Genomic DNA, 72,089 nt, shown 5'->3' on the forward strand with positions numbered 1-72,089 from the left:
AAGCAACAACACAAATAATCACAAATAAATAAAATAGAGTCACAACGAGCAACTTTACAAAACACATAGAAAGAAACAAACATAATAGAGCAACAATGAACAACTTTAACAAACACGTAGCAAGAGAACATAAGAGAAAGAGAGAACATAACACAAGCATGAAGGATGAAAGATGATCGCGACCACAACAAGAGATAAACACAACCACATCATCGATGAAGGGAGGAAGAAACAACAATGAAAGAGGAGACTCTTCTGAGACATCTCCGACTCGTCATTTCTGAAAGAAGAGACTAGGAGAGGGACATTTATAATTCTAATTGTATCGTCATACAAGCAATAGACAAAGGGTTTTAAAAAATAATTTAAGGGAATTTGGGCCCTTTTTTTGGGTTATTTTCCATTTTTTTAATGTTATTATAGGTATATGTTAAGTTATGTTAGGTATATGTTAGTATTATGTTGCATCTAAGTTATATTAATGTTATTATAGGTATATGTTAAGTTATGTTATGTATTATGTGTATGGGTGAAAAAACGGGCCTAACCTGTTAAGCATGCCAGTTTTCCTACACTTTAGTACAGGATAAGTCAAGGGTTTAGGCTCACACCCTCTAATGTCCTTGCCCCGTTTTTTACGGGCTTTTGCAGGAACAAACGTTAAAAACACTTTTGTATTTTTCGGCTTAAAAGGGAAAGTGCCCGCGGGCGCGTCTTGCCCCACCCTCACTTTTAGTACGGGGCAGACCAAGATTTTAAGCCTGCATCCTAAAGTATTCTCGCCCCGCCCGCTCCTTTTTTTTATGTGGTTTTGCGGGGAGGGCCTAAACGAGACGAACGTGTTTGTTTGTCACCCCTAATTATGTGTATTTGATAATCTATGTTAAAGTTTTGTTATGAATTTTGTGTATGTGATAACAATTAGTTGAATTCGGATTTTAATAACCGAACAAACACCTGAGTATGTATTAGATGTGTATTGTGTGTGTATATGCATAAGGTGACTCCAAATTTCAATCTCCAGGAAAGGATGATTCCAAAATTTGTAATTCAAACACATTTTTACTTGCATTTGATGTTGTTCAAAGATTTATGATGCACTCGAATTTCAAATTTAGGACGATGCGAAGAGGTATTTTTAAATTTTTACCAAGATGAATAAGTAATGCATGTGGTGCAATAAACAATTCCCTTAATTTTCTAATTAACGGGTGTGTATTAGACAATTAAATTTTGGACATCATTATACATTGTTAGATACTTAAAGAATGGTTTTAGAATTAAAATATCCAAAACAACCAAATCGCTACAAATGTTAAATTTAAAAGATGGAGAATACATTTAACCTATTATATACCAGTGAAATGATCTAATAATAATAAAATAGGTTAGTCACATGCAGACAAAAGAAAAGAGAATTTATTTTCCCACCTCTAAATGTTCTCCCAAACCCTTGGCAAAAAGTAAAAAATGTCCCCTATTTTTGGAGATGCATCTTCGGACACACTGTTTCGTACAAAATAAGCGCAAATGGGTGAGTGCCCCTCACTTTTCCAAAATCAAATTCAGAGATGCATCTCCGTATGTGCATATCCGGATTAACCCTTTATTTTCAAATTCAAGGGGTTCTCCGAAGATGCATCTCTGAACGCGTTTAACTAATATATAACGCGCGCTAGACCCTCCTTCTTTGTTTTCTGAAGTTTTTGATGGTAATTTCCATGCATGTAAGATTTTGAAGATTCATATCTGGAATAGTGTTGTTTAAATAGCTTAAAATGCACTTAGTGGTGTTTTCAGAGATGCATCACCAAATACACCACAAAAACTACTGCAGGTGCATCTCCGGACTAAATTTTGGCAAAATTGGGGTGGCTGCTTGATTTACGAAGGGTAAGGTGATTAAAGGTGCGTCCAGAGATGCATCTCCAAAACACCTGATGATAGTTTTGGATTTTCAGAGGTGTGAGGCACACCATAAGGGCGGGAACATAATTTCCCAAAGAGAATAAGTTAGCCCATCATAAATGTAACACTTGGGCTAGATATACCAGACATCCATTTTTCTAAAGGACTTTTCCCACCCCAAAAGCAATTACGAAGTAAACATCTGAATAAAAAAAAAGGGATTGCTCTTTGCAACCTTAGTGGTGCTCATCCACAGTGGTAAAAATTCAACAAATGCTCATAAAATCGGAAATTTAATTTCTGGATGCACCCAAAATGCAACCACATTCAAGTCTCAGACCTATGACAAAACAAAGATGAAATAATTGAGAGGTTAATCTCCGTATTTTTATGGAGGTTAATTTGTGGACCATTTTGATTTATATAATCGAGCCAAACCTTCCCTCCTCCTTCATTTTAGAAACTTACTTAAAACGCAAAATAAAGCTCGTGAGCAAACTCCATTTCCATAATTTTTCAAGTTTTGTCACATCTTTTACTGCATTGCACTCAATCCTAAGACATTTCTCAATCTCTAATTTACTCCATTAAATAAAAATCGTCTGCTTCTCATGTTTGGTAAATTTCTCACTTCCTTTGTGATGCATTAGGTTGTAGTTAAACACATAATAGGTTGTATATGATACATTATAATGTAGTTAAATACATAATAGGTTATTTAGTGAGACATGCATTTAGATTTTTTTTTGAAGTTTAGAGCTTATGACATGCTCTATTTCTGCGTTTCTGTGTTTTTCTGGTTTTGTATGGTACGAAAGTTAATTTCAGATTTTTCTTATATGCATAACTTGTTTGTTTTTGCCTGTTCTGTCTTCTGGGTTTGACTTATTTGATTATGATATAATTTTACTGGTTTAATTAATGGTAAAATGTCCGACAACCAAGAAAGATTGAGACATGGTAGAGTGACTCAACATGCTTCCGTTTGGAGGGAAAAAGCTAGACCCTCGCGTCTAGCCGTTGGTGCCACTTCATTTGATGGAGAATCATCATCTTCCTGAGTTCACGTGTCTTTGACATCGTCTTCCCGGAGGCATGTGTCCCCTACTGCTGCCCCAAAATCCCCATAAGTCTAACTTGTTATTGTCGTTCCTGATGTTTATTCCATGACTTCTCTAAGACACCTCACTACTTTATATACATGTAGACTGTTTGGCACGTGTGAGATGGGGAGATAAAATAAGTATGTATTTATTCTCTTAAGCACGGGTTATAAGATTTGAACTTTCTGACGATGATGCATTTTTTTTACAGCACCATGAGACGTTAAAATGTATCAATCACAGTAAGAAGATTGTGAAGTTGTTGCACCCTGATGAACCATGGTTTTATGATATCACGCAACTATCTGAGCTGAGAGATTTATGAAGTATTGATTATAATTTTATTAACCACAATTTATTGTCTCCTTTCGTGGATAGATGACACTCAAAGGCGTCATCACTTCATCTTCTGATCGGTGGGATGTTCATCACACTTGATGATGTGTCATTCCTTTTACATCTTTTGATCGAGAAGATTATTAAACTACTCCATAATCATTAGACCTGATACACTGGACATGATGGTGCGATATTTGGGAGTTGACCCAAATGATGCCTAACTAGAGATAGCTGAGACTAGAGGATGGCATGCCAAATTTGGATTTCTTGAGAAGCCGTGTAGATACCACCCGAGTACGGCTAGAGGGTGATGGTGATTATGCACTGGTTGAGTATCATATACTATGTGCATTATGGTCATACCTCGTATATTTGGTTGACACATCCATATTTATGGACAAAAATACATACTATGTCGACGCCGTCTATTTGAGATACTCCATTGACTTGTAAATGATTCATGAGTATAACTTGGGGGCATCTTGTTTGGTTTACCTCTACTCTAAGTTAGGTGAAGCTTGTTTATAGAAGACTAGACACATGACAACAAGCAACATACTATTTATGGTAATATATTTACACCTTTAATATTACTACTATTTCATAAAATTTGTGCTACGCCGTTACTAATATTTCATCTGAACCATTTTTAGGCATGGATCCTTCATCACTTTCCACGTCTCTCTGGTTGGGCATATGTTGATGGCTACAACAAGGCTCTACGACGTGCCTGCATCTTCATCCTGCTCAGAGAAAATCAGGTGATCAATCATTCTGAGTTTATCTTGACCGTATCGAGCAAATAATATAACCTTCACACCGTACAACGATCACTGTGAGACACACCTCTTCGATGAGATAGCCTTCTACTCCAAATGACTGACTTGTGGGTCAAGATTTATGTATCCACATCTACCTGAGTGAGTCATGCACCAGTTTGTGTATCTCTAGGGTATTCCTAGAGCCCCCACCGTTGATGCTCCTCCCACAATCCTCCGTAGAGATGATGCTGAGATATTTACAGAGTACTAGTAAGGTAGTGTGCCAATTCCTCAACTATGGAGTGTTGTATACAATTACATCCAATGATATTTTAAAATGTCACATCCTTACATGACACCAGATGTAGAGGGAGATCCACCTAGGCCAACTCATCAAGATATATTGGAAGAAGAACAGGGTACGGCGAACCATGTTGTTAATGTCGATCTATCATTGTATTATGGCTATTGGGAGAACGGACATAGAGAGGAAAGTTTGAGGAAGACACACCTAAGATAGTCACCGTACATGCCATGATAGCCGAGGCACATCATGCCTCGTGGTATAGGAGGCAGAGGAGGAACTAAGGGGTCAGATATACTTAGCGCTTGACTTTTTCTTTGTATTTTGATAATTTGTATTATGGTTTGTATTTTGTGAATAATGTATAGTTTGTATATACTTTGTATAAATGACTTAAAATATATGGTTTATTAAAATATATCATATTTATAACAAACTTACTACCCATGAGGAAAACTTACTATCTCGAGCGTTAGTACGAAACTTAACTTTCAGATTATCCACGGTGTGGTAAAATAAACACATTATCATGAGTTCAAATTGTATTCAGGAGTTAGTCTAGAACTTAATCTATAGACTCACCCTTCCATCAATACAAAGATTGATCCCGTACTACTTTTTGACAAAATAGAGGTGGCTAATTTACGAAGTGTTTTGTGTGTATTAAGGGCATCTGAAAGTTTAATTCCATTCAAGACTACGTAGGGGTGTTCATGGTTCATGAACTGCACTGAACCAAACCACATTTATAGTTCAGTTCAGTTTATAATAACTATTTCAATAAAAATGCAATTAACTATTAAAATAGTTTCAATTCAGTTTAAAACTAGTTTATAACTAGTTTGTGTTTATAAAACTAGTTTATAATCAGTTTGCAGTTATAAACCAATTTTATAATTTAAACTCTTTTAAAATCAATTTTTTTAATTTCATAAAAAATAATAAATTTAAAATACTTTTTTTTATAATATTTGAAAATATTTATTTTTTAAAAAATATTTTATTTCTAAAAATAAAATAAAATAATTTATTTTTTGAAAAAAAGTAAAAAAACACATTTTTTTTTTAAAATTTTTGGCAATTTTTTTTTTAATTTTAATTTTCAGGGAAAAAAAATCAGAATATTTTTTTTTTGAAAAAATAAAAATTTCAGAATAAAAAATTATATCTTTTTTCTATATAAAAAGTTTCAGAATGATGAATTTTAAAATTTGGAAAAAATTTCACTACAAAAAGTATTTTTATTTTGGAATTTTTAATTTTCAAAAAAAATTCCAGAATTTTTTATTTAAAAAAGTAATAATTTTTTATTTTTCTAAAAAAATATTTTTTTATTTCAAAAAACTATAATTTTTTATTTTTCTGAAAAAGTATTTTTTTTTTCAAATTTAATTATATTTTTTTAATGAATAAAAAAATAATTATTTTCAGAAAAAAATATTTTTTATTTTATGGAATACAATTTTTTTTATTTTTCTAAAAAAACTACACTTGTTTTTATAAAATTTTCAATAAAATATTTTTTATTTTTCTTAATTAGAAATATTTTTTAATTTCCATTTTTCTTATTCTCAATAATTCTTCTTCTTTTTATAAAAAAAGTTATTTATATAATTAAAGAAGTTTATAAAAGAAAATTGGTTATGAACCAGTTTTAAATTGAATTAGAATTGTTTGATTTAAATGGTTCAGTTCATTACCTATTCAAGAAGTTCAGTTATTTTATGATGCAATGCAATTCAGTTTAGTAATATAATTTGGTTAATCAAATTTTTGCACACCCCTAAAGACTACGCCATGTGCATTTTTAGGTTTAATAAGGGTGGCTCTTCCCTACTAAGGATGCGAACAGCAACCCCTACAAAAACAATGTAACCAAATAAAACCATAATACTGATTATTATTAATGTATTAACAATGTGTCTTCTGAGCAAAATAGAAAGGGCCTGAACTCAGTCATATATGTAAAACAAAACTCTAGCATAATCAAACTAAATGCTAGGCAAGAAAGTTCATGTGCTAATCTAAACCAATTGCAAAACCAATGTCCAGTTCTGATTCCACTATCACCACTTCTCATCAAACACAACTAGGGTACCATACACATACTCAGCAACACAGCTCAGCCATCCACAGTCAGCATCTTGTCTATGTTGGAAAAGTTTTGATAGAAAGCTTTGAAATGCTTGTAAGCAATGTCTATATCTTCCTTCCCACATATTTCTCTTATACTGCAAACCAAGTACAAGCAGACTCAGACAACTCATATTACATACTCTTGGAATGAGTCAGGGATGAATTGGAGCAATAAAGTAATAACATTTGCTTATTTTTCAGAATGATCTTTCTTTTAACAAGAATGATTTCAATTAGACAAAGAGACAAAATTAATGGGAAAAACATCTGTTATACTTAATACACAGAAAAGGACAGCTGACACATAATTTTAAAAGATAAAATCAAATCTGTTATAAATAACAAATGTTGAAAACTGATGTTTTTTTCTTCACTCATTTCCCAGATACAATATATGGTAAGTTGACTTTTATCTTTCAGACACTTAGGCTCTGTTTGGCAAGCCCACATTTTGAACTTATAGCTTATGACATATAGCTTATAAGCTTATATCTTTAAAAAAAGTTCATTTGGTAACTATCATTTTCTCACGAGCTTATAGCTTGTTCCTACTGACTTATAACCTTCTTTGATAAGATAATTCAAGTAGCTTATAGCTTATTATTCTTTCTCCCAATTTACCCACGTTATCTTAATTGAAAAAAATAAATATTAATTTAACATATCTTTTTCATGCCATTTTACATGTATATATTAGTTCAACCGTTAATTTTACCAAACACTACAAATTCAATTAGCTAGCTTATTCTCTATAAGCTATCAACTAACTTATAAGCTATCAACTACCTTATAACCTATCAACTCATCTGCTATAAGCTAGCTTATCAGCTATCCTCTATATATTTTCCAAACAAAGTTTTAATGTGTAAGAACCAACTCCTAGACATGGTTATAACTTATATACCTTTTCAGTATCAAGGCTGGATATATGACAAGGTTTCACAAGCGGTTTTGAAATGATATAGGCAGTTATATTTTTTTTCCTAAAACTACTTGATACCTGTGCATTGAAAGTTGAGCAATTCCACAGTCAACAGTTCGGATGCCAACCCCAGAAGCGAGTATTGGACCTATGGTTGATCCACATCCCATATCATTTCTAACGACGAATTCCTACAGTGTGAAGACAAAATATAATATTCAGATGCGTCAATTAACTGATATAACGAGCATAAATAACACTTTTACATTCTCTTTCATCTATTGCAAAAGATTATTTTGAAAAGCTACCCATAGTAACTTCAAAAAAAAGTTGAAGAATCTTTGTCGAACATTCCATTTAAATAAATAATTTGCGTTAAACAAAATGAAATAATAGAGAGGAATTGCCTGAGTTGGAAGGTTATGGATTTTCCCAACTTCTTTGAAAAGAAAAGATGTGATTCCACTTGTAGCATAGCGCTGGTTTGCATTATGCTTAATAACCAGTCCTTTCTGCAACTCTGGTCTGTGGTGTTCTTCATGTTTATCTGAAAAATTTGGATGAACTCCATGGGCCATATCTGCAGACACTGTTAGGAACAGAATCCAAAAGGTAATTTAGCGGGGTCCCTTTTAGAATGTTATGTAAGACAACAAATTATGGACATCAAATTTACTAATGCTCATATGACAAAATAAAAATCGCTATTTTCCATATACTCAGTTATCCTAAATAGAAGTATTGAACTGTAATATATTTTTGAAATCTAATTAATGACAAACTCTCCGTGTTGCCAAACAAAATCATCAACATGTTTTCATGAAATCCTTACACAAATTCAGTATAAGCTTCTTTCCATTTTTTAAATTAAAAATTTTGGTTTGAACCCAAAATTTAAATTGGCATCCTAATAGAACTAGTAAACAGAAGAGAGTTTCAAAAACAAAATTAATAAATAAATATCAGGGTTTTTTCCTTAGCCACACCCTTAATAAAATATAAGTCTTGCAACGATTGGTCGCCGTTGCAGAAACTGAAACAGCTTATGGGACTTCTTTTATCAATTTCAGCCATTATTTTAAACCCTGCACTCTCTCCTTTCTTACTTAATACATTAATTTTATAAACTCTACCCAAAAAGTTCCAAGCCCAAATCAATAATCTAAGCCTACCACTCTAATTAGCAATGCTAGTTGACCTACTACTAATTTACGAACAAAAGATTGACAACCGAATTTGGCAATCAACCCATATAATATTGGAATTACACTCATGGTGTCAACCCTTATGTTCATGCATTTGTCACAAATTTGCAAGAGGAGGATATACCAAGAAATGATTGGCGAATAGTTCGCTCAAAAGAGCCTTCACCAACGTAGTTATTTGCCAAGCTCGCAACTATACGTCTCATGGCCTGAAACATGGTGGGTGCACCAGCTCCTTGAGCAGAATCTGAACCCACCTAAATAAAAGTAGTTAGATGTAGGATTGAGAAATCCACAGAAAAATATCATTACAAAGATGCAATATACCAACATGTGAGCAGGATATATCATAAAAGAATTAATTTGATTTATTGTGAGTGTAAGGAATCCCACAATACCAATGATTGATATGATGTTATTTCCATCAATTTGAAAGAATGTTTTATTGCAATGGTTTAATGATGTAGTCTTTCTTGTACATTGTTAATGAATATAATAATAATAATAACAAGATATTTACCAAATATAAAGCAACTATTGTGAGAACAACAATTGACAATATAGAGGATTTTCCGATAAATTATAAGTGTGCGCCGATTTCAACTTTGAGCTCACATCTTTTGATCTTTAAAATAAAGTATGAGGAATATAACAAATAAATGCTAGTGTAAATAAAAAAATTAGAGCATACACATTACCAATAATGTTAACTAGAATGTCCTGAGTGTGACATATGATAAAAGATAAGCTCAAACTTAAAGGAAAATTTTATCACAAACCACTTAAGAAAAACTATTGGTCAAACTATCAACAAAGATGCAAGGGAAGTTATTATCTTTGGATCTATTACACCACATACCTTTATAGCATCGTTTGATACATGCAATCAGCCCCTCCTAATGAGGCGATTATTATAGTTGTATCAAATATAGAACAATTATAAAGCTTTTCTTCCCAAAGGATGCGTGTATACGTTCATGATAGAGTATCATAAGAGAGAGAAAGAATAATATTCTATTTTCATGATAAGAATGAATACAGTGGCTCTTTATATATAGAGCAGCTAGCACTAACCGAATACAGCTGGCACAGTATACACCACTAACTACTATATACTCTATTAGTCCCCCTTAGAAACTGAGGGTACAGCAAGCAGACTATGTTTGTTGAACACTCTCAGTTTATCCCTTAGAGGAAGAAACTTGGTTGCTGAAAGTGGCTTGGTTAAAGCATCTGCCCATTGATCCATAGCTGGCACATGTTCAACAATGAGGCTTTTGGACAATACCTTTTCCCTCACAAAAAATATATCAAGCTCCATATGTTTTGTCCTATTATGCAGAACAGGATTATGTGCAAGAGTGACTGTGCTGAGATTGTCACAGAGAAGTTTGGGAATGGAGATTTTGCAGTGAAGCTCAAGAAGAAGGGACTGCACCTATAGGATTTCTAAAGCAAGCTGGGCCATACTCCTGTATTCAGCCTCAGCACTAGACCTAGCCACCAATTGTTGCTTCTTAGACCACCATGAAATCAAATTAGGGCCTAGGAACACACAGGCTCCTGAAGTAGAGCGCCTGTCATCAGGGTCTGATGCCCAATCAGCATCACAGAACCCAAGCAAAGATAGAGGTTGATGAGCAGGAGCAGGCTGAATGAGTAATCCATGATGTAGAGTACCACTTAGGTATCTCAAAATCCTTTTAACTGCCTTCCAATGTTCTTCCAAAGGATGAGATAAAAACTGGCAAACCTTGTTTACAGAAAATGAGAGTTCAGGTCTGGTAATAGTGGCATACTGAAGTGCCCCCACAACGGACCTGAACTGAGTTGGATCTGGAATAGCAGCAGAGCCAACTTTTGACAGTTTACTTGTAGATACCATAGGAGTAGGCATACTATTTTCATTGAGCATGTTAACCTTAGCAAGCAAATCAGTTAAGTATTTAGCTTGAGAAAGAAAGAGTGAACCATTAGCCAAATGAGTAACTTCTATGCCAAGAAAATACTCCAATTTTCCCAACTGTTTCAGAGAAAAATCAGTATTTAATTTGCTGATCAGCTTGGTAATGAAAGGGGCAGAATTACCAGTGATGATAATATCATCAACATAGACCAATACCATTATAGTTAAGTTTGCAGTATGAAGCAGGAATAGGCTAGGATCACATTTGCTGGCATGAAAACCATGTTGCAGTAAAGAGCTCTTAGCTTGTCAAACCAGGCTCTAGGAGCCTGCTTTAGCCCATAAATAGCCCTGTTCAGCTTGCATACAAGACTCTTGTCAGGAGCTTCAAAATCAGGAGGTTGCTGCATATATACCTCTTCCTCAAGGGTGCCATTCAGGAAGGCATTGTTCACATCAATTTGCTGGATAGGCCACTTGTGTGTCACTGCAAGAGATAAGACAGTTCTGACAGTAACCTGTTTAACAACAGGTGAAAAAGTTTCTGTAAAATCAGTACCAGCCTGCTGATGGAAGCCTTTAGCCACCAACCTGGCCTTATACTTATTGATGGAACCATCAGGGTTCTCCTTAACCCTGAATACCCACTTGCAGCCAATTGGCTTCCTAGAAACAGATGGTGACACCAAGGTCCAAGTCTGATTCTTCAACAGGGCCTGATATTCATCTTTCATGGCCTGAAACCAATGGGGAGAGGCCAAAGCCTGACCAACAGTAGTAGGTTCCACATGAGTGAGTAAAAGGGTGGGGTGAAGTCTAGGTTTTATAATGCCACTTTTGGCTCTAGTTTGCATGGAATGAGTATTATGGGGATGAATAAAGGTTGGATGGGGGGCTGGTTCAGGGCTGGAATGAGCAACAGATTCAGGACTAGAAGAAGGAGAGATAGTACTAGCCTCTGCAATATCAGAGGTGAGAGGAGTGAGAGATGCAGGAGTGATAGGTGAGGTGATGGGATTAGGGGAGGCCAAAGATGTATTGCTGGGAGCAGGAGAGGTAATGCTGGAAGGTGGTCTGATAGGAGAATTGAGAGCATGCCCAGGAGTAGACATAGAACTGCTGCCAGAAGCAGTAGTGGTAGCAGGGATAGAAATAACTTGATGGAGAGGAGCTACAAAAAGAGGACCTGCTGGTATAGACCAGGCAGAAGTGGGAGGAGAAGATGTGGTAGCAGCAGGAGAAGTTGAAGGAAATAGAGAAGCATAAGGAAATCGTGTCTCATGAAACAAAACATCCTTAGAGATGTAGATACGACCAGTGGCTGCAAGACACTTATAGCCCTTATGGTTAGTGGAGTAGCCAAGAAATATGCACTCTTGGGATCTATAGTCCAATTTATGAGTGTTATAGGGGCGAAGAAAAGGAAAACAGGCACAACCAAAGACTCTAAGATGAGAGTAATCTGGAGTTTTGTGAAGAAGCTTGAAATAAGGAGATTGGTGGGCAAGAGATACACTAGGCAGCCTATTGATTAAATAAGCAGCTGTAACAAAGGCATGGTCCCAAAATTTGAGTGGTAAATGAGAGTGAGCTAATAGAGTCAGGCCTGTTTCTACAATGTGACGATGTTTTCTTTCAACTAAACTGTTCTGGTGATGAGCATGAGGGCATGTAAACCTATGAGAAATACCAAGATCAGTGAGAAATTTGGTGAGAGGTCTAAACTCACCACCTCCATCACTCTGCACAACCTTAATTTTACAGTTAAACTGAAGCTCAACCATGGTTTTAAACTGAACAAACTGAGTAAAGGTATCAGACTTGAGTCTCAAGGAAAAAACCCAAACAAACCTAGAAAAGGCATCTACACATGTCAAAAAATAGGAGTAACCCCCTGATGACTGTATGGGAGCTGGTCCCCACAAGTCACACACAACTAACTCAAAGGATTGTGTATAAACAGTGGTGGATAGAGAGGTAGGCAGTCTATGGGATTTCCCTAGACAACAGGCAGTACATAGTTCAGTTAGGGACCTAGAAGGGAGAGGAATGTGACAAGTTTTAAGCACTTCAGCAAGAGCTTGATAATGAGGATGACCAAGTCTTGTGTGCCATAAAGCATACTTGCTGTTAGACATAATATTAGGAGTAGGAGCAGAACTAGCACAAGTAGTAGAATGAACAAGAGGTGAAGTAACACAAGAAGAGTCAATTTTATTGATTGGAATAGCAGTAGTACAAGCAGGAATAGCAGCACTGTTGGCTGTAGAATGCAGTAAAGTATTACAAGATGTACTAGGACTATAAGAATTTGATCCTAAAACAGCACTAGAGTTGAGACTAGAGGGAGGCTTGGGCACTTGAGAAGAGAGATTTTGGAACTTGTATAGACCATCAGCTCCTACAACTCCACGAAGAAGCACCTCAGAAGAAGCCTGAGATTTAACAAGGCAAAAATAAGGATGAAATTCAAAGAAAACTTGGTTATCTTGGGCAAATTTACTGACACTAATCAAATTCTTGGTGATATGAGGAACAAGAAGTAAATTGTGAAGGGTGAGAGGTGTGTGAGGAAAGGTAGGGGAGGTAAAATTCATGGAACCTATAGAGTTGATATACAAACCTTGGCCATTCCCCATGTAAACTTGCTCAGAACCAGTCACAGAGTGAGCATCAGACACATTAGAAGAGTCAGATGTAACATGATGTGACGCACCTGAATCAGGATACCACCACTGGTTATTGAAGTTAGGATCTGCACTTGCCATAAACGCTTGTGGGAGAGAAGGTGTGGATGCAGCTGGTCTAGGCGCAGCATAGCCAAAAGATGGTGCATACACTTGACGAGTGTTCATCAGGAATGGATTGAAGGGAGCACGGGGAGGTGGAAACTACATAGACGGAGATTGCGAATACCTGTGATAGCATATTGAAGCGTCATGGCCAGTTTTGTGACAGATCTGACATTGAGGCTTACCAAAACGGCCACCGCCACGACCAAAACGACCGCCACCACGTCCAGATCGGCCTCCTCTGGTGTTGTAATTGTTGTTCTCAGCATGAGCGGTCACGTGACTAGTGCCAGTCGGAAAAGACTCTGTAGTAGGCGCCGAAGGTTCCACCGGAGAAGACGAGGTTGACGACGGAGCTTGCGTCAAATTAACAGACACCGGTTCCGTGAGAATCACTTTCCGATGCTTCTCCAAGCGAGATTCATGAGCAAGGAGACAGGATTCGAGTTCATCCAAAGAGCTGAGATCTTCCTTACTATTGACAGCGGCGACGATAGAATCGTACTCCTCAGGGAGTGCATCAAGAACGATTTTAATTAGGTTTCAAAGGGGAACAGAATCCCCAATTGAAATCAAGGACTCATTGATTTCACGCACGCGCATCATGAACGATTCAATTGCGAGATTACCTTTGGAAAGACGACGCAACTCCGAGCGAAGTTGACGTGCTTTCGTCGTGAGCAACGTGGAGAAGTAACGGTGAACTTCCGTCCATACCTGCCATGCGTGCGTACAATCAACAAGTTTCGGAAGCAGCGAATCGGAGATCGTGGAGAGGAGCCAGGTGGAGATGAGAGCATCTTGTTGCTCCCACTCAAGATACGCATCATTCACCTCACTGAGATTAGGATCGGAAGACGACGGCAATCGCTGAGGAATCACCGGTACTGTGACGAAGCGTTGAAGCTTGTGGCCACGAACAACACCATCAATTTGTTGTTTCCATTGCTTGAAATTTTTATCATCAAGCTTTACAGAGATCAGATTTGAAAGCTTGATGTGAGAGGAAGAAAAGGCGCCGTCGTTGCGAAACGGTGACGCCATGGGTGAAGGTCACTGGATCGGAAAAAAAGGAGCTCTAGATACCATGATAGAGTATCATAAGAGAGAGAAAGAATAATATTCTATTTTCATGATAAGAATGAATACAGTGGCTCTTTATATATAGAGCAGCTAGCACTAACCGAATACAGCTGGCACAGCATAGCTGGCACAGTATACACCACTAACTACTATATACTCTATTAGTTCATTGGCTCTAGACTTTTATATGGATTGAAACAATCACTCGCTCCTGGTTTGCTCATATGGTTGAGTGAGGGTGTTCTTATTTTTAGATTGAAGACACGCACTTATGATGATTACAATTCTTCTACTAGCAGACTAATGGCTGGCAAGATGATATATGTTGATAATATAGAGATAGCTGGAGTGATACCCTATTTTGTCTTACGTGCCTTGCATTTAGAGAGACATTTATTTGGTGCTTTTGACGAACCACAGGCATTCCGATTCAATTTAGAACAATTTCCAGTATACATAATTTATTGTTACTGGAATAAAAATCGTGCATCTATAAAACAAAATGCATACAAATTAAAAAGAACAAAAGTACCTCTTCATTGTCAAATAGAGCAACCATCCGAATTGCATGTTCACTTGCTAAGTCACCAGGACATCCACTCGAGTCAATAAGTGCCCTTAATGCACAATAACTTGAAGCCAGATTATCTAATCTTCCAGAATATATGAATTCATTGTTTCCACCACCAAGGCAGCTAGGTTGAGTATCACAAACATTCAGTTCAATACTCACTATGTCATCAATTTCACATTTCAACTCCTCTGATAATATCTGAAAATTAAAGCCAAGGGCTATTATAGAGAATAGTAAGCATTAAGCAAAAGTTAAGTAAGCTAAATTCAAATTCCATTTTAGTATGGCACATGGTACCCGTTTCAATCGCTAAAACACAAAGAGATCGATCAATTTGACTTGGTAGCTTTTTCGGATATCCAGCATAATAAACATGGCTATCTTATATAAAATTGGCCATGTGCGCCACGTACACATGAATTCATGTTTCATCATTGCATCTTGCCTAGATCAGTGGTAGTTACTCTGGAGGTATTAATTCCACATAATGCTCTTTGCTACCTCTTTTATTATTTGTTTACAACTCTGTCTAAATCATTTAAGTCCATTTAATATACTCTTTTATATAAAACATGAAAGCAATTAAGAGAAATATCAGTCAAAAGTCCCTACCCTCAATGCAATAACCCCTTTCTACGCCCGAATATTTACAGCCCATCTTCCAGCATATTTGTGTGCATCTCAAAATCAAATATCTAATAAATATGTCCTACCCACAGTGGATTATTAAATTGCAATGGGCTTAAAATATGTATAAAGGAAAATGCTACGACACTGGATAAGAAAATCACAGTTTTTTTGGTGGGAAACTGTAGGTTTTGAAATGAGTAATACATTGAATATTGTAATTTCCAATAAATAATAGTAACTTTCTAAGTCTTGATTTCTTAACCGCTACCCTTCCTAAGACCCAGGTTAGCATCACTCAATATATAAAATTTAAGTTGTCTACAGTCTTGAGACTACTAAATCACAAGTACAAGAACTGTGATTTGACAGGTCCTAATGTTTCATTTACCATCATCAATATCAATGTTACTGATTTCGTATGGCTGACTAATTAATTACAAAAAGGAAATAATCTAATAGTATTAAATGTTAGTTGATAAAATCTAAAAACATGGGGGAGGCCGTGACACCTATGTGCCTCCCCCTCCTCCGCTCATGCGGCCATGGCTGATATTTGACAGTACTGATCAATATCAACATCAACTCATGAATGTCCTGTGAAAACAGAACTCTACCCTATGCATACTGATATCTAGCCGTGGTCAATAAGACCTGAAGGGTAGGCAATAGAGTAATAGCACACAGAGTTATCTTTTACAAGTTCCCCTCCCTATAGTATCCTATGACACAGGACAGTAAAAACATGGGGGAGGCAGTGGCACCTATGTGCCTCCCCCTCCCTCCGTTCATGCGGCCATGGCTGATATTTGACAACACTGATCAATATCAACTCATGAACGTCCTGTGAAAACAGAACACCACCCTATAGTAGCATACTGATATCTAGCTGTGGTCAAGACCTGAAGGGTAGGCAAACCAGTAATAGCACAGAGTTATTTTTTACAAGTTTCCCCAACATTGCCATGGCAGGCTTTGAATGATGTTTCTTTGACTTCCCTTCGAAGATATCTATCCAGTATTATAATAGAACTATAGTTGTGGAAAACAGTGAATTTGATTTTAATTTTCTTTCTTCTGCTCACTATACTAGGAATAAAGAATGGGAAACAAACAAGAGAACAATAGTTGTGGATGGAATTGTCTTTTTAAAATAAATGTTTGTAAATTTTTATTGATATGCATTGTTTACTTTCTTGTGACGGTTACAATAGTAATATTCAAAAGAAGCACAATTAGTTTGAATCCATGAACACGAAAAATTGTTCAAAGTTCATACCTTTCAAGAGTACTTCAAATTCAAACTTAACCCAAAATAAGAAAAAAATATTACATACCTGCATAAGCAGTGGATGATGAGAAGCTTTGGATGACGAAGCAGCAGTCTTCTCTTTTGACTCTGAAGAAGTGTCCTCAAGTTTCATCGAGAGTAAAGGAAGAAGATGAGTCTCAAGATTTGGTTTGAAACCATCCTGGTTCACTGTACTAAACAATGAAACAAATATGAGACGGTGACAGAATCTGCTAGCCTGCACGCATGTCTTTGTGGCAGAGCATTAACATATAGTAAAGAAGTAATGAGCCAAAAAAACTAGGACCGCATAGAAAAATCCAGACATTTCCATCAATAATAGTACAGATGTTTGATAGAGATTGCTGATCATTAACTGAAAATACTTATGCAAACAAGAGACAGATGATATTATTGAAAAATCAGATTTTGCTTCTCTAAAGTAATTAACCATTGATGATTAAATCAATGATTGTGTTACTTATACATGCATAACAAATCAAGATGAAGATGAAGAACTTATATAAATAAACTGAAAACAACTTAGAACTTATATAAAGTCAAATTGTTTTTGTATAAGCTATAGCCTATAAGTTGTTTTCACAAGCTAAGATGAAGAACTTATATAAATAAACTGAAAACAACTTATGGATGTCATTAGCAATTTCCATAGGCTCTCTCAAATAGTCACACAAGTGTTTATATTATTGGATAAACTTAAATAAGTCAATTCAAACAGGCTCTAAGTGCAACTAGGAGTTGTAATTGAAGTAAGAAAGACATAAGCATTAGTTAAGCTCTAATAAGTCTCAATCCAAAGAGGCCTAAGTGCAACTAGGAGTTGTAATTGAAGTAAGAAAGATTAAAACGAATTATATTAATAGTACCGGCTAAGATGAATGGCCAGAGTGGGAATACGCAAAATGGGTCTGTTGACTTTGACAAGCTTATGAAAAAAAGAATTATCACTTCTTCTAAGAATGACTCTCCCTGCAACACTCAAATCCCTATCAAACCAAGTATGCCATAATCCCCCTCCATAAGTCTGAACATTTACCATCATATAAGAAGACTTCAACGACGCCGTTTTTGGCTTCAGTTTCAGACATGGGCTATCCGTATGTGCCGCTATCGCATAAAAACCATTACCTACATCGTACCTTCAACAAAGAAGTTTCATTCCAATTCCATCATCAAATAATAATAACAAGAATGAGTAGGCAAGTTGGTCTTCAAAATTGTAAGCATTTGTCATAATAGTACTCTTTTTTACAAATTGTCAAATACATTCCCAAAATAGTAAAACATTCAAAATGACCATTCTGTTCATTTCTAACGTCAGAGACTATGATGTGCCACGTTATTAGTTAACCAGACATATCGCACCGCACGTTGATTTCACATCAATGTTAGTTCACTAAAGACTAATTTGCCTATGAAATTTAGGTCATCACATGGACAAATTTGGCGCGTTGACTAATTACTGGAAAATTAATCCTGACCTAAATTTCATTGACAAATTAGTCCCTAATATGATGGCATTGACATGGAATCTGCTTGGAGACTATTTTGACACACATTTTAAACTTTCAGGATGTACTTACAAATTCACAAATATTCTATAATATTTTGAGCAATGCTTACAATTTCGAGACCGAATTTACATATTCACTCAAAAAATAATTTCATAAACGACACAAACAAATAGTAAAACGCAAAAAACTGAACTCACTTTTCTCCTACGGCGAAAGCAACCAAACAAGACATGTTGCGAGTGAAGAAGTAGCGTCCACCTGGTTTGAGGTTCCATTCTTCGTTCTCGTTAAGAAGGTGAAAACCGGCGGCGAGTAATTGTCGTTTTGCCTCCGCTGCGCAGGAAAAGGAAAAGTTAATATCGGCAGGATAGGGGTATTTCTGGAATTCTGATGAAAACAAGAACAAACCTACCTGTGGCGTGGAAATGCGTCCACGATTCGTTGAGATAATCAAGAAGGTCGTTTACAATGGAAGCAGATTCGGATTTATGAGACGTTGAATTGACGGAGCAGAAGCTACGTCGGCGAGTCAATGGTAGCGAATTTGGGAGATTTTGGTGGCGGAGAAATGATGACGAAGAATTGAGCTTGAGATTGAGTGATGGAGCACGAGAATGCAGAAGAATGTGCGGTCGAGTTATTGTTGCCATGGTTCTAACGCTCATAACAACCATGTCTTTGAGCATTAACTATATCTATTTGCATTTTTTATCTAATAGTTTAGCTATTGAAATTTCTGTTGACATTTCGTGCACAACTATCAATTTAGTGGGCTATATATCTATTTAAAATAGGGCATTTTATATAAATATCCATTTAAGAAGGACTAAAATTGCAATTAAAATTTAATAGTGTACACAATGCAATTCAACATTGTGCTACTTTATGAGAGTTTTTTTTTTTAAATTAATCATACAATAATTATGATTCATCATACTACAATAAGGTAAAGACATTGGATAAAGTTTGAGATAGTTGCAACATCATGTAGTTTATGTATAGAAACTATAAGTGGATGAATCAGCAATAATGTTCCTTAAGCCACCAACTGTGGATGCCACCATAATACACACACCTATGTAAATTGAACCCTGAAATGAAATTCACATAAATTGTATTATGATTTTGGTTTGTTAGATTTTAAAGAAAAGATGCTAATGTGAATTGATTATTACCCAATTGATGAACCAGTTGGTGCTGAATCTCTTTGGCTTCTTGATTATCAGCCACATTATGCTAGGAAGCTGAAACAATTAACAAACCAATAATTGTTTTTTTTTATAGAATTAATCCATTAAAGTTTGGCAATTTGAGATATAAGCATGGAGAAGTTGAGAAAACAAAATAGTCTTACAAAATATGCTGTTGGAGCAAAACCAAAACCACCAAAGAATCCAAGAAGATCTCCAAAGAAAGGAAAAGTGATTCCAAAGATTAATGTAAAAGCTGTAACATATCAACAAACTTTAGTAACATATCAAGACTTATCCTGAATAAAATAATTATCCCTCCCTTACTCTACAACTCGATGCGAGAATGCACAAACTTGCTATACAAAACATAGGTTAGTTTTGACTCGAATTTTGGCATCTTACCTACATAAGCAGATCGAGCTACAAGTCTAAGCGCTACACCAGGAGGGAAGTTCAATCTTTGCATCATCATCCTCTCAATCAAGTCAAAAACAGGCATAGCATAAACCTATAATATACTTTTGCTCCAACGATTAGAAAATAAAACTTTACACCTACTAGTATCTAGTTTCTGAAAACATTTTCTATTAGCATTTTTGTTTTCACTTTTAATCACATAATGGTCGAATTATTTTTTACGTTTTCAAATTTGTAAAACAGGTAAACATGTTTTTACCTATTTTCACAAATTTAAGGTATTGATTTTGCGCGAAAACCTACCTGGTAGCTACCAATAACATGGATGAATACCATCAAGTTAGCAGAGGCAATAAGCCATGAAGGTCTTTTTAGTGACATAAGTACATTATCATCAACATCTTGCCCAAAAGCCCAATATCCAATGATTGCAACCGGGAAATAACATATCGCATTGATGAAATAAGCGCAAATAGCACCTTTCCACATCGGTATCTTCGAAGGTTTCTCAGGTGTTGATGGAATCGTAGCCTGAATTTCGAGGGTCACTGCATGGCCCGCAAATGCAAATGAAATTTGACCAAGTGCATTGAAGACTCTGAACAACATATCAGTTTTGCTGATTTGCTTGTACGAATAACTGACATTGTCGATCCGACCTCTGGATAAGCAAGCCACCCAGGCTATAGTTGAATAGCTGCAATCAAAACACCACTATAGTCTGAGTCGTCTCAAGTTTTTGAAGACTATATGTAAGTTAGCACAGATATTTTGAATCTCTATTTAATTATTATAGTTTAATCCTGACTAATTTGAAACTCTGTGCGGTAGTTCATCTTACACGCTTTCAAAGACGACCTTGCTATAATAAATTATAAATACAATGTTTTTGAAGTGATAATCACATGTGAGATCTAGAAGTACCTTAATGACATCACAGCTGCGGCTAAAGAAACACCAGCAACAGAATTGAAATTAGGAAGCTGAGAAAGAAAAAAATGAATTCCACCAAAAATCATAATCCAATAAGACTGTTTGATTTGTGCACAATCGGTGCATGCTATCTCCACAAAACTCTTTAGACACTTTCCACCAACAACCATATACACAACATCACACCCAACTTGTACAATCAGTTGCTGAGGTAGAACAATCCATGCTCCAAGTTTTGGTCCAAAAGCATGTCTACCAAGATCAATATATCGATCGAAACGAGTTCCCGGAACACATTCGTGTAGCTGGATCATTTGCCACATTGTGTTTAAGGTCAGACACCATGACAGTAACAACATCAAGATCCCTGGACCCCTGAAGACAAAAGATACACATACTAAAAAACCCGATAAATTTAATTATTACATTGAACTTTGAAAACGACAAATAAATTACAAAAACGACAATTAAACGTTAACAAATTTGTCAAGTTGCCAAAATTTTTTTTTGGTTGAAAGTACTTCATTCAATTTACCATCCTAGATAGGCCATGGCATATGGCAAGCTGAGAACACCAGCACCTATCATGGCTGTCACCGTGTGGAAAGTCGAGTACCACCATTTGGCTCGACGGGCAGGGCCGTATTCCACCCCTTTTTGTTCTGATTGAGTTATCTGCAATCATGAAAAGTACAAATTAATCACATATTTGAATTGTGTTAACATTGTCAAAAACTAGTGCATGAAACCATGCAAAAGAAAATAAGATTATATACATAGTAACATACACACTAACTTGGAATTACCTTAGGAGGAGTGGAAACCATTTTAAGTCACTCAAGAAGATCAGAGAAAGAAAAGACCTTAGGATGTTGGAATCAAAGTGAAGTTCATCAGTTATATATATGTCTAACTTTGTAAGTAAAGGTTGATGTGTAACAAATATTTAATGCAACAATAATGATAATAATAATAGTAAAAATATTTATTTTATTTTTTATCAAATAGTTTATTGGTCAGAATACATCATATTAAATAGAATGTCACGGGTTCGAACTAGCGCCTCTGTATCTGATGTCCCTGCATAACTATTAACTGAGTTGGTTTAACGGACTAATAGTAAACATATTTATGCACCCTACCACTTGCTGTTTTTCTTGCCACTTGTGCTTTTGTTGTTGCTGATTAAACGTTAAAAGAGGTGACTAAGTTCAAAGAATAAGTTTCAAGGTGAGTTAAAACAACTTTTAAACCCAAAAAGTAAAGCAAGATTATCTTAGGAGTTGTTTTTCCATCACTAACTGATTCTGATTATATTTTACTCTAATCCAAACCATGCCTAGTTACAATGTAAGAAACCTGTAGAGTTTATAGTAGTATATATTTTGTCCCTACAAATATTTTTATGTTTTTAATTTTTCTATAAAAAAAATTGTATTTTAAATTTTATCCCTGTAAAATTGTCTACTTATTAAATATATCAATTTAAACATAACTTTTTTTTACAAAAACTACAATAATAATCAAGACTAGAAGTAAAATAAATAAATTATATTTTTAACTAAAAGTGAAAAATAATTTTTACAGAGAATAAAAATAAAAGGTAAATATATTTATAGATTAACCAACAACATATTTAAATCTATATTTCCTTAGGTGGAATCGGTAACAAGAATATTTTTTATGAAGGAACATAAATTAAGTTAATATTATTTTGGTGGTGTTGGGGACAATTGTTCATGTCAAAGAATCAAATTTGAGAAGATCATATAAATTAATTAATGTGTATGGTAAAGGATTACAAAGTCTTGAAGCTAATGAAAGGTTTCTTTTTTAATTTATGAAAGATGGAAACATTTTAGTGGTTAGGGAAAGGTATAATCTTTAATCATAATAGTTATTTGTTGTTTATCTTGGTAAATTAAGCCACTAAATTTTGGTTATTCATTAAATTCTGCCCCTGTTTAACTTAGTGGAGGGGAGCGAAAATATGCTTATATATCTCATTAATCTTTAATACATAATTGATAAAACTCATTTTGTTATTTTTAAATATAAGTAAAAGTTATATTTTTAATCTTAAATATAAATAAAATATTAATCAATATAAATTATTTATTTTTTGGTACAATTAATTGAATTACTTAAAAAAATATTTTTTTTGAAATAAAACTTTGACAAACATATATTTGACATAACATTCATACCACCGAATGAACAAACAAATATAAGAAGTGTTATCAATATTTTTTTTTATCAAATTTGAGTCTCATTATTTTGAGAGGGAGTATGCTAAATTGTGTAAATTTCACACATACTTAAAATAGTTTTATGTACTTTGACAAATAAAGATTATGTTGAAAAAAATGTTAATTGTATTTTGAGGTCTCTGAACTATATATATATAGAAGGTTATTCATCTAACAAACATTAGTGATCACATACTCTTATTTTTATTATTTACTTGAAAGTTGTGAGTTTAGTGACCATGGCCTTGTGGAGAAGGCAACATAATAGATCAAACATTTAACATGTCACACCTCACTTGAACCTAACACCCCATATTGCATATGAAAAAACAACACTGTCCTTACAAAATTATTTTACTCATTTTTTAAATTCACAAAATCCACATGTGAATCTCAAAAGTTTGGGGTGATTGTGGAAATTTCAAAAACACAATCGAAAATTTAAAAAACAATACGTTTATTACCGCAGATATCATAATTTTCAGGATTTTATACCGTAAATTTCAGAATTTTCAATATTAATTATAACATTTTAACCAAAATTTTCCAAATTCCGGTACAAAATCCCATGGAAATTCCCAAAAATTTCAGAATTTTCGGTAATTATAAAAATTTCATTTTTTTTTATCGAAAATTCTGGAATTTTCGGTAGTTATAAAAACTTTTTTTACCATAGATTCTGAAATTTCTGGTAGATAATTTTTATTTTTTTATTTTTTATTCTTTTGCAGTGATATACAGAGGCATGAACGATACTATTGCAGGCAGAGTTATTAATAGAGCGACAAACCAGACTAAGGCTGATAGGACTGTTGAGGCTGAGTCTTTCTAGATACGGGCTGAACGAGTGGTTCCAATTGTTTCACACCAGAAACGGTTGGCTGAGCAGGGTCAGTTTCGCGCATATCGTAGCACTCGACGCCGACATGTATGATAACTTGAGCAACCCAAAAATGATGTGGCTGATGAGGTGGGAGTGTCAGATGTTGTTGTTGCATATGAGGTTGTTGTTAAGGAGGTTGTTGTTGATGTAGTTGCTGGTGAGGTGATTGTTGATGAGGTGGTTGCTACGGTGGTCCTGCCAGATGTTGATGTTGCTGATCCAAACCCATCTATTACTCCTAACATAAAGGTTACAACTCCTTTGATTGGGTTCTCTGTACACACTGATGGAGGACTCCCTGGAGAACCCATTGACTGGTCGATTCTTACTAAGTATGATGACCATGTGGCATTACGACTATGGCAAGGAGAGGTATATGTCTTTTATGTTTAACCTTAATTTCTTTATTATTGTGCCATGAAAGTTAATTACTAATTTTTTTTTAAAAAATTTGGTTGTTACAGGATCGTATCCCATTGAAGATGACATCGCACGGATCGAAGCTGAAGGATTTTTCGAAGATTCTGATGTCTGATCAGGTCAGACAGATTATACGGGAGTTCGAGCTCCTTGTACGCCCCTTTGTTAACTTACAACGAAATGATCTCTACATATCCTTCACATCTTCACCGTTCATCAACTCAATAAGGTTGTATTTCACCCTTCTGTTAGTATCAATTCAATCTTCACGAAACTTGATCTTTCTCACCTTCCTATTCTCAGTATCACACAATAATTCATTCAACTTGGACGTCAGGTCGGCGAGAGATATGGTACAATCTGGAACTCTACAAGAGGTGAAGCTCCGTTGGAAATTTTACATCCATCCAAAATTATCGGCAAAATCCTGAGCATTTAAAATTTCAAACAAATAACACTATCGAAAATTTCACTTTGGTTGAAATTTCCGGTATCAAATTGTAAATTTCAAAATTTCTAAAATTAATTGGAACTTACCAGAACTTTTGAAATTTCTGGTATATTTGAAATTTACAATACACTACCAGAAATTTTATTTGTACCAGAAATTTCGTTTTAGCCTACCAAAAATTTTGAACAGAAATTTCATTAATTTTCAGTCAGGGGCAGTTTTGGCATTTTGAAAATATGGGGGGTGCTAGGTGTAATGGGAGGGGGTGGGGGTGGGGGTTTGGCAAGTTAAAATCTCCAATAGATCAGACATTTGGCCACATTTCTTTTATTTTCAATATAAGGATTATTTATTGCACTTTTAGTGGGGCTTACACACTTTAGTAAAACATTTAAAATACTTCTCAAATACATAGATGTACTTTCAGACATACCAAAAGTTCGCACCACATTCACTTTGTAAATGAGTCACCCTTATTTTGTCATAACTTACTAAGGAGATGCATCTTCGTAAAAAATACTAAAGTATACCTCCAGATGGATTTTGAGTCATATTAACGCGTCATACCTTCCCTTTCCTCATTTCCAGTAAAGCTTATTCCAAACCAAAAAATAGGTTTGCATGAGAAACCCCAAATCCACCACTTTTCAACCTTTCTCAACCTTTCTACTACATTGCGCCTAATCCAAGAGCTTTACCAATCACTACTAAAGTCCTTTCAATCCAAGAGCTTCCACGTCTTACATTTGGTAATTTTTTTCATTTTTCTCCTTTTTTATGATTTGTGATGCATGAATTACTAAATAGGTTGGTTAAGTTACATTAGGTTGTAGTTGCACTCATGATATGTAGTTTATTGAGGCATGCATTGACATTTAGAGCATATAACATGAGGAATTTATGCATTTTCTACCATTTTTGCGTTTCAGGAAAATACAAAAGTGACACTTCCGTATTTCCTTTGAATTTGATTTTCTTGAGTTGCAGAAGTACACTTCCCTATTCTATCTGCATTGTTCAATTTTGCATGTCTGACATATGGGTTTGATTTTTCTGCTTTGTCTGGTTTAATTATAAGTAAAATGGTTGACAACCAAGATTGATTGAAGCACAATAGAGTGTCCCACCATGCATTTGTTCGCGTGGAGAGAGCTAGACCCCCTCATGGTCGCCGATTGATGCCAATTCATTTGATGCGAAAGCGTCCACTTCTAGATTTAAGGTGTCTTCGTCTTCATCTTCCTGGAGGCAAGTGTCACCTACTGCTATCCTGAAAGCCCCATCAGTCCATGTTATTGCACCTACTGCCGATGTTGCCATTCATGATATCGTTCTTGAGGTTTTTGGAGGAGGTCATGTTGCTAGGCATGTGTGGGATGGAGAGGTAAAATAAATATGTATTTACTCTATGAAACATATGTGTTATAATATTTGAACTTTCAGACGACGGTAAAATTTTTTTTTTTGCATTACCGTGATGCTTTAAAATGCATCAACCATGGTGGGAAGATTTCAAATATCTAGTAGCCTGACGAGTAATGGTTTCATGATGTCATTCATCTATATGGGTTTCAATAGTTATGCATGACTAGTTATACTATTATTAACCATGGTATCCTGTCAGCTTTTGTGGAGAGATGTCACTCAAAGACGTCATATTTTCATCTTTTTATTAGTGAGATGTATATCACATTAGATGATGTGTCATCTCTGCTACATCTTCCGATCAAGAGAAGATTATTAAACAACTCCATAATCACCAAGCCTGATGCACTAAAGATGATGTTGACTTATTTAAGAGCTGACCTAGAGGATTTCGTAAAGGAGATGGATGACACTAGAGGGTGTCATGCTATATTTTCATTTTTGGAGAAGATGTATATAGACCCATGGGTGCGACAGTGGAGGCCGATGGTAATTATGCACATGTTTTGCATCATAGAGCATGTGCACTGAGGTCATACCTCATGTATTTCGTTGACACATTCATATTTATGGACAAAAGTGCTTATTACACCAATGTTGCTTACCATAAAAACTTCATTGACTTCGAGCAGATTCATGAATGTTTCTTAATCGCACTACAACAGATAATATATGTTACACACCGTATGATGCTCACTGTCAGACGCGTCCCTTGGATGACATAACCTTCTACTCCTGATGGTTGGCCTGTGGGTACACATGATACATCCACATCTTCCTGAGTGAGTCATGTGCCAGTTCAGGTTTCGATAGGGTATTCTAAGAGATCCCTCTATGTTTGCTCCTCCCACTATGGTCTATAGAGATGTTGATGCAGTGTTTAATGATTTCTATAATCATCTGGTACCATATGAAGCACAAAAGTGTGCTAGCTCCTCCGACATGGAGTAGTACATTCGACTATATCCAATGATATTTATGAGTGTCACTTCTTTACATGACACTAGATGCTTAGGGATGTCCACCTAGGCCAACTCATAATGAGATATTAGAGGAGGAATAGGCTAAGGTAGATCATATTGTTGATGTGTTATGGATATTGTGGGAGTGGGTATAGAGAGAAACAAGAGTTTATGGGAGGCACTCGTGTGAAGGCTACTATAGATGCCATTCTATCCAAGACATGAACCACATTGCAGTACAAAAGGCAGAGAAGGAACAAGGGCTCATATATATGGAGTATTTCAATTTTAATTATATTTTGATAGTATTTGTATTATGTTTTGTAATTTTTCAAAGAATGATGTTTGATTATGGATTGATTCTAATAAATGGCATTTTTATTGAATTACACCCGTGCATGCTTTAATTGATAATAAAATTATTTTTGATATTCTAATTAGTATAAGTGGCCTATAATATAAGATTTCTTAAAAAAATGTCAAATTTATAACGATTTTGTTGTTAAAGGATTATTACAGAAGTATACTTCTTTATTATTTCATGAGTTGTGAAATAAACACACTAGAATGAGTTTAAAATGTGTTCAGTGTTATTATGAAAGTGCACATATGGACCCACCCTTATATAAATACGTAGATACATTTCCAGATTAGTTTTTTTTGGTAAAATGGATAGGGTGGCTCACTTACGAATGAAAATGGTGGTGTATTTGGGATGCTTACGGAAGTATACTTTCGTATTATGACAAGGTCATTTTCGAGTTTTAAAAGGGTGACTCTTCACAACTAAGGGTGGGAAGAACAATCCCCTAAATTTATAAGGAATCGGTATGTGATTTTTTAATTAAGGTAATTGATCATTCGTGGTTAGAGTGATAATTATGTGTATAATATTATTTCTTAAAACTTATATTTACATATTCTATGCATGTTGCATTGTAAAATCTTAAACTAATGCATTGCTGTTATATATTAAATAATTAATTCAAAATGTTACTGAAATGAAAGTTGGTTTCTATTTCAGGAAGGCCACAAGTCTTAAAAGAAGACTCAAAATAAGGCTTATTTTTAGTATTCATTTAGAGGATAAAGAAATAGGTGAGACTTAATCAAAAGTCGGACATGTGATTTTAGTTACTAGTGTATCATCTGCCATTGTATCCGATTAAAGGATCCCCCACATCTCACGTCGGGTTAGACGAAAGCAGTTTTAACCGTCTTTCGTAGATAAGTCCAAAGGCGTGCCCCTTTAGGTATTATCACACTCTCACTCTCAAAATAAATCTCTCTAACTTCACTGATTTGGGTGTTAGAGTGTTAACCTTGCAATTCCTCCTTGCTTTGCGGTACCTGAATCTCTCGTTGTCGCATCAAAGTTCAGTTTCCTAACACATCCTTTTCTCATTCAACCATGGAACAATGATATTGTACCTTCAACAATGTCCGACACACCTCTAATTCCCAAGTAAAACTGTCATCTTTTTCACACTTATGAAATGCAAAACCAACAGAATATGTCTTATCAGTAGGTCAAACCAACTATCTCCAATAATGGAAGTTTATACTTGTTGGTCTTGTAGGTTGAATCAAGTATGAGCACCGTATGAAACGTGTTGAACAACTTTATGGAATCAGAATGAGTCCAAAAAATATCTCTAACAGTAACTCCATCATCGCATGTTCGGTACCTAGACACGTAACTGTTATGATCAAACAATTTCAAGAGTTGTTGCATCTCAGTTGTATCCCCCCTAAGAGCCTTGTTAGTGAGGTACCGAATATTATATACTTGCTCGATATTGATATATTTTTGGGACGTTTTTGTTTTAATGTCGCAAGTATATTTTTCGGTTGAACAAGATTCAAGGTCATGTCAACGACATATTCCTTCTCTTCCAACTTGAGCCGACAGACATTAGGATGAACGACTAATTTAAACACAAATCTTGGTTACGCGAATCACATATCACATTAAATCTCCAATTTTTATTTGCCAACATGTAAGCACAAACCTTAAACGGACAATCATATTTTCTTATACCGGTGTCGTCTCTTTTAAAATTCCGGAGAGGAGTTCTATATTTCCCACTTCTTTTGCAAATCATTGTCGCAAAGGCGCATCTTCTATCCGAAGCATTTTCGAACCTTCCGATAACCACACCAAATCATGGTTTAGAGGTCTCCATACAAATCCATTGAAGCATTTGATCACGAGATTCAAACTCTTGCTTGTTTTTAAAGTCATTACCAACATCTACCGCCTTCACAACAACACCTTGAACATTCGGAGAAACAACCACACCTTGGACATTCGGAGAAACAACTTGTTTTGAGAAAACATCGGGGTGCACCATATCTAATGAAAACAATTAAAATCATAATAGAACATAAGCACTACTACTGTTGCAGAATGACTTCAAAAATAAACACAAACAAATTCCAGAAATGCATCTCCGGGTAAGTTCATATACGTTCCAGAGATACATTTCTGGACACGACGTAACTTTTTTCAGTCAAAATGAAAGATTAGTGTGAGCAACACAGAGAGAAAAGAAGAATCTTTATCTGAAATTCTATCTTCTTTTGCTCTCTATGATGTGATGAACCAAAAATAATGGAGATTTGGAGTGAAAAATGAATTGAGAATGAAGGGTTTTTAGGGTGAAGACTTTGGTTGAAAACAACTATGTCAACAATGGTTGTCTGATCATGCAGTTGATTCTTTTATCAGATATTTCCGGAGATGCATCTCTGGAAATATCTGACATGCAAAGGTGATGTAAATTTCAAAATGATGCCCATAATTTCGAAGATACATCTAAGGATATCTACTGAACTGTTAAATAATTAAGGTCTTTTTAAAAATTTCTGGAGACGCATCTCTGGAATATCTACTGAACTGTTAAATAATTAAAGGTTTTTTTAAAATATTCCGGAGATGTATCTCCGGAATAAAAATTATCCAACATATATAACGCCACTCAAAAAGACCTTACTTGATGCGTAAGAGATGCATCTCCAGAAACGGAAGACATTGATAGAAATTCACATAATGCGGTGAAAAGATTTAGGATGCTTTAAAAAACTCTATAAAGTAATACCCTAAATTTGTTCTCTATAAAATAATACTCTAAATTTGTTGAAAATTGGAGCCTAAAGTAGTGGCCTTATTGGCCTTACCATCAACTTGGCCCAGCACACTTATCCGTCGCACTTATTCAAATTCACTAAAAAAAATGTAACTTCTTAAAGAAAATATTTTAAGGTTTAATTTTGGTCCTAATAGATGAAAACAATTTTTTATATCGGAGTGTGGAAGAAGTAAATAGAAAAAAAAGTGTGATGACATAGGTGTATAAAATAAATTAAATGATTTCAAAATTAAAAGATTATCCTGTTGTCTCGTTTAAGCGTGGAAGGTGACAAACCAAAAAATTATATCGACAATTCGATAGTTTTAGATGACATGAAAATTAAATGTGGTATTCTCTCATTATCATTGATAAGGAAATACCTTTACTGTTAATCGGAAATTTCAAACCCTAAAATACGGCAAAGGAGAAGTTCCATCTAGGCCTCTTGCCATGGAAAAGACAACATAATCACGAACTGTAGTTTCCTTATACTTTGGAGGATTTTCTTCTGATAGTAATTCCCTTATGGGACCGTAAATCTTTGTTGAAGGTTGAAAACTCGTGCTAAAAAAGCTCGCAACTGATACTCTTGGACCAACATGGTTTGCCACTACTCTATGCTCAACACTCTTGAATATGTCGTTTGTTATAAGCTGTTATAACAAAGTAAACAAGATCATTAACAATGTCAATATGTTTTACACTAACTAATCGCGTATCAAAATTAATCTCGATTAAAACTACCTGTAGAAGATCACCAATGTTGATGACTAAAGCATCCGGTATAGGTGATACATCAACCCAATTATTCTCGTGAAGAACTTGGAGGCCACCAATATGATCTTGCAGAAGCACGGTGATAAAGTCATTATCAGTATGTTTGGTTGTTCCCAAAGTTAATTCTGGTTGTGGACAGGGAGGATAGTAATGGCAAACAGCTACAAGTCCCTCATTGCATCTCATATCATTTAAATAGTTTGGATTCAGTCCAAGTGCTTCCGATAATAACTCAAACAATACGTTTCCTAGTTTCATAACTTCCTTTGAATATTCCAACATTATATCTCTGCAACCACATGCATAAAAATGTTTTAATCTCAACTATTATCAAATACTACCTCGCATGTGTGTGCACGCGCGTGTTAGTCTATTTTTTATTTTGGCATTATCTATGTGTCAGAGTCTTGTGTTGTGTCTCAGTGTCGGAGTCTGTGTTTCATGGATAGATAGATCTATAGTGCAAGAGCATCAAAATTTAAAGGCTACCTGCAAACTGATGGCAAATCTTCTGGTTTAGGAGAATGAGGAGCCATGAAACAGTAAAAGGTATCCCTCCAATTAGCAGCGGGTGAACTATAAAGATCAAAGTTACTATTATAAACCAAAGGTTTCACAGCATCATCACGTGAGTATAGTTCTCTTTTCACCTCAGAATCTTGCTCAAAGAATCTAGTAACTCCATTCTTCATCTCATCCAAAACAGGAATTTCAATTCCATGATTAACAACTTGAAAGAAACCCCATGTCTCAGATGCTTCTCTAATTTTCTCAACCACTGTTTTTCTTCTTGTTGGATCTAGATGAATGTCAGCAAGATCAACAGAAGGAACAACAAGTTTGGTGGCGCTACTTGAAGATGAAGCTGAATCTTTATCAATTTCGTGATGGAACATGCGAGGGATGTGTGTGATAGAAGCATCAACAAGTCCTTTGACACCATCTTTTGTTTCATCAAAGGCTTTCAGTTCACTTGCTCTATCATAGTCGAGTTTTGTTGGCACTGAAATTTCACTGGTTTTAGAGATTCCCATTTTTTTCTGTCAAAATTTTTGGTTGTATTTTTTGAAGACTTATCTAAATGTATGTGAAATAAGTGGGAGTCTTGAAGAGATAAAATTGCATTATTTGGGAGGTGGCTAAAATATGGGCCACCAAGTTTGACAAATTTGGCAAGGAAAACAAGTTTATAAAATCTTTTGGTTAGGATCTTTGCAATGATAACTATCAATTGTTTTGGGAAATTGAAAGTTTCAACTACACAAAAATCTTCTTGTTGTTATATTTGATTACAAAAATCAATCTCAATCAAAATAAATTACTTCAAAAAAAAAAAAAGTAACACAAGCAATAAGAAGATAAAGTGATGGAAATTTGACCCAATACCCTATATCTATCCCCCTACCCCAACAATGAATAGGAATTTAACCAAACGTCCATGTATAAATAGTGTATTTGTAAAAAAATAATAATTATTTTTATCTCATTTAATTAAGTTTCTCCGGTGCATTGAGAGGATCTTAGAGAATTCGTGGAAAATTAAGTCTTGCATACAAGTATTCTGATCCACAAAAGCTCACTTGAAGTCTTGTTTCAAAGTTATCTAGTCTACAAAAGTTCATTAGAAGTCTTGTTTCAAAGTTATCCATACATAATTCTAAACTAAAACACCTTCCCACAAGTTTTCTGGTCCACAAATCAATATTGGAAGTCTTGCTTCAAAATTATCAGGTCCACAACTTTTTACATTCTATACAAGAAGAGTTCAAGGTAAGTTTTTCGAGTTGTTTTTTTTGCTATAGAATGTGTTTTGTGAAAGACTTTTGATTTTTATTTTTTTTTCAAAATTATTAAAAATTAATTTAATAAATTACACATATTTTCAATGTTTAAACACGATGATGATGATGATGATATAATGTTTAGTAAAATTCATTCATATACCATATCATTTAATAATAATAACAAATTTTATAAAAGAATCATTTCTATGAAATCTATAAGTTGAAAATGATATAATAACAAATAATAACATTTAATTTTAAAACTATTTTAATTTAGTGGCCTAGTAATAATATTGGTGATAAATGAAAATTTATGACAAAATTGTGATTTGTAATCATATAATATTTTTTCACTTAAAATAATAAAAAAACATTAATATCATGTCAATATGTTGAGTTAATGGATTTGAGAAGTTCAACTCAATAATCGAATAGTAGATTTTCATAGATTGAATCATATATATATATATATATATATATATATTATATATATATATATATATAATATATATATATCAGGAAATAAACAAATAAAATAATAAATAAGTTGATTCCATTTGAGTAATTGGATTCGTGGTTTGAGCAGCATCACGAAACCCCACTCATATTTGAATAAGTCAGGTTTGATCATTCTTGTTAAAATAGAATTTGAATATGTCATGTTTGATCAGACTGTTGAAATAAAATAATTGACAAACGGTGAGTAAATCCTAGTTTACAAATTCCATGAGCTGGAAACAAAGATCATGTGGTTTGTGTTTTGTCCTAATGCTTATTGGCATAAATTACTATACATTTTACCTTTCTTTTGTCTACTCTCTCTTTCACCTCTTTGTTTCAATCTTCAATACATTATTTTCTCTATCACACAAAAGAAAAGTCTATCCAGGTGTTGGATATAGCCATTTATTCCCACTACTTCAATTCTCCAATCTACTTGTTTACCTTCAGCCATACTTTCATGTCACATGTCTCATTCACCACACTCTTGAGGCTTTTTCTACAGTGGCTAAAATTGACCAGCTTACCTCTTTCTTACGGTTTCTCTCAAAATCAATCTGATCACACACTCTTCATTAAAGCTCCTCCAAATACATTTACTGCTCTTCTTAAATTTTAGAAAATAATTCATCAATTTTTGTTTATCCTGTTTGAGATGAAAAATCTCTGAAACAACATTAATGCGATTCAGATTATCAAATTTATTAAAAATAAATTTCAAAAAATCCCACAACTCTTTGCGTTTATGGTCTGAATTTCGTATCGTTAATGTCTTTGATTCCTTTGGACATACCTATGTTAAATGTCTATCATTTCCCATTTCTGCGATACTAACCGTTGGTGGTATTTCTAGAGGTGGTATATGATAAATTATATTATTGTAGAATTTAGAGTAAGAAAATATATATTTTTTGAATACTCTTATATTATTGAATCCACCACACACTCACTTTTATATAGACTTAAAGGAAACTGACATAGGAGACAATAAATTAGTAATCAAGATGAGGACTCTTTGGTTCTCTCAATCTTAATGATACAACTCTACCATAAATCTAAATAAAGACAATTATTATAATGTGATGGTTACAATTCTCTCATAATACATACTAAAGATAGTGGTGGTTACAACACATTAATTTTAACACTCTCCCTTAATGTGTTGCTCTTTAACTCCCATTGATGATCTAAATTGCTGAAGTTTTCCTCTAGGTAGTGCTTTAGTAAAAATGTCTGCAAACTGCTCTTGTGAACTGCAGAAAGCTAACTGCAATCTCCTTCTTCAATCATACTTCGAATGAAGTGATGCTTTATGTTAATGTGTCTGGTCCGGCTATGAAAAACAGGATTCTTTTCCATGGAAATAGCTGATTTGTTGTCACAATGAAGCTGTAGACTTCCCTCTTGTTTCTCTCCAATATCTTCTAATATTCTTCTCAACCAAAGTGATTGTCATGTAGCCAAACCAGCTGCTAAATACTCAGCTTCAGCTGAAGATTGTGCCACAGTATCTTGCTTCTTTGAGCACCAAGAGATCACACTTGAACCGAGGTTGAATACATAACCTGAAGTGCTCTTCATATCATCAACACTTATGACCCAATCACTATCACAATAGTCTTTAGCTTCAAGTTTAGAATTCTTCTCAAATCTGATTCCATGCTCCATGGTTCCCATGACATACCTTAGAACTCTTTTTGCTGCCCCAAGATGTAAATGACTTGGTTTACTCATGAATCTTGAGAGTAAACTAGCAGCAAACATTAAATTAGGCCTTGAAGCTGTAAGATAAAACAAACTTCCAACCAAACTTCTATACATGCTTGCATCTACTAATCTTCCACCATCTTCCTTCTTTAATTTTTCATTCACCACTAAAGGAATACCAATAGGTTTGCAGCCATACATGCCAAACTTTTTCAAAATATTTTCGGCATATCTCTTTTGACAAATAAAAACTCCATATTCATCTTAGTAAACCTCAATACCAAGAAAATGATGCAACAAGCCAAGATCACTCATCTCATATTTTTTCATCATTTCTATTTTAAAATTTTCAATCATTTTCTTGTTGTTACCCGTATACACCAAATCATCAACATAAAAGGCAACAAGAAGGATATCATCTTTACCTTGACGCTTCACATAAAAGGTATGCTCACTTTGACTTCTTTGAAATTCTTGCTGAATGAAGTAGTTGTCAATTTCACTATACCACGCTCTAGGGGCTTGTTTCAATCCATAGATAGATTTCTTCAACTTGTAAACTTTTTCCTCCTGGCCTTTAGTCACAAAGCCTTGAGGTTGCTGCACATACACCTCTTCTTTTAATTCTCCATTCAAGAAAGATGACTTCACATCAAGTTGGTACAAATTCCAACCTTTTTGAGCTGCTAATGCAATGATTGTTCTCACGGTGTCTAAACGTGCAACCGGAGCAAAAGTCTCACTATAGTCAATTCCAGGCTGTTGTGCATAGCCTTTGACTACTAACCTAGCCTTGGCTCTTTGGATTGAACCATCTGGATTATGTTTCAATTTGTACACCCACTTTACTCCAATAGCTTCTTTGTCATTTGGCTTTTCAACTAGCTGCCATGTTTTGTTCTTTTCAATTGCATTATTTCTTCTTGCATCGCATTCCTCCAAACATCTTCTTTGATTGCTTCATCAAAAATTTCTGGTTCCACAATACAATAGTTTCACCTTGCATAAATATCACTCAAGTCCTTCAATTTTATTAGAGTTGAGCTGGGAGATGATGAACTTGAAATTGGTGAACGTGGAGAGGATGAAGAACTTGGTGTACATGGGGTTGGTTGCTCATTTTCAGTTGCTGGATTTTGTTGTAATAAAATTGCAGGGACTGTTTTCTCCTTCATTTTGTCTTCCTCCCAATTCCAAGAAGCCTTCTCATCAAATACAACATCCCGGCTAATGATCACCTTGTTTGTCTTCAAATTATAAAGTCTATAGCCCTTTGACATGGAACTATAGCCAATAAAGACACATCTTTCACTTCTTTCTTCCAGCTTTGTCCTATTTTGTTTAGGAATTTGAGCATAGCAAACACACCCAAAAACTTTAAGGTGGTTAACCGAAGGTATTCTTCCACTCCAAGATTCAAATGGAGTCTTATTCCATATAGCCTTTGTTGGACATCTATTCAGCAAATACACAACAGTATTAACAGCCTCGGGCCAAAAGGTTTTAGGCAAACCTTTCTCAAGTAGCATAGACTTCGTCATCTCCATCACGGTTTGGTTCTTTCTTTCAGATACACCGTTTTACGGAGGTGTATAGCCAACAGTGAGTTGTCTTTCAACACCTTCATCTTCACAAAATTTGTGAAATTCATTCGAGGTGTACTCCTTCCCCCTGTCACTTCTTAACATTTTTATAAACCTACCACTTTGTTTCTCAACAAAAGCTTTAAACTTCTTAAAAATTACAAAAACATCAGTTTTTTGTCTCATAAAATATACCTATGACATGCGGGTAAAATCATCAATAAACAAAATAAAATACCTGTTTTTTCCATGAGACAAAGTATTCATAGGACCACACACATCTGTGTGTACGAGTTCCAACCCTTGTTTGGCTCTCCATACTCCTTCCTTTGGAAATGGTTGGCGGTGGGGTTTGCCAAGCATGCATCCTTCACACACACCAAATTTTTCTTCAATTATTGGCAGCCCATACACCATCTTCTTTTGATAAAGCAACTTGAGACTATTGTAGTTCAAGTGCCCAAATCTCTTCTGCCATAAACAAGAGTCATTTTCTTCTCTAGCCATCATGCTGAATTTTTTTCATAATTAAGAGAAAGTGGAAAGTTTCTATTACTGGTCATTTTTACAACAACAACATTTCTTCTCTTTGAATAAAAAATTCTGCACTCACGATTCTCAAAATTTAGAGAATAGCCATGCTCCAAAAGCTGTCCAATGCTTAGCAAGTTCTCATCCAACTCTGGCACATAAAGAGTGTCATGAATGACTTTGCTTCCTTGCTTTGTTATAACTCCAATGCTGCCTTTTCCTTTTACTTCAACATGTTCTCCATTTTTCAATTTAACTTTTGAGCCAAATGAAGAATCAATGTTTATAAAAGCTTCTTTCTTTCCGGTCATATGGTTGCTACAACCGCTATCCAAATACCACACATTTTTATCTTCTTGAAATTCTTTTTGACAAGCAAAGAACAAATTACCTTCATCATTTTCTCCTCCTGCAAATGAATCATGTTGTTGATTGACAAAACGACAATCCTTTTGAATATGCCCAAATCTCTTGCAATTGTGACATTGTGGTTTACCCTTGTTCCAGCAATCATTCTCGTTGTGAGTGTTACTCTTACAAATTTTGCACCATTTATTTGATGCTCCTTCATGCCATCTTCCTCCATTCGCGCCTCTTCCTCTTCCTCGTGAGTTTCTTCCTTTTCCCATGCCTCTTCCAAATCTTCCACCTCTAGAAGACTCACCTCTATTTTATATTGGGGGCTTATTTTCCCCATTGTTGGGCTGAATGTTGAGTTTAGATTGAAAGACACTCTCAACTGATTTTTCAGAGTGTCGTAACAACCTTTGTTCGTAGGACCTCAAAGACCCCATCAACCCTTGAACATACATAATTGATAGGTCTTTAGTTTCTTCTATAACAACCACCATAGGATCAAATTTTTCTGTCAAACTAATCAGAATTTTATCAACAATTCTGCGATCATCTATTGTATCTCCATGTGACTTCATTTGATTCACCAATTCAGAGAGTCTATTAAAGTATTCATTCAAACTCTCATTCTCTTTCATTCTTTCATTTTCATAGTCTCTCTTAAGAGATTGAAGTTTCATAGTTCTCACGTTTGAGTCTCCTTCAAACTCTTGTTGTAGAATATTCCATGTTTCCTTTGATGTTCTTGCTCTCATAATCCTTGGGAAAATGGATATAGAGTCTGCTCTTTGAATCATTCCGAGAACTCCAGCATCTATGATCTTCTTTTTCTTCTTCAATTCTTCAAGTCGTTGGCTTGATTCTTCAGCCTCTGTTGGTGCTGATTCTTCATACCCGTTTTGGACGAACTCCAAGACATCCAAAGAGGTGAATAGAGTCTCCATTTTAACAGCCCAAAAATCACAATTTTCTCCTTCAAACAAAGGAACTTTAACATTGCTATAAACTGTAGAAGAGTTGCTTGTGGAAGCCATTTTTGTTTGTTTTTGCTGCAGCTGCAAGGATCTGCAGCTCTGATACCACACTGTTGATGGTATTCTAGAGGTGGTATATGATAAATTATATTGTTGCAGAATTTAGAGTAAGAAAATATATATTTTTTAATACTCTTATATTATTGAATCCACCACACACTCACTTTTATATAGGCTTAAAGGAAACTGACATAGGAGACAATAAGTTGGTAATTAAGATGAGGACTCTTTGGTTCTCTCAATCTTAATGATACAGCTCTACCATAAATCTAAATAAAGACAATTATTATAATGTGATGGTTACAATTCTCTCATAATACATACTAAAGATAGTGGTGGTTACAACACATTAATTTTAACACTAACTTCAAATAAATACTTCCACTCCACATAGTTTTCACCATCTCCATGGAGCTTGATGTCGGTGAGTTTTGTAGTAGTAATAAAATCGGTAGTGGACTTCTTAGAACTGTCTTCGACGCTATTTTCAATTTCCATCAACTTTTATTTAGCCAACAACACATCAACACAAACAATTTCGACTCAAAATCTCACAAAAGTACACTATATCAATGTAGAACACCACCAAAACACAACAAACAATCGTTAAATCCATCAAACTTTTATCAAATCTCAAAAACGCCCCAATGGCTCAATCTATCCAAAATCCATGAGTCATTTGCGGCTGAAAACGCGCGTTTCGGACCACGCAAAAAAAATGTTAAACATCTGTAATTTTGCTAATCTTGAATTTCTCCATGATTCAACCTTCAAAAACCATTTTTCACGCCTCCAACATATTTATATTAATAAATTACAAAAATAATACTAGACAAATAAGCCAAAACCATATACTTAATACTAATATTGTAGCACATGTATACTTAGGTGAGTTTTGTTTTTCTTTTCTTTTCACAAGTCCCCGAAAAAGAAAGGCTTTACCATTTTTAGATCATAAAAACACTTTGCTGGATAAGCTAACTTTCCAACAAATTTCCATGGATAAAAGGATTCATATCGCAGTTGTTGCAGGTGTTGGATATAGCCACTTGGTACCTATTCTTCAATTCTCCAAACTACTTGTTCACCTTCATCCATACTTTCATGTCACATGTTTCATTCCTACACTTGGGTCTCCACCAACTGCCTCTAAAACAATCCTTCAAACTCTTCCATCAAACATCAACTGTACATTTCTTCCACCAGTGGATCCCAAGGACCTATCACTGCCACAAGGTTCTGCTTTAGCATTGCAACTTCAGCTCACAGTGAACCACTCATTGCAATCTATACACCAGGCTTTGAAATCATTAACTTTAACGACACGCTTTGTTGCCTTGGTGGTTGATTCATTCGCCACCGAAGCACTAGATTTGGCTAAGGAATTCAACATGTTGTCCTATGTTTACTTTCCTTCTGGAGTCACCGCTTTGTCCTCGTACTTGAATTTTCTCAAATTGGATAAGGAAACATCATGTGAGTACAGAGATCTGCCGGATGCTATTCAAATACCAGGTTGTGTGCCAATTCACGGTCGGGATCTAGTTGATCAAGCTCAAGATAGATCAAGTCAATCTTACAAATTCTTACTCCGACGTGTTGAAAGATTTCGTCTTTTTGATGGTGTTATTGTTAATAGCTTTCTAGAAATTGAAAAAGGTCCTATAGAAGCAATGACAGAAGAAGGAAGTGAAAACCCTCCTTTGTATGCTGTTGGACCCATTATCCAAATGCAAACAAAGTATGGTGATGATGCTAATAGGTTGTTGGAATGTCTGTCATGGTTGAATAAACAACAACCCTGTTCAGTTTTATATGTTTCTTTCGGGAGTGGTGGCACGCTTTCGCAAGAACAAATTTATGAATTAGCTTTGGGTTTGGAATTGAGTGATCATAAATTCTTATGGGTTGTAAGATCACCAAGTAGTGCAGCCAACACTGCATATCTTTCACCACAAAATGAGGTTGATCCTTTGAAATTTCTACCATCTGGATTTTCTGAGAGGACCAAAGAAAAAGGTTTGGTCATTCCATCATGGGCACCCCAGATTCAAATCCTTAGTCACAGTTCAGTTGGCGGGTTCTTGACTCACTGTGGTTGGAATTCAACCCTTGAGAGTGTGGTGCATGGTGTGCCACTAATCACATGGCCTCTTTTTGCCGAGCAGAGAACGAATGCGGTTTTTCTGAGTGAAGGCCTCAAAGTGGGACTAAGGCCAAGACTTAATAAGAATGGTATTGCGGAAAAAGATCAAATTGCTAGGTTGATCAAGTGTCTCATGGAAGGGGAAGAAGGCGGGGAAATGCGCAATAGAGTGAAAGAATTGAAAGAAGCTGCTAATAGTGCACTTAAAGAAGATGGCTCTTCTACAAAGACTCTATCTCAATTAGCACTCAAGTGGAGAAATTTGGTATAAAAAAACAAGCTTTTTTGATAAAATATGCACTATTATTGGATCTTGCATATTTCTTAGTACTTTCTGTTGGTGAGTGATGACTATATCAAAATTTCTATGTACATTGTTCACCTTGTATAGTGATTTTGTCTGTGGCTGTTTTAGATAACTAGACTATGCTCATTACAAGCTTCTGGTGTATACTTTGGTAAGGAATCTAACTTGACACAAATTTGATATCTGAATATTGCATATTTCTTAGTAGTTTCTGTTTTATATGAAAACTCATGATTTTTACACATTCTGTAATACAGATAAACTGGTATAAGATAAAGGCAACCCATGAACTAAAGCAATTGTAACAATTTACAGGCTGAACATAACTGAATCACAAATTTGAAATTGAAAAAGAGAGCACAAGGGGTGGCTACTAGTTCACGTATAAAACACAATGGGTTGTTGGTTCAAATTGACATTTTGCAACAAATCGAAAGCAGAGTTTTGGGCCGGAGTAGAGTAAACAGAATGTTGGGTCCAAAATAGAGGTGGAGTTCAATGCGTGGTTGAATATTTGATTGAAGCTAGGTTCATGATGATGTTTGAAACTGTATTTATGTCTTGAATCAAAGGAATTGTGTTCTTTCTGGTACTTGGACACTGTATTTGCAGAGAATTTTATACTAAGGGCATTTTATGGTTTCATAGCAATACAATATTTTTGTTATGTCATGTTGGTAATTTTGTTGAAGATATTAGATCTCTTTTTAGATTTTTGGCTTAATGCATCATTTAGTCCCTTAACTTTATGCGATGTTTCGCTTTGGTCCCTTAAGAAAAAACGTTATATAGTGGTCCTTTAACTTCACTTCCATTAAAGTATTTGTCCTTTCTGTTAGTTTGTATTGAAAAAACGTTAAAAAATGTCAGGATGAACTATTTACATATGACGTGGACTTTTAATATTCCTAGAAAATGGTTAAAAAATGCAATATTGTAATTCGTTGAAGTTAAATAAATAAGGCTTGAAGCTCAAAAGCATGAAGTTCAAAGGTTAGGGCAAACAAATACATCTCTATGAATAGGGCAAACTACATTGAAGAAGATAACATCATCCTGTTCCACAGACCAACGCCATTGACGACGGTAGAAACATTTCTCTGATTACAATTAAGGTATGGTTTTTCACTTGTAACCTACTAAAAATGCGAACTTTTTTTGGCCATCTTCCTTAGTACTTCTGCTATCTTATGTAGGTTGAACAAGTAATGAAGAAGATGTTTAAGTGTGTTGATCATCATTCCGGTGAGTTTGCTAACTTTACAAAGTCAGGGTATCAAGGGTTAAAGGCTATTTGGGATGTTGATCCGGATTATTGGAGTTACTTTGAAATTTTAGGTATGTTAAAAGATTTAGGTTATCCAACTGTAGATAAACTTTGGTATTACGATAAAATGAATGCTTGTGATATTGTGATGTCAGAGGATGCAAACAATTGCAATAATGATTGGGGAATGTCATTTATATGTTACTTATCCTATTTCATAGTATGACATTATTGATGAAGAGTTTGGAGTTAATGAAACTGATGTGGGGACCACTGTGGTGCAAGATAGTACAAATGTGGGAGCTGAGTTTGAAGTTAATGAAACTGATGTGGGGACCACTATGGTGCAAGAAGGTACAAATATGGGGATACATGTGGGTGATGATGGGATAAACTGTGACATTGAGGATAACATGGATGATGATGAGACAAATTGTGACATTGAGGAGAATGTGAGTGATGAAGGGACAAAATGTGACATTGAGGAGATTGTGGATGACGAAGGGACAAAATGTGACATTGAGGAGAATGTGGGTGAAGAAGGGACAACATATGAAATTGAGGAGAATGTGGGTGAAGAATGAATAAACTGTGATACTGAGGAGAATGTGAGTGAAGAAGAGATAAACTATGACATTGAGAAGAATGTGGGTGAAGAAGGGATAAACTGTACAACTGAGGGACTCAATTGTAACCAGTCAGAAGTTGATGGAGTTAATGGTAGCTGATCGGAAAAATAGCAAGTGTACTATTTTCACCGATGTAGTAATAGGGAGTTTATTTCCCAGTATCGATCTCGAGGATTGCGTAGGAATTACTTATTTCAATTCGATTCTATTCAAACAAAAAGATAATGGTTGGTTTGTTTTGGAATTGCGAATAGTGACACGAAGATAGTAAAAATAACTGATTAAGATAAAAGATGCTAGGGTAAGTGGTTGAGTTAGTCCGTTATGAATTTATCCCGATTTCCTTAATGCCTGTGCTACATTCAATCACCTAACCTCAGAATGTTCTTACTTAAGTCCTTAAGTGAGAAACTATTAAACTACCAATTCTTACTCAAATGTCCATTCAATTAATCATTGGTTTTAATCATACAATATATCAAGGTTTACGGTAATTTATGAAAGTTACTAGTCCTAGATGATGCATTCATAAACCCAATTGTGTGAAAACCCTACCAATCACAGTCCTGTTATTGGAAGTCATAGATTAATTTGTATTTGTCCGATACAAAAGCATAATAACATCACACAATTAAATTGAAAGACATAACATAGTAATCAAGGAATCATTGGTTCACATTCATAACATACGATAACATCAGGACCACCCCCTAGCATCAGGGGGTTTAGCCTCTCATAGTACTTAAAGAATTCATAAAGTAAAGATTAGACATTACAAAGAATTAGGAGAATTTGATCTTCAATGGTGGCTACCGTTGAATCTCGCCGTCTTCGAATCCGTTGTATTCGCTAGCTTCTCCACTGTAATGCTTTCGTTCGTCCGTCAAAAGGTGCCTTTCTCTTTCTCTTCCAAGTCTTCTTATAGCTTCAGATGACCTTTTCCAAAGCTAAAAGTCCAAACTACCCTTGCTGAGCAGAACCCATTCAAATAGCAAAAATTAGGTTTTCCAACTGCGTGCAAAAAACACGGCCGTGTGGTGGAACACGGGCGGCCGTGTGGATCCTCATGATTTATATATTTTCGCATCAGTTACAGTAGCAACAACACGGGCCGTGTTCCTGCACACGGGCACCCGTGTGAATGCACTGTTTTAATCAACACGGCCGTGTGGTGGCACACGGGTGGCCGTGTTGATTTCTGCTGTCTGCTTCATCTTTTTCTCTGTTTGGCCAGCAACACGGCCGTGTGATGGCACACGGGTGGCCGTGTTGACCTGCTGTTCTGTCATATTTTCGTCCTTCAGAGTGTCCCGAACTTCACCATTCTTGCTTTTGAACCTGGAACAATGATACTACCCAAACGAAGCATAAACAAGGTCTTTTTGACTTAAACTCGTAATCGAATGTAATGTAATACCAAACCAACAAAACTTGATACTTGACTCAAATGCAACTAAAAACAAAAATAAATCTTACCAAGGTGATGAAAATATGTCGGATTACCGTCGGGAATTCAATGGAAATGGTGACCGATCACAACCCCAAACTTGTCTCATTGCTTGTCCTCAAGTGATGTATTGAGTCCAAACCAAGGTCACCCTCGAATTTGCTTTCCACAATGCAACCTAGTCTTTCACCATTCGTGTTCCACTTTTCCAATCGAGTTTCAGGTCTCTCCGATTCAGGCAGTTTACCACATTCCATATCCGAAACCTCTTCACCTGCAAGCTTTTCACACACTCACAATATCTCTCGGGGTTAGGTGTGTACACTCACAGCACAGTATACAGTATCAGACTCTTAACTTTGAACACATTCTAATGTCATTACCACAGCAGATTTCACACACTTTTTGAGGTCTTTTTAGGTTGTAACGGGGCTTGGGTACGGTGGGATAAACAAAAAAAATTGGGTAACAAAGGGTTTTGAACTCGGTAATCATATTGTGCACTTTTTCTTCTTTTCCTGTGCATCACATGTATTTTTGGGGTAAAAAATCTTTTGCCTCTTTTTCTACTCAACTTTCCGAGCATTTCATATCTGTTGGACTCTAAGGTCTCGGCAAGTGCAATTTTTTCTTTTCTTATTTATTTATTTTTTTTTTTCTTTCCGAGCCTTTCATATCTCTAAGGTCTCGGCAAGTGCATTTTTTTTTTCTTATTTTTTTTTCTTATAAAGGATATACATACTGTTTTTCTTTTTGTATGATCTCATCTTATGCACTTGCCTTCCCTTTCAAAATTTTCACCCCAAACTTATTTTCATTGCACATCTTGCAATTCACACAATCATACCGAGTTATGACACAAAAGGGAATGGATAATTAAAAGTTAACATGGATTTATGAGGAATAATGCTTGACGTTAGCATGGGGTTTACAATGAACAAATGGCTAAGGCTCAACGGGGTTTTACGAAGGGAAACATACATATAGGGATGGCTAGAAAGGCCCTGGCTAAACAAACAACTTGCCTCAGTGTGTGTTGTCATGCTGTGACGTGTCAACAGAACATACGCAAAATCAGAGTGATAAAGTTATACCTGGCTGAACTCTCATATTGATGTTTCGTGTTTGGCTTTTTGTGATCTCACCATGTTGGTTAGCTTGCAAGCTCTGAAGTCTCTTCGTGTTATGTGGTTCTTTCCTGACTTGGTCTTTCCCTACCGCTTTCTTGGTCCGGTGTTCCCAAAATGTGTCTGACTTTCTTTTCTCAAGGTTGCATCAACTTCCGGGGTGCCTTATCAGCCTCAGTTTGAGGGGTGTCATTCATCCACTACCATTGACCCCGGACTCGTCCACTGTTTCTCATCACCCTGTACACACAGTAAATCCAACAACCAAAAATAGAAAACAAAAACAAACAAAACAAAGATAACATAATAACGATAAACAAAGATAACATAATAGCGATAAAACAATAAAATAAACCATGAAAGGAGAAAAACCCCCCCACACTTGAACTAAACATTGACCTCAATGTTTAAATTCACGCATGACGGGGACTTACAGTGTTCACTGTTGAGGAGGAGGCGGAGGATCTTGTGGGAAATGCAACATCAAACGTTGCATCATGGCCTGCATATCATCCATGACTGTCCCTTGCCGGAACAGTTCTACACCCTGTCTATCAAGTTCCGCACCTTGCCTGGTCTGCTCAGTGCGGAGAGTTCCCATCTCCGTTTGGATCCAACCCCACTGATCCTGCGACATAAAGGAGGAGCCTTCACCCGGTATGCTCGAATCATGTGGGGGCTGCATCGTGTGTGTCTCATCTTCTTCCATGTACTCACCTCCAACATCCTGGTCAAACTGTGCATCTTCCCCTCCTGCCTGAGCTGCACCTGTATACAACCAATTAGCAGCATTGGCAATGCCAATGGACCCAGGTGCCGGAAGTGCGAGCACTTCCGCATTGTGAATCATCAGCGCATAATGGGTTGACCGGATGACAATCATTTGTTGATTGACTAGCGTGTGCATGTCAATCCTGGTCTTGCCCGTGATTGCAGGTTCTTCCATCAGCAGTTGATCATAGCCGAAGTGACCCGCTATCTGCGTTATCATTCCACCGACAGAAATATCTCCAGTAGTTGCATTGGCTACCTGTTTCAGATGATTGGCGGCGAAAGCCGCTGCATTGAGTCGCTCATTGTGAGCCATGCAATACAAAAAATATAATTCTCTCTTTGCCGCAACCCCCGTACTATCGCCCCGTCCGAACAGGGTGTATGCTAACCCTTTTTGTGCATACCGAAAGCACGGGTTGTGAATTCCAGAAGCCTTTCCTGAGCTGGGATTATACCCCGTTTTTCCTGTAATCGCTTGCCAGAATTCAACCGCAGAGAAAGTGTCCGGAGGGGTTCCGGGTCCAGATACCGGGAGTTTCAGAATACTCCCTAGTTCCGCAACCGATAGCTCATGATCTTCGTCAAACATGCGGAAGGTAATTTGTCCATAAAATTCCAACTCCGACCCTGTCCACCTCCGCCGCATCTTAAATTCAACAGTACTCAAAAACTCAAGTGTTATCCGAGCGAAAGTCGGTGCCTCAAATTGCATGTACTCCAACATACCAATGGTGTGGAACATGCGATGCACTTCTTCTTTCAAACCTAACTCATCCAAGGTGGCATCACACATATATCTAGTCGGGATAAGTTTGCGTTTGGCAAGAATGGCATACCTCTCTTGATGCTCCTGTTTGTCAAACAAAATGCCATGATTGTTGGAAGCGCGTCGAACCCGTTGCTTAGGTCGAGACGACGAAGCTACCTCCTTTTCCTTGGTTGCACGTTTTGGAGGCATAGTGTACCTGGCAGAAAAATTCTCAACATTCAAAAGAAGGGGTTAGTGAAAAGCGGAACCGTCACTGTGTAGAGGACAGCGAGGGGAACACTTTTTGTGAAGGTGAGATAGGGTTTAAGTGAATGGAAGTATGAGAAATATGGAGGTTACTTTGATGGAGGCTAGGTTAACAATGGAGGGAGAGGGAGAGAGAAGTTACCAAAATCAGAAAAAGTGCTTATGAGTGGTGGAGAAGAGATATAAAAGCAAGTTGGGCCCACTATTTAAAATACCCAAAATGTCAAAATTTGAAAAAAATTTCCGTTACAAACAACACGGCCGTGTGTGGAAACACGGGTGCCCGTGTAAACTTACTGGAAAATTTAACACGGCCGTGTGATGGCACACGGGTGCCCGTGTAAACTTACTGGAAAATTTAACACGGCCGTGTGTCGAAACACGGGTGCCCGTGTAAACTCACTGGAGTAATCAACACGGCCGTGTGTAGGCACACGGGCGGCCGTGTGGATGCCCCTGTTGTCTGATTTTTTTGAATTCGGCACGGCTTCTTTTGTCTGCCTCCTTTCGCTAGGAAGGGATTATGATCACCTTCTCCAAGTCCACTCCTTACCTACAACAGTGTTTCGTACCTAGACAGAAAAGAAAATAACGAAACAATAACAAAACAAAATAAGTTAGAAATCGAACACGTGGGTTGCCTCCCACGAAGCGCTTCGTTTAACGTCGCATGGCTCGACGGTTCACCGCTTCCTTAGGTGAGGCGCATCTGGTCAATCAAACCTGGTTGTTGGCCACTGTAATATGGCTTCAGCCTCTGGCCATTTACCTTGAAGATATCTCCATTGTCTTGGTTCCTGATCTCTATTGCCCCGTGTGGAAAAACTTTATGCACGACAAATGGTCCGGACCATCGGGACTTTAATTTCCCAGGAAACAACTTGAGCCGTGAATTGAACAACAACACCAATTGGCCTTCCCAGAAATCTTTCCTGATAATTCTCTGATCATGCCACTTTCGAGTTTGCTCCTTATACATCTTTGCATTCTCATATGCCTGATTACGAAATTCTTCTAACTCATGAAGTTGAAGAATTCGGGCTTCACCGGCTTTTGCAAGATCACAATTTAAGAATTTGGATGCCCAAAAGGCTTTGTGCTCCAATTCCAAAGGAAGATGACAAGCCTTACCATAAATTAGCTGATACGGAGACATGCCAATTGGCGTTTTAAACGCGGTTCGGTACGCCCATAGTGCGTCATCCAGTTTGATTGCCCAATCCTTCCGTGAAGCACTAACTGTTTTTTCTAAAATCATTTTAATTTGCCGATTAGATACTTCAACTTGCCCACTCGTTTGGGGATGATACGGCGTGGCAATTTTATGCTTCACATTGTATTTCTGTAACAAGTTCTCCATGAGCTTATTCAAGAAATGTGTTCCTTCATCACTGATAAGTGCACGAGGTACACCAAACCTGGAGAAGATATTTTGTTTAAGGAAGCTTACCACTGCTCTAGCATCATTCGAGGGGAGAGCTACGGCTTCCACCCATTTTGAGACGTAGTCCACAGCCACCAGAATATAATTCTTCCCATATGATGTTGGAAATGGTCCCATAAAGTCTATTCCCCAGACATCAAACAATTCCACCTCAAGCATTCCTTTTTGAGGCATTTGATTCATGCGGGAGATATTTCCTGTCCGTTGACATCTGTCGCACTCTTTCACCACTACTTGGGCATCCTTAAACAACGTGGGCCAGTATAACCCGGATTGGAGGACTTTTGCGGCTGTCCTATCTCCACTAAAATGTCCCCCATAGTCGGAGTCATGACAAGCCTTTAACACTTCGTTTTGTTCTTCCTCCGGGACACATCGACGAATTAGTCCGTCTACTCCTTTCTTATACAAGAATGGTTCGTCCCACAGATAAAACCTGCAATCATGAAGAAACTTTTTCTTTTTGTTATAATCAAAGTCGTCAGGAATTACACCACCTACCAGGTAGTTTGCATAGTCCGCAAACCAAGGAACATCCACCACCGCGAGGATCCTTTCATCTATAAACTCATCCTTTATGGGATAGTCCTCTTCCGTCTCTTCAATCGGGGACATTCGAGACAAATGGTCAGCGACGGGGTTTTCACACCCCTTTTTATCTCGAATTTCAAGGTCAAATTCTTGCAATAGCAAGATCCATCTGAGTAGCCTTGGCTTTGAGTCCTGTTTAGAAAAAAGATATTTCAACGCAGCATGGTCAGTATAAACAATTACCTTCGTTCCCAGCAAGTATTGCCTAAATTTGTCAAAGGCATACACCACAGCCAGTAACTCCTTCTCTGTGGTTGCGTAATTCATCTGGGCTGGATTCAATACATGGCTAGCATAGTAGATGACGTGAAGGCGTTTTTCTTTTCTTTGCCCCAAGACAGCCCCTACAGCTATATCGCTCGCATCGCACATTATCTCAAAGGGTAGCGACCAATCAGGCGAGATCACTATAGGAGCAGACACCAATTTATTTTTCAGAGTCTCGAAGGCTTCATTACACTTCTTGTCAAACAGAAACGGAGTATCCTTCACAAGCAGGCTAGTCAAAGGTTTTGCAATCTTGGAGAAGTCTTTAATGAACCGCCGATAGAACCCTGCATGTCCCAAGAAACTCCGTATACCTTTCTCATTCACCGGATGTGGGAGATTTGCGATCACTTCCACTTTTGCCTTATCAACCTCGATCCCTTGATGGGAAATTTTATGACCAAGTACTATCCCTTCTCTCACCATGAAGTGACATTTTTCCCAATTCAGAATTAGATTGGTTTGTTGACACCTTTCCAGCACAAGTGATAGATTATATAAGCAATTTTCGAAAGAAGATCCAAAAACAGAAAAATCATCCATAAATACTTCCATGTGCTTTTCAAGCATATCGGAAAATATGGACGTCATGCACCTCTGGAATGTTGCAGGTGCGTTGCATAACCCAAAGGGCATTCTTCTATAAGCAAAGATTCCGTATGGGCATGTGAATGCTGTTTTTTCTTGATCCTCCGGTGCCACCGCAATTTGGTTATACCCTGAGTATCCATCCAGAAAACAGTAGAAATCATGACCTGCTAATCTTTCCAACATCTGATCGATAAAAGGTAAAGGAAAGTGGTCCTTCCTTGTAGCAGTGTTCAGTCTTCTATAGTCTATGCAAACTCTCCATCCTGTAACAGTACGGGTGGGGATCAACTCATTTTTTTCATTTTTTATCACAGTTGTCCCACCCTTCTTTGGTACCACATGAACTGGGCTTACCCATGAACTATCAGATATGGGGTAAATTAACCCTGCATCTAACAGTTTCACGACCTCCTTGCGAACAACTTCTTTCATGGCCGGATTCAGTCTTCTTTGAGGTTGGACGACCGGTTTCTGATCATCCTCCATTAAAATCTTGTGCATACACATTGTCGGGCTGATTCCTTTCAAATCGTCCATCGCCCACCCAATAGCACCTTTGTACTTTTTTAAGACTTTGATTAGCTCTCCTTCTTGTGTTTCTCTCAAACCTGAATTAATGATTGCTGGACATTTTTCCTCATTGTCAAGAAAAACATATTTGAGATGTTCCGGTAATTGTTTCAACTCTATCCCCTTTTTTACATCCTGTGTTGATTCTGAAGATATTTTGGGTCGAAGCTCCTCCCAACGTTGCTGTCGGGAACGAGCCCAAGGCGGTTGTTCCTTTAACATTTCTACCACTTCGGATTCTTCCTCATCAATTCCTTCAGTATCTTCTACAATAGATAAACTTAAAACTCTCTCCAACGGAAGCCTGGGTGTTGTAATCTGCATAGATTGAGCAAAAACCGTATCTAACACTTCGATACTTTTACTCGCCCCTTCGTCCTCTTTGAATTTCATAGCATCCCTCACATCAATTTTGAGCTTTTCATCGTAAACTTTGAGGGTCATCGTTCCTTCTTCAATATCTATCATGCATCTTCCAGTTTCTAGGAATGGTCTTCCCAATATGAGAGGAATCTCCTCATCTTCCGGCATCTCAAGTATCACAAAATCCACCGGAAATACAAATTTATCAATCTTCACCAGAACATCTGTTGCTATACCATATGGTCTCTTCATAGAATGATCCGCAAACTGCAATGTCATGCGAGTATCCTGCACCTCTCCTAACCCAAGTTTTTTGTAAATTGAGAGGGGCATCAGACTCACACTTGCCCCTAAATCGATCAGTGCTTTCTTGAAGGATCTATCTCCAATGCTACATGGAATCGTGACTGCACCTCTATCTTTTTTCTTCATTGGAATTTTTAGGCCTTGCAAAATAGCACTACAAGTTTCAGTTAGCATGACTGGTTCGCTGTTGATCGATCTTTTCTTTGATATGATGTCTTTCATGAATTTGGCGTAGATCGGCATCTGTTCCAGAGCTTCGGCAAAAGGTATGTTGATCTCAAGCTTCTTGAATAATTCTAAGAATTTTTCAAAGTTTTTTTCATGGAGATCTTTCTTCTTTGTTCTTGTCGGAAAAGGGAGCATGATTTTTGGTTTTTGTTTCTCTTGCTGGCTTGTCGACTCGCCTAACATTTCTTCAGTCTGTTTTGGCTCTTCTCTAATCTCTAAGTCAACTTCCAACAATCCCTCTTCTTCAACCTGCTCGTCAACTTGTGGTTCCTTAGCCTTTCCTTTTCTGGTGACCACAGCTTTAATGTGACTTTGATCACGGGGGTTAACAATTGTCCCACTAGGAAGCGTGCCAGGTGCATGGGAATTTGACGCTAACTGTTGGGCAATTTGACCCATCTGAATCTCCAGATTTTTTATTGATGTTGTGGTGTTCTTCTGATTATTTCGAGTTTCTTCCTGGAATTGAATGTTGTGAGCTGCCATTTTTTCTATAGCAATCTCCCAATCCGCTTTCTTTGGTACTTGTTACTGATACTGTTGTTGTTGCGACTGATATTGTTGTTGTGGAGGTTCTTGCTTCTGAACATTACCTTGCTGATCTTTCCAAGAGAAATTAGGATGATTTTTCCACCCCGGATTATATGTATTTGAATAGGGATTATTCTGCCTCAGGTAATTTATAGCTTGCACTTGTTCTGCGGTTGCAACACAATGCATGGCAAAGTGTGGTCCACTACAAATTTCACAAATCATGGTCGGAACCGGCTGAATTTGAGCAACAGTCTGGGTACCTAAGTTCATAGCTTTCAATCTCCTTTCAACCTCAGCAGCAATCTGGTCTTCCATTTTCACTACCTGATTTGCTAATTTCAAGTCAATTTTTCCCTCCGGCTGATTTACAGTACGGTCATACAATTCCAAATGCTCATTTGCTGCAATAGCTTCGATGATTTTTTTGATACCGGTTGCTGTAGAAAAATTAGACGAGCCACCAGCAGCTGTATCAATGAGTTGCTTAGTTCTCATCTTCAGCCCATTCACAAAATTCTGCATTTGTTCAGTTTCATCCAGATTATGTGTAGGACATGCAACTAAACATCTTTTGAATCTCTTGTAAGCATCTCCAAGTGTCTCTCCTTCTTTCTGTTTAAAGTTCACAATGTCATACCTCTTACGGATATACACAGAAGCAGGAAAATACTCATTCAAGAATGTTGTTTCCATTTGTTGCCATGTAGTAATGCTTCCTGCAGGTAGGGAATAAAACCATTCCTCAGCGTCCTCAGATAACGTGAATGGAAACATGACCAATCTCTTTGCTTCCTCAGAATGCCCATCAATTTTCAATGATGTAGTCATAGTCAGAAACCTCTGCAGATGCTTGTTTGCATCCTCATTGATCTTTCCCGCAAAAGGTTTGCTTTCTAACTGGCGGATAGTAGACGGGTGCAACTGGAAGTGAGCAACATTAACAGGTTGATTCACAATGGTCAACCGCACTGCTGGATTATTCTGTCTGCCATAGTCACCTAAAAGTCTTTCTGGTGGAGGTGGGTCTGCAGCCATATTAACAGTGTCTGGATGGGAATCCGTGTTTGACTCAGATTTTTCGGAGTGAACAGAAGCTGGTGTTCTCGGTGTGGCCGGTTCTTCGCTGTCAGAGTTTGCCAGTTTCTTTCTTCTAGCTTCTCTGAGCTTTGCCCGCAATGTTCTCTCTGGTTCTGCGTCAAAATGAAAATCAGCTGAGGCCTTACCTCGCATAAACAAGTTAGACAACGATTAGAATTGAATCACAAAATTGTCACAGATAAATTTTAGTTGGTAAACAACAAAATTTCGATAGAATGAAAATTAAAATATGTAGTTTGGCAATCCCCGGCAACGGCGCCAAAAACTTGATCGGAAAAATAGCAAGTGTACTATTTTCACCGATGTAGTAATAGGGAGTTTATTTCCCAGTATCGATCTCGAGGATTGCGTAGGAATTACTTATTTCAATTCGATTCTATTCAAACAAAAAGATAATGGTTGGTTTGTTTTGGAATTGCGAATAGTGACACGAAGATAGTAAAAATAACTGATTAAGATAAAAGATGCTAGGGTAAGTGGTTGAGTTAGTCCGTTATGAATTTATCCCGATTTCCTTAATGCCTGTGCTACATTCAATCACCTAACCTCAGAATGTTCTTACTTAAGTCCTTAAGTGAGAAACTATTAAACTACCAATTCTTACTCAAATGTCCATTCAATTAATCATTGGTTTTAATCATACAATATATCAAGGTTTACGGTAATTTATGAAAGTTACTAGTCCTAGATGATGCATTCATAAACCCAATTGTGTGAAAACCCTACCAATCACAGTCCTGTTATTGGAAGTCATAGATTAATTTGTATTTGTCCGATACAAAAGCATAATAACATCACACAATTAAATTGAAAGACATAACATAGTAATCAAGGAATCATTGGTTCACATTCATAACATACGATAACATCAGGACCACCCCCTAGCATCAGGGGGTTTAGCCTCTCATAGTACTTAAAGAATTCATAAAGTAAAGATTAGACATTACAAAGAATTAGGAGAATTTGATCTTCAATGGTGGCTACCGTTGAATCTCGCCGTCTTCGAATCCGTTGTATTCGCTAGCTTCTCCACTGTAATGCTTTCGTTCGTCCGTCAAAAGGTGCCTTTCTCTTTCTCTTCCAAGTCTTCTTATAGCTTCAGATGACCTTTTCCAAAGCTAAAAGTCCAAACTACCCTTGCTGAGCAGAACCCATTCAAATAGCAAAAATTAGGTTTTCCAACTGCGTGCAAAAAACACGGCCGTGTGGTGGAACACGGGCGGCCGTGTGGATCCTCATGATTTATATATTTTCGCATCAGTTACAGTAGCAACAACACGGGCCGTGTTCCTGCACACGGGCACCCGTGTGAATGCACTGTTTTAATCAACACGGCCGTGTGGTGGCACACGGGTGGCCGTGTTGATTTCTGCTGTCTGCTTCATCTTTTTCTCTGTTTGGCCAGCAACACGGCCGTGTGATGGCACACGGGTGGCCGTGTTGACCTGCTGTTCTGTCATATTTTCGTCCTTCAGAGTGTCCCGAACTTCACCATTCTTGCTTTTGAACCTGGAACAATGATACTACCCAAACGAAGCATAAACAAGGTCTTTTTGACTTAAACTCGTAATCGAATGTAATGTAATACCAAACCAACAAAACTTGATACTTGACTCAAATGCAACTAAAAACAAACATAAATCTTACCAAGGTGATGAAAATATGTCGGATTACCGTCGGGAATTCAATGGAAATGGTGACCGATCAGTAGCCATGCAGAAGTGAATGTGGAGGTATAGGGTAGTGAAGGCAGTGCTTTAGATGTGAATTTTGAAGACTCGGAAAATGATCTAGGAATTGATGGAGAGATAATAGTTGATGATGAGGAAGTGACAAAAGGCAAGGCAAATGATAAGGCAAACGGTAAGGAAAATGGTAAGGCAAATGACAAGGCAAAGGGTAAGGCAAAGGGCAAGACAAAGGGAAAAGCAAAAGGCAAGGGGAAGAACAAGGGAAATGTGACAGGATAATATGAAGGGATTGGTTTACTTGATGCTGTAAATGAAGGTGAGGTCTTAGAGCCAAATTTAAGAGGATTGAGTGACATTGAAGAGTATGATAATGATGAACTACCACATGAGTATGATAGTGATAATGGTGAGATTATAAAAGATTCCTTTGTAATCTTCAAGTTTCCAAAAAAAATGGAAGACTACAAATGGGAAGTAGGGACTTATTTTGCTACAACTGATGACTTTAAGGAGGATATAAAAAAACATGTTATACATTCAGGAAGAAACTTAAAATTTAAGAAAAATGACAAAAGGAGGATGAAAGTGAAGTGCAATGATGGTTGTCCATGAGAGGCATACTGTGCAAATATAAAAGGGCCACAAACTTGGCAATTGTGAACAATAGTGGATAGACATATATGTAGCAGGGATTTTAAGATTATGTTCCTTAATTTCAAGTGGTTAGGAAAAAAGATTCAAAGCAATGTTTAAAGAGAACTCAGATTTGAAGTTGAGTGATATTATGGAGAAGACACATGAAAAGTGGAATGCAAGCATCAACAAGACACTAGAATATAGAGCAGAGACACTTGCTGTTGACATTATGGATGGTTCATTTAGGGAGAATATAGAAGAATCCATGATTATGACCATGATCAACTGTTAAAATTACTAGTAAGCCATTTCAAGGAGAAGAGGAAAATAGTGAACACCTTGAGATACAAATGAATCCTCACTTCCAAAGGATTTATATATGCCTCAAAGCTTGCAAGGAAAGTTTTTTCAAATGCAGACCTATTATAGGATTGGATGAGTGTTTCTTAAAGTGATACTATGGTGGACAAATACTAGTTGCCATTGGGAGGGATCCAAATGACCAAATACTTCCAATTGCATATGCAGTTGTTAAGGGTGAGACTAAAGATTCATGAAGTTGGTTTTTAGAATTATTGACAGCTGATTTTGGTGGAGTCAGATTGTGCAAAACTTATGCCTTCATAAGTGATCAACAAAAGGTTAACTCTAACTTTGAATTTTACATATTATATATATATATATATATATATATATATAATATATAATATATATATATATATATAATAATATATATATATATATATATATTATAATATTATATTATATATATATATATATATATATATATATATATCACCAAATGTTTTAACACCGTGACAATTTCTGATGTTATTGATCTCCAGTTACTTATCCAGTTAATGGGGAAGCTTTGTGGATTAAATCTTACGTTGTTGATCTCTAGCCACCACCAATAAAGAGATAACCTGGGAGACCCAAGAAAAAGAGGAATAGAGAAGCTGGAGAAATGGTGAGGGATGAGACACACTTGAAAAGGGAAAATCATGGAATTAAGTGCAGTCGTTGCCACAAGGAAGGTCACAAAAGGCCACCTGTAAACTGCCATAACCAGTGGTACCTCCAACTCAGGTAGAAAAAGAAACCTCAACTCAGGAACCACAAGCAATAATTTCAAGTCAGCCACCACAACCAACAATTTCAAGTCAGCCACCACAACCAACAGTTTCAAGTCAGCCACCACCCAAAAAGAAAAAAAACTTTAAAATGGTGGGAAGCCTGTTTCAAGTTAACCTTGATGTTTGTTGTGATGTTTGTTATGCCCTACGATAGCGTTTTGTAATGTTATTTTAGTGCCTTATAATGGCTTATTGACAATGACTTATAATGCCTTTTTGTAATATTATTTTAGTGCCTTATAATGGCTTATTGACAATGGCTTATAATCGCTTTTTGTAATGTTATTTTAGTGCCTTATAATGGCTTATTGACAATGGCTTGTAATTCCTTTTTGTAACGTTATTGATATTCCTTATAATGGCTTAATGACATTGGCTTATAATGCCTTTTTGTATCACTTTTTGGAATGTTATAAATATGCATTCTAACATGTTATATTTTGTTCCATCTTTTATACTAGTTATGTATAAGTGTTTATGAATAATGTACAAACACAACACTTTGTTAAAACAAACACTAACGTTCTTCATTAAATAAACATAAGATTACATTCATATTGTAAAAACAAAACACTAAATTACCCTAATTCTAATTGAAATACTTTGTTACAAACACAAGGTTCAACCCTAAGCTCAATATCCCAACCACAATGAATATTTTCAACCACCCTTTAGTGTGGATAACCTCATTCTTCAATTTGTTAATTTTCTTATTTTGTCTTTCAAGTTTCAAATCCCTTTCATCAACAAATTCATCCCCTAACCACTTGAAGAAATTACACCCTTTGTCCATGTGATTTATGTAATTTCTACAACCCCAAAATTTTCTCCCATAATTGATACTGTTCACATCAGTAATAGTACAAATAACACTATCATATTGGCAAAAATACTCAATTATCTTGTTTCTACGAAGCACGGATCCAGATGTATCAAAGCCTGTGATTGAGACACTACTTGCATTCTTAGACATTGAAACACTAACGGAAAATGGAGGAATACGAATGCACAATGGAAGATGGATGTATGAACATACAAATACACGATGGAAGATGGAAGATGGATGTATGAACAGTGAAAAACGAAGGAGGAAGATGAAGATTGGGAAAACACGAACCCTAAATGGTTTATAACACAACAACTGAGACTTAACTTGAATGGTTGCATACCTGACATGCTAGCTCAGTCATACTTAACGTTTTCTCACCCTAACTAACGGAAGGGACCAAATATTTTAATGGAAGAGAAATTAAGGTACCAATACGTAACGTTTTTTAGTTAGAGGACCAACACGAAACCTCGCTTAAAGTTAAGAGATCTAAGAACTAATTATGCCTAAATTTTTAAAAGATGATATAATACTTAAAGATGTATTATGTTTAAAATAATATATTTTTTAATTTTATTTATAATAAATATTATGAGGTTTTTATTTTAATTTTTTATTTAAAAAGTTCATTTAGGATTGGGTAACCCGAAGCCCATTTAAAGTCGGGTTCTAATAGTAATTTTTGAGTCCATATTACAACAAAGTTTTTTTTGGCCAAACCCTAAAAAGTCTGAGGGTCGGCCCGTTAAGACCAGATAACCCATTTTAACAATTCTACTCTTATATTATTTTACACATTTTCCCGCTTATAATATAAAATGCAGGTTGTATTGTTGGTGTGAAGTATATTTCTGAATTGAGAAAAGACCTACACCGTATTTCACTGTTCACCAATATGACGAACAATGAAATATTATAATAATATATTTTTAAAAAAATAAAAAATAAAAAATTATTTTTTATATTTTTTAATTTTAGATTAGATACTGATATAAAATTATGTTAATTAATTTCATAATTTTATAATTTTACTAACCAACCTTATACACTGTTCACCAATTTCATAATTTTACTAACCCACCTTTTATATTGTATTAACTAACTTTGGTGGAATGTTCAAAATGTATTTTTGATACTTGAACTTTTATTAACCAACTTTATAATTTTATTAATCAATTTTTTACTTTTTATTAACCAATTTTGGTGTAGTAAAAATTATTTTTAATATCTGAACGTGTATTAACCAATTTCATCACTTCATTAACCAACCTTTTATATTTCATTAACCAACGTGTAAAAATATTTTTTATTTAAATAAACATTGTTTATCGTATAAATACGATAAACAGTGTATATAGTGTATATATTTGATGTAATAAATGGTGTAGGAATAACATATATGTTCTAAATTAGTTTCCTTTTCGATCAAATATATCGAAAAAAGTGCCACATCTCCATATTGAATTATGGTTCCCTTTATGTGCATGGTGGATGTATTGATTCCATTATTTCCATGGATCATAAAGATTGAAATTTTTATACTTCTTCCGCAACAAAATAATGTTTCCTTTGATCTATTTCACTACGATAAGCCATAAAGTATTTTGGAATTCTCCCATAAATGCTATGGGTTGAGAGAGAAGAAAATTCAATTTAAGTACAAGAGAGCAACTTTTGATTGGCTTAGAGGTGTCATGATCAAAGTAATTGAGCTTCATCAAAGAGTATTAGTTATATTTCAAACGTTTTATTTATGTTATAGATACTTTATCCTTAAGAATTATAAGTATTATTTTTCCCTTATACAAGATGAATAAAGATTACTTGTAATTAACTAATATTGATTGTCAAATTATGTACTTTTGGTGTCATTGAGATGCACGACTACTTGACTAGCATATACGAGAAAAGAGAGGCTAGATCAGCCCTCATCACCATGGCTCACACACTTAACCATGCCAAAAATGGGGTTGATGTTGTTTATATAACTAGGTTAAGCATTCTAGTTTTGATATGCACTATGTATTTGTGTACGCAATCCTTTATGCTATTTTAATTTCATAATTGCTACTTTTGGATTTAATTTAACAGATATGAACAAATTTTGCTTAACCTAATTGGAAGAAAATTTTCTCTAAAATGTGCTTGAAAAACTACAGTGGATGAATAGGTCAATATTTAATCAATTGTGTTTTTATTGTTTTTCATATGTGTTATAATTCTTAGTATTTTTATCTAAGTTTTGTTCATTTTACTTCCGTAATTTTGTTTTTATTTGCTTTCCAGATGTTTCAAATGAATAAGGTAGGGGTGTGCAAAAATATTTTGTATTTTTTTCAGTAAAAAAAATGTTTTTAAAAAAATATAGATTTTTTTTTTAATTTTCAGAATATAATTTTATTATTTTCAATTTTTTTAATAAATTTTTTTCTTAAAAAAATTGTTTTTTTTATGTTTTTTAAATTTTAAAAGAAAAAATATTTTAAAACCTCATAAAATTTGTTTATGAACAATTATGAGAGATTTTAGAAATTTGAACAATTTTTTGATGAATTATTTATTTTATGAACAATTATGATTTATAGATATATGATTCATAATTATTTTATTTTATGACCGTTTTTATATAACACATCATACTTTGAGATTGTTTTTAATCGAGATATTATTTGTGGTGAATATCATACTTGATATATTGATACAGAAAATTGTTTACTTAGCCTATAAATATTTATGGGCAATGTACTCTAGTGAAAATAGCAAACTTATTTGTGATGAACATGATACTTTGATATATTGATAATAACATTGCCCATGATAGAAAATTGTATAATGATTTGAGACTGGTTTCTTTTAAATGTATTTAAGTAAGAATATTCCTTATTATCACAAATCCATAATCGTGGAGGGAATATTAATAATTAGAAAGAGTACATGGCAACAATCTCAAAGAAAGACTTCTACTATTCGTATATCCTTTATTATAATGCTGATTGACCTATTTCAAGCTAGCTAAGAAAACGTTAAGGGTCATTTGGCTTTAGATCCACTCTAAAGGCCAGTTTAGTGGACTCTTTCCAACTACATTTCTTCCTAGAGATAAGATCTGTTAGTCCAAAGTCCATTTTTTTTTAATGCAAAGGGAATACAATCAACCATATAATTAATGGCGTAGACTTGTGAAACACAGCTAATGATCTTTGGACAAACGTGTTACATGATGTTCAACAAATCATCCTAGAGGTAATTCAGAGATGTTATCATAGTGTAATTTCGGAGGTTTTAATATTTTGGGTCTAGAGTATAAAATGCCGGATAAGTAGAAGAAGATATAAATCATTAAATTTAAGATGAGTGGTTGAAATATAAAAAGATCTCGGATGTTTTATGTGATACGAAAGTACTGTTTAAATTGAAGGAAAATTTTAATTGGACAATTGTAAAATAATAATGGTGTATGAGATAAACTAAATGATGTTGTTTTTTGAATGTATCGTGAAATAAAAGGAAGTAATATATAAGAATGTCAATATTAAATAAAATGTTGGGGGTATCACTTGTAATAGAAAATATCTTTGAAACTAGACTCAAGAGATTTAAGCATTAGAGAGAAGACTTGTGGATTTAGTAGTAAGGAGATTGAATCATATGGATGGTACTCAAATCACTAGAGGTATTATAAGACCTAAAAAAGTTATAAGAAACTATTAAAAAATATCTCGAGTTAAATAACTTGAACAAAAATATGGTTTTTTATAGAATATTATGGCACAGTTTCATTCATGTGTCTGATCCACTTAATGAGGAAAGATTTAGTTGTTGTTGTTTGTGGTGGTGGTAGTTACCAGATATTTCCCTTTATAAATTTTTAATAACGACTCATCATATTTTCTTGTCTTTCTTCATACATAATTTTATTATTGTGGGTCATCCCTCGACCTTCAAACATGTCCCAAGACACAAAATTTGTTTCACACAAAATTTTCTTCTCCCATATTAAGCTTGACCATTGATGTGTCCTTACCCTTGGTCTCCCACCATTTTAAGGAAGAGATCCTAAAAAAAACACATGGACTTGGGATGGTCTTGGCCTCTAAGGACCCAATTTCTAAGAAGCAAACAATTGTAATAGTTGGCCAATAACACCAATGATGATGGATTAATCACTTTTTCATGAGGCCAACCATGTAGGATCAATATAGTCTCTCGTGTAATTTGTGTAATTTTTTTATGATGATAATTTCTCGGCAAATGTATTGATAGTGTCACAATAATAAAAAAATATCGAATTCATAGGGACTGTTATTTATTAACATAACAATAGTTATGCAAGTATAAAAAGTAACAATTGAGGGGTTTTCAAGTTTAGAGTTGAAAATAAAAGAATTGTTCTGACAATTTAGAGAAAGTGGTCAGGTTTTTTCCTAGAATCCCCTATTTCTTCCCTGTTGGTGTCTAATGCATTACATAAATCAAGCGTCATATTTTCACGGTGAGTTAATAAGACCACTATACTCAATCCGTTGATGTATATCTCATTGATTCCTACTAGAGATCTCCTATCCATTATCAACCGGTGTAAGTGAAATCAGACGATGATATAATATGTTAACTCTAAAACCACTACTCGATGTGTCCTATCCCTATTGAACCAGCGTAAGCACTATAATTTTCCTAGATAAGACGTATAGGCTAATGGTTAGTATTCCATGTACGTCCATAATCACATTAACAAAGTATCTCAAATAATACGCTTTAAGTAAAAGAGACGATTAAATAGAAATATAACTAAGATAATTCATGCAACATCAAATTAAACATATGTCCCAATAGGTTCGAAACAGGTTCATCAGAAAAAATCTAAACTAAAAGTTTTTGGCTACTCATATTGATAAAATTATAATAACAATTGATAAGAATAACATTGCATAAGAATTCCTAGAAGATCTGACCTCCAATTGCTTCAAATGCGCTATAAAACTCACTTCCGATTTTCTAAATCATATTCTCCAATCTCCAATCGCATAACCCCTAAAAAAGTCAAAAGTCTGCCTTTTTATAACCATCAAATTGTACCAGAACGCGTCAGAAATTGCCCAGAAAAGGGTCCATCGCGCGTCTAATAGACCGCATGACGCGCGATGTTGCTTTGGAAGCTCTTCCACGCGCGCAATGGCACACAATACCACTTTTTCTCTTTTGTATCCCACACACGATGCTCTTTTTTCAGCTAAATTTCTCTAAGTCCTCAATTCTTCATACTTGGTCATTTTTGCTCCGTTCTTTGATCATTATTCATCAAATTTGATCCTCTTCGACTTTTTTTTTGTTTCTTCGACAAAAAACATGCAATGACAAAGTTTCATCACAACCCCAAACTTGAACTGTTGTTTGTCCTCAAGTAACTTGTTTGCACTGCAAATTCCAAATAGAAAAACAAGTTGTAAAATAACAAGTGAACAGCACCATATGAAATTTGTTTTACTTGACCATCATTCTAGATTCCAATTGGAATCCGACAAATTCAGAAAACATTCTCAATCTTTGACAAGTACTCAACATGTCTCTCATCTCACCTTGACTCACTTAATTGATAGGGTAGTCTCTTAATTAACCTGTAAAATAGTTTATACTGAATTTGATTATGTTCTAATAGAATTCGCCAAAAAAATCAAAACACACACACTTGAAGGCTTTTAAGGGATAATATATACTATTAATATTTAAAACGTAAAATTAATTATACATTTTTATATTTTGAAATAAAATTTTATAAAGCATATGTTTATAGTATCACCCTTTTAAATTTTCATTATAAAACCACTTATATTCATTTTTTTCAAATCAATAAAAAAGTTAATTATATTCATAAATTGTAGGTATTTTATGTGAAGACAAGCTTCCAACGTTGTATTATGTTTTGATGAAGACAAAGTATCAAAATCAAATGCATTAAAATCAAAGATGGAAAAAACTATAAGTCCAAAGGAATCGGTGCTGACAAGACTTGGATATCAATTAGCTTTGTATATTACCATAGTACTCAGAATAATCTTGCATCCTTTATCTTTAAGCATACATACATGTTTTGAAATTAATTTATTATAACATGTGTCTACAAGCTAATTTTTAGACTTTTCAAACAATAGTAATCGGTTACACTAATGTGTTAACCGGTTACATGAACGAAAAGCTCAGTTTTTTTGAAAAATATAGCAGTTGTAACCGGTTATGAAAATTCTATAATCGGTTAGAGCCACAAAAATCTTGAAAATTTATTTTTCAACTTCAGTTGTAATCGGTTACGATAATGTGTTAATTGATTACCACTGAAACAATGACACTTTTTCATTTTTAATCTGATTTCAACAAATTTCAAACTTCATCAATCAATCATGGCAATGATTCATGATATTATACATTTTCCAAAAGATATAATTTAAGTATAAATAGTTGGGGATTCAAATTTTCAAATTACACCTATTTCTAACAATTCAAATTTATATTTTTCTCTATTGTGAATTGATGTCGTCAAGAACAAATCAAAATATGAGATAAAGATTGAGTTTCTTGAGCAAACACAAGAAACCCTATTAGGTTTTACAAAAGAGAGAGAAGAAGGAAGAAGACGAATTGGTTAAAACTGTTTTACTATTTACTTTCTCAATAAGGGTTAAAGATTACAAGTGAATACCAACAACTAATCTCTCTCAACAATCTGAGAGAACTAGTCTATTTATAGACTACTAAGTTAACTTAAACAACAAGCTAACTTAAACAATTGAGGTTAAACAAACACCCAATTCGACATACTAACTTAGAATACAAGTTAACACATTTTCACCTAACTGCTTTGAGCCAAAAACTTAGTAAAACTTTCTACATAAACTTTTATAACATCATTAAAGTTTCATGATAAAATTCTGAGCACTTAAGTATTATACATTGTATATTATTTACTTGAAAGGGAAGATCAATTCTCATAATTGATAAAAGTAAAAAATCTTCATTACTTACTCAAAATTATGTATTATTCACTAAGCGTTAGTGATTATTGTATTCAAGTGAAAGTGATGCGTTTTCTCTTATTGTTGTAAAATCAAAAGGTGACATGTCTTTAATATTGTGTTAGATAATTAAGAGAGTCAAGTTGATCGACTCTAACATATCTGACATAGTGAAATCTCTCACGGAGTGTGAGAGAAATGGAATACCCTTGTTTGAAAAGAGGAACCAGAATATGTTTTGGTACTCTTTACTTTTTACATTTATTTTTCAGCATCTATACTTTTACATCAGTTCTGAAAAATTAAGAACATCATTACTAATATTAATAATCAATTTTTTTTCAATAATATAGATTAATCTATGTCACTCCCTCTTAAATTATATTTTATATTTACATTTAGAATCAGAACAGAGAAGTTTATAAATAAACTGTTCATAAAGATCTATAAATGACTTTTACAAATCTAGTGTTATCATTCTCACAATTGCCTTCTCCCTCAAGGGAGTATATCCGTTGATCAACGATCATCCATTCTGGTTTTAATAAATTTTGATCAAACATTCTTTCGGACGTCAAGGAATTCACTTTAATTGTTGTTTGTACAATCTAGTTTTCCACCCTTAGAGCCAAAGGCTTAGAGATGTCAAGCATTTTTCCAAGATTATGCAAAAGGAATTCATTTTACAATGCTTCTTATGAGAGTATAGATTTATCGTAATGGTCTCTAATATTAGTGGTGAAGTACAAAGCTTATTTCATCTTTTCTATAGATTATACCATCTATAGACTTCTCTTTTGGGTCTTGATGATATTAATCACATAAGGTGTGTAAGTTTTTATCCTCCCGTTCACATCCCACTTCTTTTTAGTCATATTGGCATATAATTTATTCATCATCTGATACGTCAACTCCTTTTCTATGGTAACCTTAGCCATCCTATTGTTACCATTGAGCACATGTTCTTCTTCGATTCTAGGTAAAGTCATTCACTTACTCTCTAAAGAGGCTACTTGCTCTTACCCCCAAGTGTATGGGTATGCATTCCCCAAATGCTTAGTTTTGAATTAACCAACCCACGTTAGGTCTTCTATTAGCTTTGTAACTGCTAAGCATTGGTACCATAGGACTGGAGATCCTATCAAACATGGATGCTTTACTTGTCTGCTTATCCCCCTAAAAATATTCAAAAAAATACTTTTGGGTGCCATGTTTGTGTTTATCCTTCCTTCATGTTTTAAACCCTATAGAATTCAAAAAAGATACCATAATCATATTCATAGCTAGGAAAGTGTCAATATTCAAGAACATCTATGCTAACCATCTATTACCACTTAAATTAAGGCTGACAATGAATCAAACAAATTCAAAAATTGTTCGAACCTTGATTCGATAATTAAATCGTTAAATTAAATTCATAAATCAAATGAGTTTAATATGAACGAAAAATTAAATGAGTTAGAACTTAAATTATACATAATTTAATTTGTAAGATTTATGAATATGAAAATGATTATATCATCCTTAAGACTAAATTTAAAAATTTACTTCAAATTATAGTCTTATATTTTATTATAATCTAACAATTTTAAACTACCTTTTAAAAACAATATCTTCTAAGTCATATAAAAATATTTTTAAACTTAAAAAAAAGATATATGTCTTCTAATTTGTTTTAAACTACCTTTTAAAAAAATAATGCTTTTTAAAAATTTATAACGTATACCTTTTATATTTTATTTGAATTTATTTTAATTAACTTAAATTAAAGGCTTTAAATATGAAATATTTATTAATATCATATTTTTCAAGAATTTATTTTAATATTTTGCTTTTAAAAAAATATTAATTTAAAATGTTAAATATAAAAAAAAATAGATTTTAAAAAGTTATTTTTAAGTTTGTTAAATAAACGAGTTGAATCCAACAAGATAAATCTAACAAATTAAATCGAGTTATATAACGAATCGAATTTAAACTTAAAAAAATTTTATGTCAAAGAATCGAGCTAAACTAAAACGAATTCGACTCGATTCGGTTTATTTCCAACCCTATCTTAAACCTATTTTTTTTATGACATTTTCAAAAGTCCTCTGAAACCATGTAGTTAATAGATATTTGGTTGTAAGAATTGTATCATTTGAAATACCTTTTGCCTTTGATTTGCTGAACTTAAAGGATCTTATGAACATCTAGTAGTTTAATTTGCTTATCGTTAGACATATTATCAAATATATGGTCAACTTTCTTAAATGTAAAAGGTGTATTTAGTTCTATATCATTACAAAAAGAGGTTATTTTCCCCTTGGAAGGATTTAAATAAGGATAATAATAGACCCCATGAAGATTTGGCCTCTAGCATGTATGTCGTGGACGTCTACTTATATATTGTTATATATGTCATTGATTTCTCTATATAGAAATTAAAGTTAAATATAGCAAGTTTCAATTTATCTTTTGTAATTTTTTTATTTATTTCTCTTCTAATATAAAGATTTTGTCTTTATAATCTTTTTATGTATTATTTGCGGATGTGCTGTGTGTATATGTGTTATTTAATTTTCTTTTTAATTCACATCAGTAAATATCAAAAATAATTAAAAAAATTATATATGACATTTTTATTTACTTATTTATATTTTAATTTTATTTATTAAATTTTATTTTATACAAAAAAATATGTTTTTTACTTTTTTATTACGAGGGGATAAAAATTATATTTTAATTCCTATAATATGAACGGTTTTTGATTTACCCCATTTAATAATATATATATATATATATATAGAATATTATATTATAATATATATATATATATTAAATATATATTATATATATATATATTATATATATATATATATATATATATATAATATATATAAATTAAAAATAAATAAATAAATGTCATGTGATTTTTTTTAATTATTGCTGATGTGGATTTTTAAAAAATAATAAAAAATTAAATTAAATGACATGTATACATGCCACATCAGCAAATAGTGCACACAATAGTCAAAAACAGAGAATCTTCACATTATAAGAGGGGAATAAAAAAAAATCTTTTATCGGAGATAAATCGAAACTCGCTAACATTATAGGGGAGTGTCGTATATTTAACCATAGAAATTAAGAAATTAAGTGTGATCCTCTCCCTCTTTTAATACACATTTTAAAATTTACAAAGTGTGGTGTTTATAATGGAACCAATGATGGGCATGGTTTACAAAATTGTTGCCTCTTTAGGCTATTTACACGGGCAGTGTGTGATTCTTTTTTTCATGTGAGGGATATCTGATGCCTTATGTTTGGATGTTGCTTCATGTTCCTCGACATGTTTTGTTACCCTTGTCCATCAAGAATAGCTCCTTAGTATATGGTTTCACCATTACCTCTTTCTTCAATTAAAGGTGCTACAATAATAAATGTGGCCATAAAGTCTCATTATACAATCCAATTGTTCTTTTGCCTAAGTCTATAATCCTAAAGACCATACTAGACTCTAGTAGATTTGGTAAAGAATAAATTCGATATAGCTTGGATGTGTTTGTTTTCGTAGACTCGGTAAACACTTAATTCTGTTGTTTGATTATCCCGATTAATGTGTTTATTTTATTTTTAGGTGTAAATAATTTTCTATATAGAATAAGGGTTTTTTTTAACACTATGTTGTTCTCAAGTAAGTTCATCTTAACTAGGGGTGTTCGTGGTTCATGAATTGAATTGAACCGAACCATATTAATGGTTCAATCCAGTTTTTAAAAACCACTTTAGCAAAAAGTGGTTAATCTATTTAATCAATTCAATTCGGTTTAAAACCAATTCAGAACCGGTTCATAATTTTAAACCAGTTTAATTTATTTAAACCAGTTTAAAACCAATTTTTTAAAAAATTGGATTAATTTTTTCACCAAATTCCAAACTGGTTTTTTTATATATTTAAAAAAACTGTTTCTTTTTTGTTTTTATAATAAAATTGAATTTAAAAATTGAATTCAAATCTGGATTTTTTAAAAATTGTTCTTTTTTGTTTTTTTTTAAAAAAATTGAATTCATATTCATCACAGCGAATGCCACGGCCGACAACTTTTTCTGCTATGCACTTATATCATATCAGAACATTTGACTTCACATTTAAAAACACTACATAAACTTGTGATTATAAAAGAATCAAAAATAAAAAGGTGTTATTATATCAGTTTTAGTATATACTCCGTATAAGAAATCTTGGTATGTATTTGGATTCATAAGTCTTAATATAGAAACATTGATCTTGATATATTTAGAATTTTTCAATTAGAATTGACATTGATTATTTAATTTTATTCAACATTTAATAATCATTTATTAAACTATATATATAATGTGAAATTGATTTTGATATATATAAACATTTAATAGAAGGTAAAATATATAGAAACAGTTATATATAAACATTTAATAGAAGGTAAAATATATAGAAACAGTTATGAATCATTTTGAAATCGATTCAAAACAGATAGAAGGTGAAATTGAAATTGATGTTGAGTTTGAATTGGAGAGAAGATGATTTAGGGTTCATATTTCATATTTGGGGAAGAACACGTAATGTGAAAATGAAAATGTTATGATAATAGTAACTGACTAAAAAATATTAAAAGATTATAATTAAAATATTTATCATTTTAATATAATGATTTATTAAGTTTATTGAATTTGTGAAATAATAGTATTTATATTTTAGATAAAATTGTGGAGAGAGTTTATAAGAGTTTAAACTGGTTTTTAAACTCAATTAGATTAATTGAATTGGTTAAAATAAACAATTCAATTTACTAACCATTTAAATGGTTTAAGTTTTTTATGGTTCAATTCAGTTCAGATTAAATATTTGGATCAGTTAACCAAATTTTTGAACACCCCTGATCTTAACTAGTGCAAGGTCCAAGCCTTTGAGATGATATTGCCTAGCAACCAACTAGGATAAACAAAATTGTTTACTAACATGTGGCCTTTGATGAAGTAGGGCATGTTCTTAGGTGAGTATGACACTTATTTTAAGGTTTGAGTTCCTTCAAGAGGAGACATGATTCCTGATCAAAGGGCTTTGAAAGTTTATGTATAGAAAAAGAAGAAGAATAAGAAGTTAAGGATGATATCCATGTGGTTTGAAAGAGGTAAACACTCAGTGGTGTTTGTAACAACGAACCCTCCCAAAATCTTGGAGTAGAGAAAAGCTATGCAACAACTTTATTGGTTAAGGCAATACTAGAGTTCAAAGGTACCCCAAACTTGTAAACAGTCAAAGTTCCTTTTCACGAACAAATTTTTTCACTTTCCAACTTTCCTTTTATTTTTTAAAATCCAAAAAATTCCCATCAAACTCCTTCCAAATATTTTTCCTTGTTATTAATAAAGTTTTCCCTTGATCCTTTGAGAAAATAAAATCATTATCCTTCCAAATAATTTAACATTTATTCTTTGTCGAGTAAAGGATAACCCTTCATTTAAAGGATATACAACCTTTAAACAATAGTCTCTTACTGATGACCAAGGCTAAGCCTTCCAAGCTCGCACGCCTTAAAAGACTTCTCTTGTGGCTTAAATAAACTCTCCACACTTGTATGTTTCTTAGGTTGTGTTGAGCATGTACTTTAATGCTAATAAATCTTAACAAACTGTTCATTATTCTATACAAGAGGATTTGGACAAAGTAGATGTAAAATTACAATGGGAGATGCCTACATCATTGAAATAATTTTCTTCCCTTTTAAGAAATTCTCTTAAAACTCCCTTCCACAAACCAAGTGTCCTTAATTCTCTAAGGCATGTTTAGTCAGATAACTCTCTTGTTGAGTGATCGCTCACAAAATTATTTGAGTTTCATAGAATAGCATACCCTCTCTTTACATGATCTAGGAAAGATGCAAACATTGTAGGAGAATAAAATGGTGATTGAGATGATATACTTAGTCACAATAAAAATAAGGTGGCTGTCCTTTAGCTGCAGAAAAGTTGTCAAGTATAGGATGGAGTTAGTGAGAGGGAAAAGGGAAATAATTGATGTCTTAAATGATGTCACCCGATATAAGAAATGATGCCTACAATTAAAGGGTTTAAATATTAGTGAATCTACCAAGCTAAAGAATGCATTGAAACCTTTATTGGCCCAAAAGGAAGATCTCGACTTGGATCATGAGCGTAGTTGAAAGATCTTAAAGTTTCAATGTCAAACCTGTGAACAATTATAACTTTTGTAGCTAACTCCAGACCCTTCACACTTGAAGGATTTTCACTGTAATCCAATTATTATAGTCATTAATGTATTTTTTTTCCAATTAAAAATACCTTAGATTTTACGGCACACAAAATTTAACTTAACTTAGCAGTCTTTGTCTTCTCAAGATATTAGCTACAAATTATTCCTTTGAGAAACTTATAATAATGAAATGATAAAAATGTCTAAAGTTACATTATGACTATTGCAAAGAATATAATGGATTTTTTTAGCTCAATATAAGTGTTCATCTTTAAAAATAAAGTATATAGAATAAATATAACTTGAGACTTTTGAATATTTCTTGCTTGGTTTCTGAGCCATTAAAAATCATTTTAAAAACAAGTTCATATGAATGTTCATTAGAGGGTGATAATTCATATTTCAATTGTAACTTTTTCGACTTTTGTTAGGAACCTTTAATTTGTATGTTGTAGTTTCGGTTGGTTTGGATTATTTATTTCCTTGTGTTTTTTTTTGGGATTGATCTTTTATAACAAGGATTAGAGTATCCCTAATATTTCTTATTTTATAAACCTTGCTTCCAAAAAAATATATTAATTATTTTTCTTTGCAATATAGAGTTGGCTATATATAGATACTTGATTAGACATATGCAGTAAATGATCCTTGAGATTAGAGCTGTGGAAGGAACGGATATTAGGTGTTAGAGAAATTATGTGCAACCTTGTATTATTTGCATAAATTTTCACGTATAAATTGAACTTTTGTATCTTATGTATTATGTGAGTTGTCTCTATATTTGAATTTAATACTTTGAGAGGGAACAAATTAGAGGAAAAAATATTTTGATATTGTGTGGATAATTGTAGCGACAAATTCATGACCATCAAACTATGGATAAATTTGACGTCAATAAAATCAGAGTCGCCACCACACTTTTATTGTTTCCAAAGGAAAAGGAAAAAAGTACGAAAAAAACCCAAAGATAAGAAGTTTTCAAATCAAAACTAATAAAATAATAGAGATTACAAGTAAGGGGTTTGAT

At 34.7% G+C, this 72,089-nt stretch overlaps 5 protein-coding genes across 10 annotated transcripts; 1 reads left to right on the top strand and 4 right to left on the bottom strand.

Moving 5' to 3' along the window:
* Positions 1–6,287: 6,287 nt before the first annotated feature.
* On the bottom strand, positions 6,288–19,244 carry LOC127098272 (probable aspartyl aminopeptidase). 2 transcript variants are annotated; one of them, XM_051036812.1, is made up of 9 exons: positions 18,899–19,244; positions 18,684–18,819; positions 17,839–18,111; positions 16,998–17,145; positions 14,992–15,231; positions 8,803–8,935; positions 7,886–8,062; positions 7,552–7,669; positions 6,288–6,646 (listed from the first exon to the last, which is right to left on the bottom strand). In XM_051036812.1, the coding sequence occupies exons 1-8, from the start codon at positions 19,170–19,172 to the stop codon at positions 7,665–7,667; spliced, it is 1,386 nt and encodes a 461-aa protein (XP_050892769.1). In that variant the 5' UTR covers positions 19,173–19,244; the 3' UTR covers positions 6,288–6,646; positions 7,552–7,664. The 2 variants fall into 2 exon arrangements, with proteins under 2 accessions (XP_050892769.1, XP_050892770.1); XM_051036813.1 differs by lacking the exons at positions 6,288–6,646; positions 7,552–7,669 and having other exon boundaries at positions 7,913–8,062; positions 8,803–8,925.
* An 86-nt stretch (positions 19,245–19,330) lies between these two features.
* On the bottom strand, positions 19,331–21,903 carry LOC127098273 (lysine histidine transporter-like 6). The gene is made up of 8 exons (XM_051036814.1): positions 21,836–21,903; positions 21,565–21,704; positions 21,021–21,404; positions 20,400–20,793; positions 20,082–20,187; positions 19,841–19,932; positions 19,662–19,730; positions 19,331–19,577 (listed from the first exon to the last, which is right to left on the bottom strand). Exons 1-8 carry the CDS (start codon positions 21,854–21,856, stop codon positions 19,479–19,481), a joined length of 1,305 nt encoding a protein of 434 aa, XP_050892771.1. The 5' UTR covers positions 21,857–21,903; the 3' UTR covers positions 19,331–19,478.
* Positions 21,904–29,369: 7,466 nt separating this feature from the next.
* On the bottom strand, positions 29,370–32,643 carry LOC127098274 (1-aminocyclopropane-1-carboxylate oxidase homolog 12). Of its 2 annotated transcripts, XM_051036816.1 has the most exons (4): positions 31,820–32,643; positions 31,298–31,619; positions 30,934–31,206; positions 29,370–29,775 (listed from the first exon to the last, which is right to left on the bottom strand). In XM_051036816.1, exons 1-3 carry the CDS (start codon positions 32,362–32,364, stop codon positions 30,955–30,957), a joined length of 1,119 nt encoding a protein of 372 aa, XP_050892773.1. In that variant the 5' UTR covers positions 32,365–32,643; the 3' UTR covers positions 29,370–29,775; positions 30,934–30,954. The 2 variants fall into 2 exon arrangements, with proteins under 2 accessions (XP_050892773.1, XP_050892772.1); XM_051036815.1 differs by lacking the exon at positions 29,370–29,775 and having other exon boundaries at positions 30,774–31,206.
* Positions 32,644–35,067: 2,424 nt separating this feature from the next.
* LOC127095798 (secreted RxLR effector protein 161-like) lies at positions 35,068–35,523 on the bottom strand. Its single transcript, XM_051034436.1, has one exon. The coding sequence runs from the start codon at positions 35,521–35,523 to the stop codon at positions 35,068–35,070; it is 456 nt and encodes a 151-aa protein (XP_050890393.1).
* Positions 35,524–39,565: 4,042 nt separating this feature from the next.
* Positions 39,566–41,949, top strand: LOC127098275 (hydroquinone glucosyltransferase). 4 transcript variants are annotated; one of them, XR_007793323.1, is made up of 3 exons: positions 39,566–41,310; positions 41,386–41,428; positions 41,535–41,949. XR_007793323.1 is itself a non-coding variant. In XM_051036817.1 (3 exons), exons 1-3 carry the CDS (start codon positions 39,583–39,585, stop codon positions 41,546–41,548), a joined length of 1,710 nt encoding a protein of 569 aa, XP_050892774.1. In that variant the 5' UTR covers positions 39,566–39,582; the 3' UTR covers positions 41,549–41,949. The 4 variants fall into 4 exon arrangements, 2 of the variants coding, with proteins under 2 accessions (XP_050892774.1, XP_050892775.1); XR_007793324.1 differs by having other exon boundaries at positions 41,593–41,949; XM_051036817.1 differs by having other exon boundaries at positions 39,566–41,235.
* The last annotated feature ends 30,140 nt before the right edge of the window (positions 41,950–72,089 follow it).

Source organism: Lathyrus oleraceus, chromosome 6 (assembly GCF_024323335.1).
Source record: "Lathyrus oleraceus cultivar Zhongwan6 chromosome 6, CAAS_Psat_ZW6_1.0, whole genome shotgun sequence".
NCBI lineage: Eukaryota > Viridiplantae > Streptophyta > Magnoliopsida > Fabales > Fabaceae > Lathyrus > Lathyrus oleraceus.

Excerpts from the sequence above, each read along its gene's own strand:
- LOC127098272 (XM_051036812.1), bottom strand. The coding sequence starts at position 19,172 with ATGCTCAAAGACATGGTTGTTATGAGCGTTAGAACCATGGCAACAATA. Across the intron at positions 15,232-16,997 it reads ATCATCCACTGCTTATGCAG|ATATTATCAGAGGAGTTGAA; the intron begins GTATGTAATATT and ends TTTAATTTTCAG. Across the intron at positions 8,063-8,802 it reads TATTCGCCAATCATTTCTTG|TGTCTGCAGATATGGCCCAT; the intron begins GTATATCCTCCT and ends TGTTCCTAACAG.
- LOC127098273 (XM_051036814.1), bottom strand. The coding sequence starts at position 21,856 with ATGGTTTCCACTCCTCCTAAG. Across the intron at positions 19,933-20,081 it reads AGCTCGATCTGCTTATGTAG|CTTTTACATTAATCTTTGGA; the intron begins GTAAGATGCCAA and ends GATATGTTACAG. Across the intron at positions 19,731-19,840 it reads TTGCTCCAACAGCATATTTT|CTTCCTAGCATAATGTGGCT; the intron begins GTAAGACTATTT and ends TAATTGTTTCAG.
- LOC127098274 (XM_051036816.1), bottom strand. The coding sequence starts at position 32,364 with ATGGGAATCTCTAAAACCAGTGAAATTTCAGTGCCAACAAAACTCGAC. Across the intron at positions 31,620-31,819 it reads GATTTGCCATCAGTTTGCAG|AGATATAATGTTGGAATATT; the intron begins GTAGCCTTTAAA and ends ATGTGGTTGCAG. Across the intron at positions 31,207-31,297 it reads ACATTGGTGATCTTCTACAG|CTTATAACAAACGACATATT; the intron begins GTAGTTTTAATC and ends TTGTTATAACAG.
- LOC127095798 (XM_051034436.1), bottom strand. The coding sequence starts at position 35,523 with ATGTATGGCTGCAAACCTATTGGTATTCCTTTAGTGGTGAATGAAAAA.
- LOC127098275 (XM_051036817.1), top strand. The coding sequence starts at position 39,583 with ATGATTCAACCTTCAAAAACCATTTTTCACGCCTCCAACATATTTATA. Across the intron at positions 41,236-41,385 it reads CACTCAAGTGGAGAAATTTG|ATAACTAGACTATGCTCATT; the intron begins GTATAAAAAAAC and ends TGGCTGTTTTAG.